Here is a 54,912-nt window from a genome sequence, read left to right as displayed (position 1 = left end):
GGAAGACTGTAGGCGAGAGTGCTGAAACGCTACTGAAGATGTAGCTGAGCAGCTGCAAAGATGGAACAGCCCAGGATGAAAATTCTTGGAGACACCGGTTGAATTTCCGCCTCTCCGTACTGGTCGGCAGGACGGTCCAAAATGGCGGCGCACCATCCAATATGGCCGCTCCCAACATAATGTAACGCCATGGGCGCGGCCATATTGCACGGCACTAATTCCTCCAGGCATCAGAACCCATCGCTCACTTCCAAAGTGGCCTTGAATGTGAGTGTTTAACAGGGGCCCGCCACTCACGTCAGCGGAAACGGAAGTGGCGTCCAAAGCTTGGCTTCCCCCAGCGTACTGTCAGAGAATTGGCATTTGAGGCTACGTGAGATTTCTGCGAGCGGATTTAAGAATCCCGCCTGGTGGGAATTCTGACTTGAGATGTGGTTTGTGGTGCGTACTCGTGGAGGATTGTTGTTGAAGGCGGCCTCGGAGTTTTGGGGGCGTTGCGGGTAGTTTGGGCCAGCATCAGTGTTGAGGAGTGGGTTGAGGAAGTAACGAGAGACCATTGCCGTTGACAATGACAGGTCGGCGCCGGATCGCTGCCCCCCGCCCCCGCCCCAGGCGGTGGAAAGAGGAGGTGGAAGAACCAGTGATCAAAGGGGTCCATCTGGATAGGTTGGTGAGGATAGGGCTTGGGGGTTAGTCACCTGCGATTCCTGTGGTTGGAGTTTGAGCTTCGGAGGGGCCAGTGGGTGAAAAATAGATGTCTGGGGAGCTGTGAATGGGTGCGACAGCGAAGTGCAGGTTGGGGAGCTGTGTGGGTATCCTTAGGAGAGGTTGAGGGGGGTTGGGACATTAAAAGGCCTCAGGTGGACAGACATTTGGGTGTGTGCTGAGCATTGGGGTATTATATTTCCCAACGTTTTATACTGGAGAATTTCAAGCATACAGAAAAGTCGAAAGAATAGCCAAATGTTCTGCTGTATTCCTGCCATCTAGATCCATGAACTGTTAAAATCGTGCCCATGAATACTTAAGAGTTTACGTGTGCTTGTACGCACTTGAAATCAAGTTAATCCTAGCTTTTTATGTCAGTTCTGCCACTTGTTTCTGTGACTCTGGATAAAGTACCAAGTTCTATAAGTCTCAGTTTTCCCATTCAAACAAATTGATTTCTACCTCACCAGTTCTCATGAAGGCCCTTGTCTTCATGACCTCATCTAACGCTAATTACCTCCCAAAGACCCCATTTACAAATACCATCACATTGAAGCTTCAGCGTATGAATTTGAGGGACACAAATATTAAGTCCCTATAACTAGTAGGTATTTGACAGAAGGTAGCTATTATTATTCAAATGTATACCTTTCTAATGGGATTTTTTTCTACTCAAAACAATACTTTCAACTTATTTTTATTAAGTTAGAATAATAAAAAATTCATCTTCCTGTGTGACTTTATATATGATATTAAATGGAGATCTCTAAGTTTTTAAAATCAGAATATCATTGTATGTTTATTATCAGTAAAAAGCAGGAAATAAAAATCACCCTCGGAGAATTCCCTGGCCCCGGGTTTGATCTCTGGTCAGGGAAATAAGATCCCACAAGCCCCAGAGAGTGGTAAAAAAAAAAAAAAAATTAACCCCCGATTTACTATCTGTAAACTACCTGTAATGTTTTGAAATGTATTTTTAACTGAATTATATATTACGGATATTTTTCTGTTTTTAATTTATAAAAGTAGGTCAAATTAAATGCATATTTCAGAGGCTTCTGATTTAGTTTTACCAAACTTCCCCAATAGCTTTTTAGTCTATAATGCTTCTACACACAGTGTGCCAGATTTTTCTACATCTTTAGCAACAATGGGCATGTCATCCTTCTATTCTTTTCTAATATGATAGCCCAATTTAGAAATTTGATTACCTTGGCTTTTCTTTATAATTTTGTTTAATGAATGTCATGTTTGATCATTGGAAAATGGGAAAGTCCTCCATCCTTGTTCCATCTTCTGAGTCCCACCTAACCATCCCAAGCTTTGGAACCACTCTTCACAAATTAGAATGCATTATTCCCTTGACTTTTATAGTTTTATCATATGTATATGGATACCTTAAAAGTGCACTCTAGTTTTTCTTGGTTGTAAGTTTTCTAATAAGGATATTATTATGTGGTCTTCTGAAGCTTGCTTTTCTGTTCTTTTCTTTTTTTAAAATTCATTTATTTATTTTGGGCTGTGTTGGGTCTTCGTTGCTGCATGCAGGCTTGCTTTAGTTGCGGGGAGCGGGGGCTACTGTTCGTTTTGGTGCACGGGCTTCTCATCGCGGTGGTTTCTCTTGTTGCTCTAGGCACGCGGGATCCAGTAATTGTGGCACGCGGGCTCAGTAGTTGTGGTTCGCAGGCTCTAGAGCGCAAGCTCAGTAGTTGCGGCGCATGGGCTTAGTTGCTCCGTGGCATGTGGGATCTTCCCGGACCAGGGCTTGAACCCGTGTCCCCTGCATTGGCAGGCGGATTCCTAACCACTGCGCCACCAGGGAAGTCCTGAAGCTTGCTTGTCTTGACTTACTACGTATGTGTGATTTATCCATGTTGGAGGTAGGTTTGTTTCATTAATATGAATTCCATTGCATAAATACAACATAACTCATACATCCATTCTCCTGTTGTTGGACATTTATATTGTTTCTGGGTTTCAGCTGCTGCAAGTAGTGAAGTTCCGAACATTCTTATGTCTCCCAGTTGATGTGAGAATTTGTCTAATCTAGGGTGTATACCTAGAAATGAAATTTCTAATACAAAGTAGATGAATTTTTACCTAGAAGGGAAAGTCAAATTGCTTTTGTACCACCTTACTCTCTCATCAGCAATGTATAAAAGTGCCTTTTGATCCATAGGCTTTCCAATACTTAGTATTTTCATTCTTGCTTTTTGACCATCTTTTGAGTATAAGAGACATCTATCTCATTGTGGTCTCCCTATGCACTGTTCTTGTCACTAACATGGTTGGTCATCTTTTTTATATGTTCACTGGCCAATTTTAAACCTGAGAGGTTTGTCTCTTCCTAACTCATATTTAGAAAGTAGTCCCATATATAGAATGCTAGTCTTTTGCTGGTTATTTTGTAATAAACAATTGGCAGTCCTTTGTCTCCTGTTCCTGGGAGGTAGCCTCTAGATTGTTGGAATATCCTGAATGATAGAGATGACTGCATTATTCGTGGTGGGTCCTGATAGTTTGTGCTAATGAGGCAACTCATGGTGAGTCTGTAGTTTATGCTGGTGAGATGATTCAGGTTGGAACTGTTTATGCCAGAAAGACCAACCAGGTGATATCAGCCCAACCTCCAGGAGGGTAGAGGTGCTGGAGGTTGAGTTCCATGGCCAGTGATTAGATCCATCATGCGTATTTCATGAAACTCTAATACAAACTGTAAACACTGAAGCTCAGGTGAGTTTCTGTGGTTGGCGACACCCTGCATGTTGTCACACATAGATATGCTGGGTGAGCAACCTGTCCTGACTCCAAGAGGAAAGGACAGTGGAAGCTTCTGGTTTGGGACCCTCCTAGACCTCACCCTATTGTGTCTCTCCATTTGACTGGTTATAATTTGTATTCTTTTGGTGTAATAAAACTTTATTCTTGTACATTTCCCCCTCAGGTACCTTATACGTTTTGTTGGTATTGTGAATAGTGTTTTTTCCTTATAAATCTTACTGTTGTTTGAATTGAAATTGCAGTTAATGTTTATGTTGATCTTAAAGCATTTGCATAGCGACAGTCTTGCTTCTTCTTTTCCATTCCTTCATTCCTTCCATTTATTTTCCCCAGTTTACATTTAGCCAAAATGTGATACATTTTTGGCTAAATGTTCTGAGAATGGCTATCCTTGTCATGTCCCTGAGTTTAAAGAAATGCCGTGGATTTTTTTTTTTTTGTAGATACTCTTTATCAAGTTAACAGAGTTCTTGTCTCTTTCTAGTTTAATAACATTTTTAAAAATTGTGAGTGGCTGTGGTATCTTATTACATGTCTTTTCTTTATCTATTGAGATAACGAAATAGTTCTTACTACACTATTGCATTCCTGGAATAAAGTTATCCGTGCATTGTATAATTCTTCCTATGTTCAGTTTTCTTAGTATTCTTCCTCTCTATCAGTGAACATGGTTTCCTCATCTTTTAAATATTTAGGATTTTTATACTAAGTTCATAAATGAGATTGGCCTCATTTCTTTGGCCACAAATTTCTTTCACATATTGTCCTTGAAATCTAGACCTGTTTTCTTCAGTTCTCTGTCTGCCTAAGACACAGTGTTGCATTGTCCTTCGGAGTTCTCAGCAATGTGATACTGAGAGTAAGTTGCATTAATATATTTCTCTGGTGTCCTGGCACCTCTAAGTTATTCTCAGTGTTAGAATTAATTTTTCATCACCAGAGTTAATTCTTTAACAGTCAGCACTGATTAGAGTTGCCAAGAGATCCAGCCGGGGTTTTGAGTGAAGATGAAGTCTCAAAAAGAAACATGAATTTGAGATTTCAGTTGAGACTCCATTGCAGACTTTAAGGTCATGGATTTTGTCTTCAGATGCAGACAGCCTGTATTTGTTTTGCTTTCTGTAGGCAAGAGGTTAGTTTAACTGAGGTATAATTTATATACAATATAGAGATTATCATACTAAGTGAAGGAAGCCAGACAGAAAAAAGACAAATATCATATGATATTGCTTATATGTGGAAGCTAAAAAAAAAAAAAAAAAGATACAAATGAACTTATATACAAAACAGAAATAGACCCATAGACGTAGAAAACAAACTTATGGTTACCAAAGGGGAACAGGGAATAAACTAGGAGTTTGGGATTAACATATACATACTACTATATATAAAATAGTTAACCAACAAAGACCTACTGTATAGCACAGGAAACTATACTCAATATTTTGTAATAACCTATAAGGGAAAATAACCCATAAGTTATATATATAACTGAATCACTTTGCTGTACACCTGAAACTTACACAACATTGTAAATCAACTACACTTTAATTTTAAAAACTTACATACAGTACATACATTCGCCAGTTCTTCAGGTATAATTTGATGAGTTTCACAAAGGTATACCATCCTTTAACCATCACTCGAATCAATGTATAGAACTTTCCCATCACCCCCAAAAGTCCCTTTGTGCCTCTTTTCATTGAGACCATACCCCCATCCCCTGTTCCCTCACAATCGCATGCTTTCCATAGTTATATATGTTCTAATACTTCATACAAATTGAATGATCCAGTAAGAGGTTATTGATGTCTGACTTCTTTCACTTAAAATAATGCTTTTGAGAGTCATCCATGATGTTGCATGTATCATTAGTTCATTCCTTTCTGTCACTGAGTAATATTCAGTGGTACAAATACGCCACAATATTATCTGTTCCCCACTTGATGGATGTTTTGGATTTGGGGGAGTAGGTTTTGGATGTTTTGAATGAAGCTGTAATGTACATTGATGTACAAGTCAAAGTGGTTGTACCATTTTGTCATTTTATATTTTTACCAGCAATGCAAGACAGGTTTTTCTTTACATCCTTGTCAGTACTTGGTATATTCAGTCTTTTAAATTATAGCAATTCTACCAGGTTTATAGGAATATTTTATCTAGGTTTTAATTTGCTTTTATTGTGCAATTTAAAGCAACTTTTTTTTTTTTTTCCGATATGTGCGTCTGTCACTGTTGTGGCCTCTCCCGTTGCGGAGCACAGGCTCCGGACGCACAGGCTCAGCGGCCATGGCTCACGGGCCCAGCCGCTCCGCGGCATGTGGGATCTTCCCGGACCAGGGCACGAACCCGTGTCCCCTGCAATGGCAGGCGGACTCTCAACCACTGCGCCACCAGGGAAGCCCAAAGCAACTTTTCATATGCTTATTTGCCATCTCTTTTTTTTTTTTTGATGAAGTGTCTGTTTGAAACTTCTGTTCCTTTTTATTGGATTGTCTCTTCTTTTATTAAGTTGGAAAAGTTCTTCATATTTTTTAAACAGAAGTCTTTTAGTCAGGTACATACTTTGTTAATATTTTCCTCTAGCCTGTGGCTTGATCCTTCTTCATTTTTTAGCAGTGTCTTTTGAATATCACAAATTTTTAGTATTGAAGAAGTCCAATTTATCAACTTTTTCTTTTATCATGCATTTTGTGCCCTGATTAAGAAATCTTTGGGGCTTCCCTGGTGGTGCAGTGGTTGAGAGTCCGCCTGCCGATGCAGGGGACACGGGTTCGTGCCCCGGTCCGGGAAGATCCCACATGCCGCGGAGCGGCTGGGCCCGTAAGCCATGGCTGAGCCTGCGCGTCCGGAGCCTGTGCTCCGCAACGAGAGAGGCCACAATGGTGAGAGGCCCGCGTACCGCAACAAACAAAAATAAAAGAAAAAAGAAAAAAGAAATCTTTGCCTCACTTAAAATTTTTCTATGCTTTCTTCCAGAAGTTTTATAGTTTTAACCCTTACATTTATAATCCATTTTGAGTTAATTTTGGTTTGAGGCAAACATGAATATCCTATTTGTTTCAGCGGCACTTGTTAAATAATTTATTATTATTTTTCTCATCATGCTCATGCTTTTCTCTTGTGGAATATATACATATTCCATATTATATATGTATATATGTGTGTGTGTGTGTGTGTGTGTGTGTGTATAATTTTAAAGAAATGTACTAGTCTGCCCATTCGATCCCTTTTGTCACTTTGGCCTGTCTCTCTAGCTTGAATTTTCCCCTGGCTTTGGGTCATATTTTTTTGCTTCTTTGCATGTCTGGTAATTTTCGATGGGATGTCAGATATTGTCAGTTTGATATTGTTGTTTACAGGATTTTCTTTTATTCCTTTAACTACTTTTGAGGTTTGCTCTGGCATGTAGTCAAGTTGCTTTGAAAAGGTTTGATTCTTCGGAGGCTTTCTTTTCAACTTTCGTAGGTGGGGCCGAAACAGTCTTTTGTCTGTGATTACTCTGTACCTATTACTGGGGCAGTACCCTTCTGAGGCCTCTGTTTGAAGTCCTGGTGGAAGGTCTTTCTACCCTGGCTAGTGGGAATGCTAAGTATTCCTGATCTTGTGTGAGCTCCAGGAATTGTTCCACCTCCTCCTTTCCAGGGGCCTTGGTAATTTCCAATCCTTAGCCAGGGACTCAGAGGAACCCTCTGCATATCTACAGAGTGACTTTTCTCTTTTTTTTCTGAGGTACTGCCTGGCAAACTCTAGCCACCTTTGCTTCTCAGACTTGAAATTCTGTATCATTAGCTCAGCAAGACTGCTGGACGGTTTTGGGGTTCCTTCTCCCTGTGCTCTGGATTGGAAAGTCTCTCCAGGCAGTGAGCTGCAGCACAGAATTCTTACCTTGTTTATTTTCCTTTTCTCTGACTTCTGGGTCTTAAAATAGTTGTTCTTGATATTCTTCCTACTTTTTGTGTTGGTTGGCTAAGATGAAAGGATAATTCTGGTAGTTCTCCTTAGACTCAGGGGATTTATTGATTCTGGGGGTTTGTGTTTTAGTCCTTTCTCCGCCAGTTACTAGCTGTTGGGTTTTAGCTAGGTGCTTAACCTTTCCTCTGCTAGTTTTCTCTAAAATGGAATAATTATCATCTGTACATTATAGGGTTGTTGTGAGGGTTAAGCGAGAAAAGAACATACTTGAAACAGTTCCTTGCACGTATTGGAACTTGCTTTTATCATTACTTCCATACTAAACAAATCTTTTCTCGAATCCATAGATGCCGGCTTCCTAGAATAAGGCCACTCCTGTAAAGGAAAAAAGTAAGTCTCAAGCCCAGAGATTCATCCTTGCTAAGGATACCCTTGATGAGACACCATTACCAGGATTTCAGGACAGATCCTAAATGTGGTGGCCACTTCCTAAAAGCTGTTAAAAATGACCAAGTCCCAGGTGAGCTGTTTGGTTTTTTTCCCAGTTCGTTTTGCATTTTTGATTTTTGGAGTTTTATTAAAATGTATCCAATCAAAGAGAACAATATATATAGATACATTGTGGCTAGGAGGGACGTGCTTAGATTGGGAGATAGAATAACTGATCCAGAATAGCTAATCAGGAAGGGAAACTCATCTGCATGTCATAGGGTCCTGCAAGGTGCTGATAATTAGAACATTGTCACATAAGCAGCAGGATCCAGAAGCGGGTTGCCTACATTTCTCTGTTAATACTGGAAACCATCACAAAAGATAAAAATGTGTTGCAAGATTTACTTTGTATTTAAGAAGGAAGCACATGAATTCAGTAAAGATTTCCTGGACATTTAAGTGTGAAGATGAGTCTTCCTGTTACTTTTTTTTCTCATCCAGACAGTGGACCCAGTGAAAAGTTATCTTCCCAAGGAAATGTGGGAGGTATAACAGGCACAGATAGAAAACTTCAAAAATCCCTTACCTATTAAAAAAAGATAATAGTAGTGCTTACATAAAGGTTACTGTGCAGATCATCGTGTTACTGTGTGTAAGGTGCTTAGAACGATACGTAGCACGCAGTGAAAGCTTTGTGTTTGCTTTCTTTTGAGTATTGTGATTTACTACGTAGTCCAATCTCTAATAGGCAGTTCTGAGCGTAGCATACTTTTGTATATGAAAAACACTGCAGTGGCTACCAGGTGTCGGCAGGACATGTGCATTCTTGCTCTAAGACGTGTTCCTGCCTGTCACCTGGGCATCTGTCCCTTTCAGGCTCTTCTTCTGTCCCTTTGAACTATATGCAGTTCTTTGAACTCAAATAGATCAGAAGGCATTTGATGGCAGGACCATGCTCTATTTCCTTTTTTTTTTTTTGAGGTACGTGGGCCTCTCACTGTTGTGGCCTCTCCCGCTGCGGAGCACAGGATCTGGACGCGCAGGCCCAGCGGCCATGGCTCACGGGCCCAGCTGCTCCGCGGCACGTGGGATCCTCCCAGACCGGGGCACGAACCCGTGTCCCCTGCATCGGCAGGCGGACCCACAACCACTGCGCCACCAGGGAAGCCCTCTATTTCCTTTTTTAATCTAAAATGTATATATAGTAAGTAACATTAAATGCTTGTAAGGTGGGTTGCAGATTGTCTTTAGGTAGTTTAAAGTTTCAGTGACATTTTACACTGGGTAAGTGAGTGAGTGAAGAAGTGAATGAAGAATGCACAAAGAAAGGAGAGCTTTAATGAATTTAGCCCACAGAATGTCAATCAAAACTAGGTAGAGGGCTTCCCTGGTAGCGCAATGATTGAGGGTCCACCTGCCGGTGCAGGGGACACGGGTTCGTGCCCTGGTCCGGGAAGATCCCACATGCTGCGGAGCAGCTGGGCCCGTGAGCCATGGCCGCTGAGCCTGTGCATCCGGAGCCTGTGCTCCACAACGGGAGAGGCCACAACAGTGAGAGGCCCGCGTACCGCAAAAAAAAAAAAAAAAAAAAAAAAAAAAATCTAGGTACAGAATGATATATGTTTATAAATTTTCATAGTAAAAATAGAATAATATCCTATAGATCATTACTATTTTATTCCATTATATTAACTCCAGATTTAAAAGGATTATGTTACAACAGGGCTTATTGTCATTCAATGATGTGGCTGTGGATTTCACCTGGGAAGAGTGGCAGCTGCTAGACATTGTTCAGAAGAACCTCTACCGGGATGTGATGTTGGAAAATTATAGCAACCTAATGTCATTGGGTAAAGACAACTTTCCTAAATATCTCAGCGTAAGCCCATTTATTGCCTGTCTTTTTTCCATTGCTACAATTTATGCATACTCTGATATCGTCAATGATTTTGGACTTGGACTAGTATAGGTAGGTAACAGAGCTTATTTTATTTAATATCATACAGTGACTGTACTTAATTTCATTTTCCAAGTAAAAAGTTTCAATTTTGCTGAGATTTAAACTATACATTCCCTGAAACAGAACTTTTCCTCACAGGACCCAATACTGCTCAGATTCTCTGTGATTACCCCCCTGGTCAGGTTATCAAGTTACGAAGCCAGAACCAGTGATGCACTCGGAGAAAGAAGAAGAAAAAGAAAAAGCAGTAGTAGAGAGGGAATTCCCAAGTCAGTGTGGCCCAGGTGAGTGAAACCAATGCAGTGGGAGTTCGTGGAAGCAAAGTAACAGTTGGTCATTGTTGGCTTGGGAACTTTGTTATTTTAATATATTTTTTTAATTGAAGTATATTTAATTTACAATGTTATGTTAGTTTCAGATGTACAGCAGAGTGATTCGGTTATATGCATATATATACTTTTTCAGATTCTTTTCCATTATAGGTTTTTACAAGATATTGAATATAGATCCCTGTGCTATACAGTAGGTCCTTGTTGTTTGTGTATTTTATATATAGTAGTATGTATCTGTTAATCCCAAACTCCTAATTTATCCCTCCCCCCATTTTAATATTTTTTTCTTATAGTCTCTGAACCTTTAGAAGTGACTCTGAATGAAAAGAAGTCTTCAGTATGAATGTTGCCTGCTTCTCTTACTACCCTTCCATATATGACTCTCTTTTGCTAGCCACCTAGGAGGAGACTTACCTCCTTGTATCTACCCTGGGTCAGATCTTTGCCTAGTTCATTTGGTCTTTCCTTTTTTGTTTAGTTGTTCTTTTACTGTAGCTCATTAGACACAACCAACCTCTTTTACCTTTTATCCATATTCATATACCTCTTCTATTTTGCTTTCAAATATTCATAGATTTGTTCCAATGTTTGATGACACCCATGTCCTTCAGTTCATTACTTATTACTGTTTCTTTTATTGGGTGCCTCAGACTTAACGTTGTGCACCTGCTGTATCACTTTCTCCATCTCTTTGGATATTGACTTGAGATTTCATCCCTCTCCATTTCATGATAATGGTAGTATTCATTGATTTTTCTTCCCAGAAGTAATGTGGCAAGTTTATGATTGGCATTGGGAAGATAACGGGAAGGGTGGACCTGTGGAGAGAGATCATGAAAACAATGCATTGGGAAAAATATTTCCTTTGAGCAAAAACTTTGTTTCATTTACAGAAAGACCCCATAAATGTGTCTCAAGAGGAATAAGTTTGAAACAAAATTCAGACCCAAGTTTTCAGAGTAAAAGCTATGCAGAAATGAACTCTGATGAGTTAAATGGTTATGGGAAGTCATTTTTCTGTACTCTACATGAAACCTCCCACCCTCGAGCCCAGTACTATGAACATAATTTATGTGTGAGGTCTTTCAGTACAGTAACAAATCTTAAAAGACATCACAGAATTCACACAGAAGGGAAACCTTACGAATGCAGTGAATGTCCCAGATCCTTCAGGTATAAGTCAAAGCTCATAATACACCAGAGAACCCATACGGGAGAGAAGCCATACAGATGCAGTGAATGTCAGAAAGGTTTCAGTACAAAATGTCATCTCACTCTGCACCAGAGAACTCATACAGGAGAGAAACCGTATGAATGTATCGAGTGTCAGAAATCCTTTAGAACAAAATATCATCTCATTCTACACCATAGGACTCATACAGGAGAGAAACCCTGTGAATGCAAAGAATGTGGAAAAGCTTACAGGGAAAAGACGAAGCTCAGATTACATTACAGAACACATACAGGAGAGAAACCTTTTGAGTGTAGTGATTGTGGGAAAGGTTTTATGCAAAAGTCAAACCTGATTATCCATCAAAGAATCCATACAGGAGAGAAACCCTATGGATGTAAAGAATGTGGAAAGACCTTCTGTAGTAAGTCTCAGCTTGTTGTTCACCAGCGAAATCATACAGGAGAAAAATCCTATGAATGCAGGGAATGTGGAAAAGCCTTCGATAAAAACTTGCACCTCATAACACATCAGAAAATTCATATCAGAGAGAAACAATATGAATGCAGTGAATGTGGAAAAGCTTTTGTACACACATCACAGCTCATTCTACATCAGAGAACTCATATAGCAAGAACACCTTATGAATGCGAGGGATGCGGGAAAGCCTTTAATAAAAAGTCACACTTCATAACCCATCAGAGAATTCATACGGGAGAGAAACCTTATGAATGCAGTGAATGTGGGAAGGCTTTTATAGACAAGTCACAGCTTATTGTTCATAGAAGAACTCATACGGGAGAGAAACCTTATGAATGCAAGGAATGCGGGAAAGCCTTTAATAAAAAGTCATCTCTCATAACACATCAGAGAATTCATACGGGAGAGAAACCTTATGAATGCAGTGAATGTGGAAAAGCTTTTATAGACAAGTCCCATCTCATTGTCCATCAGAGAACTCATACAGGAGAGAGACCCTATGAATGCAGTGAATGTGGAAAAGCTTTCATACGAAAGGCAATGCTCATTGTCCATCAGAGGACACATACAGGAGAGAAACCCTTTGTATGCCTTGAATGCCAGAAAGCCTTTAGCAGTATGGCAATGCTCAGCAGACATCAGTTGATTCATACAGGAGAGAAACCCCATGGATGCAGTGAATGTGGGAAGGCTTTCCGCCAAAAAAGCCATCTTATTATCCATCAACGATGCCATACTGGAGAGAAACCCTATGGATGCATTCCATGCGGTCAAATCTTCAACCAGAAGTCACAGCTCATTAGACATCAGAGACATCACACAGGAGAGAAACCATATCAGTGCACTCAATGTGGGAAAGACTTTTTTGAGAAATCATACCTCAGTGTCCATCAGAGAAGTCATGCAGGGCAGAAACCTTATCAATGTGGTGAGTGTGGGAAAACTTACTCTGTCAAGTTCTTTCTCACTTCACGTGAGGAAATTCATACATGAAAACAATCCCAGAAACACAGCACTGGGAAGACTTTAGTGAGATGCCAGATCTCCCTGAATATAAGAAAATTCACACGAGAGTCACCCTATGAATGCAGGGAAAGTTAAGGTACTTTTCCATTAATTTTGGCCTTTGTAAGTTTCAAAACTTACCCAGAAGAGAAATCTTTTAAATGCAGTGAATATAGGAAAATTATCTACTACCAATGTAGCCTCATATTTCATGAGAAAAAAGGCAGTATGAATGAAAAGTTGAAATCTCTTCTTGAGAAGAGATCCCATTATACATCACACAAAATGAAACCGTTGGGTACAACAAATATTTTTGATAGGCTATCATAGAGTAGTTAGTTTTCACTGTGGAAAAAAATATCACAAATATTGTGAATTCTTGAATAGCTTCCAAACAAATGAGTTTTCATACCAAGGAATACAGATGGCTGAAGACTTGTGATAAGGGATGCCTCTGGCATGAAGTCCAAACTTATCATGCATCAGATAATATTTTTTAAGGAGAATTAGTAGAGTGTAATGGTGGGAAAGTTTATTTACATATAAACAACTTTATAATAAAAATTTTGATCATCGCAATACCATGTATTTATAGAAAATGTAACACAAAGTAGTCAGTTAGGAAGAGCAGATAACTTTAGCATGCCAAAGGACACTTTGTTTCATGTTTGAATATATTGTATAGTCAAAGAAGTAAATTAAGAAAGGTCCCAGATGTATGTATTTGCTTTGTGTCTGAGTATTTTTGTAGAACATGTATATGATGATTTTCAAATTTCATAAGGTAATGAAAGTTGTGTACCACGAAATTCTTGTTCCAGTTTGTATGTCTAATATCTACCAAAAATGCCAACATAGTGAAATATATAAATCACAAGGGAAATAATTCAGCTTAACACTAAACAATACTATAACACCATTTACACCTTTTTGGGTTTTGTTTCACTGTTACTGGTATTGTAAATGAATCTGGTACTTTTCAGCCCTTAGGAATGATACATTTTTTTAAAACAAATTATCTTCTGGTTGTCACTCAAAAAACAAAACCCAAAAAAAGCCCCATTACAAATATTGAGGTTTAAGAGTGATAAGTAACCACAACTCTTCTGTCCCCAAATGAGTTCTGAAAAACTGGAAGCAGCTGCTATTTTCAAATAAATGAAGATTAAAATGTCACTTGTCTTGGTGGTTGTGCTGAAATGGGGAATGAATGTGGCTTAGACTTATAGCCAGACGTGCTTGCCACGGCTTTCCTCCACGAAAACCTAGTTTGTTTGTTGCTAGAGCTGCTGTAACAAAGTATACTATTAACTGAATGGGTTAAAACAGCAGAAATTTACTAGTGTCTCAGTTCTGGAGGCCAGAAGTCCAAAGTCAGGGTGTCATCAGGGCCATGCTCCCTCTGAAACCTGTTGAAGATTCCTTCCTTGCCTCTTCCTAGCTCCTGGTGATTTATGGGCAACTATTGGCTTTCCTTAGTCTGCAGCTGTATAACTCCAACCTCTGTCTTTGTCATCACATGGCATGCTCCCTGTGTGCCTCTGTGTCTCCACGTGGCCAACTTCTAAGAACACCAGTTATTGGATTTGGAGCCCACCCTACTCCAGGAGAAGCTCATCTCAACTAAACTCCATCTATAACAACTCAATTTTCTGAGGTACTGGAAGTTAGGACTTCAACATACTTCTTTTCGGTTGGGGGGAGTGGATACACGATTCATCCAAAACTCCTAGTACAATTGACCCTTGATCATTGCAGGGGTTAGGGGCGCTGCCTATGCAGTTGGGAATCGTTATATAACTTTTCACTCCCCCAAAACTTAACTACTAATAGCTTTCTATTGATTGGAAGCCTTACCAATAACAAACAGTCGATTAACACATATTTTATATGTTATATGTACTATATACTGTATTCTTACAATGAAGCTAGAGAAAAGAAAATGTAATTGAGAAAGTCATATAAGGGGGAATTCTCTGGCGGTCCAGTGGTTAGGACTCGGTGCTTTCATTGCCGTGGGCCCAGGTTCAGTCCCTGGTCAGGGAACTAAGATCCTGCAAGCCACACAGCACGGCCAAAAAGAAAAGGCATAAGGAAGAGAACATACGTTTAAAGTACTGCACTGTATTTATCAATACCATAAGTTTACATCATCTGTTTACAAGCTGAATCATCTGTCAGTATCTACATCAATATTATATGATACAAAACACTGTAGATGTTATATGTATTACTAACACTAAGCATCAAAAATGAAAAAGTAATGTGAAAAAAATCATTTATTTACAAGTATAACAACCCATACATTGATAATGACGAAGCAGCAATAATACTTTATCGTCTTGGGCACACTCTGTTGTTCAACTGTGTTTTTCCCTCACCTGTTATTTATCCTAGTGTTCATAGGCACACTTTTTTTTTTTTTTTTTTTTTTTTTTTTTGGTGGGGCATATATCTAGGAGTGGATTTGTTGGGCCATAGAGTGATTTTTAAGACTTTAAAGTGGAAAATGTAAAAATATGCAAGAGTAGAAAGCTTCAAAAATTTTAAACCTTTTGTTGATTTCACTGATTGCCTTTCCTCCCCCTCCCCAGGAATATTTTTAATCAAATGTCATATAGTATAATTTCCTCCTTAAATACTTTAATATGTATCTGTAACAGATAAGGATTTTAAAAAGACTATAGTCACCATTATACTCAACAAAATAGACAGTATTTCTTGAATATATTCGGGTTCTCCAGTAGTGTGTGTGTGTGTGATTTATTATAAGGTATTGGCTCACATGATTATGGAAGCTGAGAGTTTGGAGGTGGAAAGGGTGAGGAAGACTTCTTTCTGAGAGATTAGTAATTCTGTTAACTGTTCCTGAGAAACTCACCTCATCAAAAGAACAAAATATTGACAGCTTAACTTGCCCACATCTGCCAATTCAAGACCAGAGTAGCCCCAGAGGGCCTTGAACAGGATATTGGGGACAACAGCCTTTCTGTCAAAGTTTATTTTGCTTGAAGAAGACCATTTGTTCTTGGGTGTGGGCTATAAAGATGTTTCTGTGTTTGCGAGATCTACCATTAATTCTTATTCTATTGTAAAGAGAACATTTATTCAACTGCTAATAATCGGAGGAATCTTGTTGCATATTACAATTACCAGGGAGTTTTGTGAATATGTCCAGGTTCCTGGGACTTCCTTGGTGGCGCAGTGGTTAAGAATCCGCCTGCCAATGCAGGGGACACGGGTTCGAGCCCTGGTCTGGGAAGATCCCACATGCCACGGAGCAACTAAGCCCGTGAGCCACAACTACTGAGCCTGTGCTCTAGAGCCTGCGAGCCACAACTACTGAGCCCGTGTGCCACAACTACTGAAGCCCGGGCGCCAAGAGCTCGTGCTCCGCAACAAGAGAAGCCACCGCAATGAGAAGCCCGTGCACCACAGCGAAGAGTAGCCCCCGCTCGCCACAACTAGCGAAAGCCCACCTACAGCAATGAAGATCCAACATAGCCAAAAATAAAATAAATTTAAAAGAAAAATACAGGACTTCCCTGGTGGCGCAGTGGTTAAAAATCCTGCCAATGCAGGGGACACAGGTTCAAGACCTGGTCTGGGAAGATCCCACTTGCCGCGGAGCAACTAAGCCTGTGTGCCACAACTACTGGGCCTGCACTCTAAAGCCCGCGAGCCACAGCTATTGAAGCCTGTGCATCTAGAGCCCGTGCTCCGCAACAAGAGAAGCCACCGCAATAAGCCCGCTCACCGCAGCGAAGAGTAGCCCCCCCCCCCCGCTCGCCTCAACTAGAGAAAAAGCCCTCGCGCAGCAACGAAGACCCAACGCAGCCAAAAATAAATAAATTTATTTAAAAAAAACCAAACAGGTTCCTGCATTAAGCACCAGACTTTATTAATCAGATGCCTTGATGCTGCAGTGACCTAACCCATATTTTATTTTATTTTTAATTGTTTAATTTAATTTCTTTTATTGGAGGATAGTTGATTTACAATATTGTGGTCTAACCCATATTTTTAAAAAAATACCTCCCCAAGCGATTCTGTTGGAACAGTATCAGTTGTAGATGCAACATTTGGGAAACAGTTATCTAGATGGTATTTGGAGCTGGGAGGGGCATGAGATGGGAATGTGAGGGGAAAAACACAGTTGAGCAATCCGCAGCGTCCCAAGATTATGAAACATTTACACAGATTTTCTTTTATCTTGTAGCAGTGGTAACTCTTAGGGTGGGATGAAATACAGGAGAGATCTCCAGTCTCTGAAATGTACGTTGTGGAATGAAGGGGACTTCCTGGATTAGAAACAAAACAAAAAGTTTCCTTGGATAAAAACAGCAAGGTCCTACTGGGACACACAGGGAACTGTATTCAATAGTCTGTGATTAAACCATAAAGGAAAAGAAAAAAAAGTTCCTCATTCAGATGGTCTTAGAAATTCGCTCTAGAAGCTCCCAGGGAAAATAATCTAACTCTCCCAAAAGTCCTCTCCCAATGAGGGTCAGAGAGCTGAGGAGGAGGCGACTCCCATTTCCTTGCTTTCTGTTTTAGGCAGCCGCGAGGTGGAGCTCGCTTTCATTAGTTTTTCATTAGCAGTTGGGACAAACTGAACGATACCAAAGTCAGTCATGCCAGGATTGTTTACTGCTGCTGCTTTTTGACCCCTCAGCTCTGTCCTAATTATGTACTGATGCGATACAACCAGTTGCCTCTCATTGCTTAGAATTTACTCGCATCTAGCTGGAAGGATGGCTGCCAAAAGCATTGTTTTAGGCGGATGAATTTCCACTCACTTCTGGCCATGAAGGAGAGGGGTGAATATCGAGTAGGAAGCAGGCAGTTTCTACCACATCCTACTCATTTGTCTACACAACATCCCTGTATACTCTTCTCCCCAAACAGAACTAGCCCTATCCTTCCCAAGGGAGACAGCTCCAAAGTTTTATTTTGGAGTTTAGACTCAATCAGGTCTAGAAATATTTGTGGCGAGCAGTCCATAAACTTTAAAAGACTCCTCAGCGACCCAATATACAATAGTGCAATGAGAATGGGCATCCACAATGAAAACTTCCAGTGAAGAACAGAAAACTGGGGAGGTTATAGCAGGCACTATTCTATTGCAACCAAGGCCAATGGGCAGGAATAGTAAGAGTTCTCTGTCCAGGCAGTCAATTTGGAAGCACTCGTTCTCCTATCTAGAGGATGTACACCATCCTTCATGACTCCTGGCTTTGCCCTCTTGTCTTTATTAGTTGTTCCTTATTTTCTATGGTCACATTTTAGTTGGGCATTGAAGAGTATACATTTCTTGGGAATTAAAAAGCATTTCTAGGAGTCAAGAATGCAAATGAGATGGGTAAACTTCTTTGCATTAAAAATGCAAAAACCTTAGGGGTGACATGAGGGGAAGGGAGAAAAAAGGATGACTGAGTAAAAACAGTGGAGTGGGTAAAGGATAACAAGACTAGCTAATATTCATTTTGAGTTCTGTCTTTTGCCAACTCATCAGGAGTGTGTTATATGATGACGGGCAATTTGTGAGTGATTATTTGCAGAAAGCAAGGGAAAGGCTGAGTGCTATTGTAAACTGATTTATTTCAAAACAAAGTCATCAGGCAACAAGAGTACTTTACTTGAAGCCGAGATTTAAAACCAGAAGTGTTCATAAAAAGGTAAAGCACGTGGAAATTTGTATTTTGCTTCTTTAAAACTTTTTATTTTATTATATTTTTATTTTTGGCCGCACCACGCAGCATGTGAGATCTTAGTTCCTGGACCAGGGATCAGACCCACACCCCCTGCAATGCAAGTGCAGAGTCTTAACCACTGGACTGCCAGGGAGGTCCCTGGGAATTTGTAAAAATTGGTTGCCAAGGGGAGGGGTTTGGGGCGGGGGAGGGAAAGATTGGGAGCTTGGGGTTAGCAGATGCAAACTAGTATATATGGAATGGATAAACCACAAGGTCCTACTGTATAGCACAGGGAACTATATTCAATATCCTGTGATAAACCAGAATGGAAAAGAATATGAAAAAGAATATATGTGTGTATAACTGAGTCACTTTCGTGTACAGCAGAAATTAACACAACATTGTAAATCAACTATACTTTAATAAAAAAGTAAAATAAAATAAATGTGGTTTTGATGATATATTATTCAGACATTATTTAGACTAACCTAGTACTAACCTAACCCAACTCCAGAATGCTTGTAAAGTAAACCATAAATGCTGTCTTGGTTTAAGCCATTGTTAGGTGTAATTGTAAATTGCAAATTACTGATAATTGAAAGCACCCTAATTGATCCAAGACCTTGGGAATAATGTTTTTAGGAGGACTGTCCTTACCTCTGTCTCTATTTTCCCGTATTCCCCCATATCACCGTGATACCCTTGGATGATACTTTCTTAAAATTTCAGAAAGACTGCCATGTCTTTAGTCTAGAAGCCTACTAATGAGCTTCCACAGGAGCAGAGGATTATGGCATTAATCTTGGTAGTGGTGAGTGCATGGACTTTTCTGTCTTGTCCCACTGTCAGCTTCTCCGCCTCCCACCTGTGAGAGCACTCTGTGTTTCTGGTTCTTGTCTCTCTCATCTTCATCTCTGCCTTTCATTATTATCTCTGATTCTTCTCACCTCAGTCCTTGCCTCTCTCTTTATCCCAATTCCTTGAGAGAGAAGGGACCTGGCTACCCAGATTCTTTGACTCTTGATGTTGAGAGGGTTGAATTCTGCATCCCACAGAGGATGGAGCTTGAGAAAAAGAGTCAGGTGTTTGAGTCTCTAAAAGGACCCAGTCTACTCCCCAAATGCTCTTAAAACAAGTACCGTATTGGTGTATTCTCGGGCCCATTGAGAAGCAGAAAGAGCCCTAGTTTTCTCTTACCCAGCTGGTTTCAGTTCCCTTTCCCTGTTCCTTTGGTGTATCATTTTTTTTGGAGGGTGGGGGTTCACCACGCATGGCTTGCAGGATCTTTCCCAACCAGGGATTTATCGAACCCGGGGCCCCTGCTGTGAAAGCGCTGAGTCCTAACCATTGGACCAACAGGGAATTCCCTGGTGTATCTTGTATGAAGACTTTTAGAACCAGAGTCACACTCCTCAGGAGACCAGGGCTTAGAACTTTCCAGAGCAAGGACCACAGTTGGTGCGAAGTCCAGGTGAAAAAACATATCCCTGGGGGCTGTGGAGCTAGACAAGGGCACGCTCAGTAGAATGGTGGGGACAAAAGACTCTTTGGAGAGAGTCATAGACAACTATGAGGTGAAGAGATGAATACTGCAAACATACACAACTCTTTTGGGATGTTTGGCTGTGGAGAAGGAGAGCCAAGGAACTGGTTGGAAACTAAGGAAGAATGTGGAGTGGAAGGGTAAACTTAAAAAGAAAAAAAAAAGAGGTTCTAGACCTTATTGGGTGCTGTTGGGAATGATGGAAGGGAAGGGAAAGATTTGATGCTGCAGGAGAGAGAGCAGATAAGTGAGGGAGGGAAGTTCTTGAGAAAATGAGATGAGTGGGATTCAGAGGACAAGTAGGACAGGTCTTGGGCAGGGATACTTGTTTTCTGATCGCGGAGGTGAAGACAGAGAACAGTGGTGCAGTGGTGCAGGTGCATCTTGTTTCTCCATTCATCCACTGATGGACCTTTGGTTGTTTCCACCTTCTGGCTATTGTGAGGAGTGATACTATGAACATCTGTGCACACGTTTTCGTTGGAGTGCCTGTTTTTTCTATGCACCGTTTGCCCAGTATGTCCTCTTGGAGGACAAGAAATTTATCTTCTTCAGCTAAGTAACCTGCCTGGGAGGTGTCTTGCCTATTAGCAATTGTGGGAGCTTCTGTGATACTGTAATGACAGTAAGGAATATATATTTGGTCCTCATCCCTGTTCCTGGCACAGAGCTCCCCAAGCCCTTGGAATTCCCCCGTGAGGAGAGCCATAAAGGTGCCTTTTGTTATGTTAATGAGGAGGCTTCTGAAGATCCCCTAAGGATGGGGGGATGGTCACCAGAGGAACCAACCGTACGAGTAGAGGGTTGGAACTTTCAGCCCCACCCCTGGACCTATGAGTGGCTGGAGAATGAGTTCCATCAGTCCCCATCAATGGCCAATGATTTAATCAATCTTGCCTACGTAATGAAGCCTCCATAAAAACTCAAAAGGACACGGTTTGGAGAGCTTCCAGGTTGGGGAAAATCCAGAAGGCTTCCACGTGCCACCATGGCGAGCCCTGAACTCCACGGGTACTGTTAAAAAGGAGACAGTTGGGGCTTCCCTGGTGGCACAGTGGTTAAGAATCCGCTTGCCAGTGCAGGGGACACGGGTTCGAGCCCTGGTCGGGGAAGATCCCACATGCCACGGAGCAACTAAGCCCGTGTGCCACAACTACTGAGCCCGCGTGCCACAACTACTGAAGCCCGTGAGCCTAGAGCCTGTGCTCCACAACAAGAGAAGCCACCGCACCCCAACGAAGAGTAGCCCCTGCTCGCCGCAAGTAAAGAAAGCCCGCGCACAGCAACGAAGACCCAACACAGCCAAAATAAATAAATTAAATAAATAAATTTAGTAAAGAAAAAAAAAGGAGACAGCTGGCCCCAAATGGAGTCACTTGTGCCAGCAAACCAAGACTTAATACCTAACCTAACTGCAGTTTCAACCCTCCCCCCACCCCCTCCCCTCCCCACCCCCTCCCCCTCCACCCCCTCCCCTCCCCCACCCCCTCCCCCCCTTCCCACAGAAATGTGACCTTTAACCAGCCAACCTGGAATTTCCTGCCTAGTACCAGGAGGTAATCCACTTTCTTTCCCCTTACGGGAGGTGACCTTGCCTGAAACAATGCATTCGCTGTTAATAATCCCCACCTTCCACCCCTACCTCTACCTTTACAAACCTTTCCTTTTCTTCAGCTCAATGAAGTTCCTTCCCATTTGTTCGATGGGATGCTGCCTGGTTCATGAATTGTTCAATAAAGCCAATTTGATCTTTAAATTACTCAGTTGAATTTTTGTTGTTTAACAGTACGGAAGATCCTTTGTTCAGGACCTCGCCCTATGTGTCTCTCGCTGTTGATTCATAGCCTTTAATATCCTTTGTAATAACCCAGTAATGCAGTGAGTAAATGGGTTTCCTGAGTTCTGTGAGCCACCCTAGCAAATTAATCACACCCGAAAAGGGGATGTCACAGGAACCTCTGATTTATAGTTGGTCAGTCAGAAGCCCAGATGACAACCTGGACTTGTGATTGGCACCTGAGTTGGAGGAGAGAGCAGTCTTGTGGGACTGAGCCCTTAACCTGTGGGATCTGATGTGATCTCTGGGTAGAGTGTCAGAATTGAATTGCAGTGATTGCCCAAAACTTGGCCTCTGTGCACGGGTGCCGAATTGAATCTTGGAGACAAAGTTTTGGGTGAAGTAGAAAAGGATAGCTTGGGACTTCCTTGGTGGTGCAGTGGTTAAGACTCTGCACTTCCAGTGCAGGGGGCACAGGTCTGATCCCTGGTCGGGGAAGTTCTGCATGCCACGGGGTGTGGCCAAAAAAAAAAAAAAAAAAAACTATTTTAAAAGAAAAAGAACAGCTTTATTGCTTTGCCAGGCAAAGGGGGACACAGTGGGCTTGTGCCCTGAAAAACTATGAGACCCAACCTGGGGGGATTTGGGGAGGAGTTTTATAGCAATGGTTCAAGGGCGGGGTTGCTGATAAAAATCAGACTCCACTCATTTAATCTGGACTCAGGAACTCAGGGAAGGTCACGGAGGAGGCTGGAGTCTATTCCCTACAAACAAGAAACGGGGTACACAGAAAGGCGTCCATGTCCAGGAGCCCCACAGGGTCCTGCTCGGTTTCACTAGGACACCCAGCTGGTGTTGGAGAATTGCTTGATTTGGGAAGAAATCCATATATTGGAATTAGGATCAGAATCAGACCATCACACCTCCCAAAAGCCCCTTCCCACTTTCTTCCTCGTTGACAAAACTCTTTTTCACGGCAGCCATGCATCCCTCCCAGAGTCTAAATCTCCAGTGGAGGAACTAGATTATACATTTAATTTAATTTTAATCCATTTACATCTAATAGCTGCATGTAGCTAGTGGCCACGGGCTTGGCCAGTGTGACTGACGGCTGCCCGCTCTCCTCTCCCATCACATCTGAGCTGATTAAGGCTGTTCTGGGTCCAGTTTGCCTGTGTGTTCCGGCCAGAGAGCTGGCTCACAGGCCCCAGGGAACATGAAGGAATAAGCATCCTCACACTCTCCTGTTTGTCTTCGTATTCCCAGTTTTCTCTCTGCTTTCGACAACTGTGTTTGTGGTATAGCCATTAACATTTCATGATCACCTTTAAAACCTCCAAGAGGGACATCCTGGTGGTCCAGTGATTAGGACTCCTAGCTTCCACTGCACGGGGTGCAGGTTTGACCCCTGGTCGGGGAACTAAGGTCCTACATTGTGTGTGGTGTGACCAAAAAAAAAAAAAAAAAAAAAAATCAGGGGTCAGCAATTTTTAAAAAAACAAACAAAAGCCTCCAAGAGACCTGTATGTCCTCAGCCCAGAAGTGCAGAGGGTCACAGGGCATCAGGAACATGGAGGTAAGTGAATTGGATGTTTAAATTCCGAGGAGGTTCCAGCGCACCCCCAAAAGGCATTAACACAGGCATTGTGGCAGCATATCCTTAGCTGTTTGGAAACCAGGAGTGATCGCTCCCAGATCCTGTTACTCAGGCAGCCCCAGATCTACCTCCCCTTCTGGTCCCTCAGCTCTGCTCCTTCGGAAGTCGCTAAAGCTTGGGAAACTTTGCCCAGGTCAGAAAATAATCCATGAGGGGTAAAGAACTGAGAACTTCAGCTCTCAGGTGACTAAGAGGGAGTCCAGGGGACACAGACTCCCAGCACTGAGGGCTTCCTCTCTTTGAGCCTCTGTCTTCTCACTTGTAAATTGGGTCTATTAACAACCCTTCCTGTGCAAGATTGTCCGCACAACACAACGAAAAGAGACATTGTGTATTCGCGCCACAAAATGCTCTTCTATGGGAATGAGAAGGAACAAATCATAACATGCACAACTGTGGCTGAATCTCATGGACATAACATAGAGGGAAAGAAGCCAGGCACAAAAGAGGACGCACTGTCATTCCATTTACGTGACATGGAGTGAGGACGCTGTTTATCCCCAAGTGTGTGTGTAGGATGTCTGGAAGGGGGCAGTGGGGACATTCTGCTTCTTGATCTGGGTGCTTGTTATTCAGGTGTCTTAATATTGTGAATAATGATTGGTGGGACATTTATGATATGTGCAATGGTTTGGGTGTATATTACATTCCAGTGAAAATTTTACTGAGAGAGAAAAAGGAGGGAGGGAGAGAGAGAGGTGAGCGATGGAGAGACAAGAGAAGGAGGGAGGGAGAGGAGATGGAGGGAAGGAGAAAGGAAGAGAGAGAAAAAAAGGGAGGAGAGATCAGAGGGATGGAGAAACAAGGAAGGCAGGAAGGAACACTTTCCTGGAACAGCGAAGGTAAAGAAAGGGTGCGTCCTAGAATCTTCTGCAGCTGAACGGATGACGTGGGGTGAGCTGATACAGGGTTCAGTAGTGTCAGTGGAAATCATTTCTTATCCTTCCGCCCCCCAGCCCCGTCCCCACCTCTGGAGGCTGGGAGAAACAGCAGCACCACAGACAGAAATAGCCTGGTTCCAAGCACAGTCGTCAGTGACCTGAAGCAGCTGGACAGCGCCTGAGCCAGAGAGGCCGCCATTGACAAGTGCCCTCTGTGGTCAATACTGTTTCCGTGGGCTGGAGCTGGCCTCGGTCTCCCAAGCCTCAGAGTAGCCAGGGCCCATGATTCCTGGGACCCTGACATGATGGAAGCCCCACGCCTGTCCCACCCAACCCCAACCCGTGTATCAGAGGGTGTTGAGACGGCTCGTGCTAGCTCACAGAAATCTGTTAACATTTCAGGATTTTTTTTTTGTTTATTGAAGGATAGTTGATTATAATACTTGCCTCAAATGGTTTTCAAGGGAGTTAATTAAGAGTAGGCATGAAATAGGAGCCTGGTGGGGGGGGGAATGTCACTTCAGGACCATTGGGAGATTTTTTTTTTTTTGGCCGTGCCACATGGGGCTTGTGGGATCTCAGTTCCCTGACCAGGGATTGAACCCAGGCCAAGGCAGTGAAAGTTGGAATCCTAACCATTAGGCCACCAGGGAACTCCGGGGGGCATATGTTTAAGTCATTTGCGGGGTCCTGAGCTCACTGAGTCAGAATATATGGGAGTGGGACCCAGAAATCTCTATTTTTAGCAAATGCACACAGCTGATTCGGATGCACTGGTGCCCCCAGACCCTTTCGCAGGAGGCTTGGATAGGTGATAAGAGCAGATGGTGGAGGAGGTCTCTGGCTGTGTGCCCTTGGGCACCTTCCCTCAATGGGTCTGGTCCCCAGGTCAGAGCTGAGGTCGCCGGGGAAGGTCAAGGATCCCCCCGTTGCCGCCTGAGTCAGTCATACAGACCCTCAGCTACTGCTGGTTCAGGAACAGCTAAAACTCACCTCAAATTCCAGTGTGCTGGACAGACCCTCTCACTTAACCTGAAGGACTACCCTGTGAGGGCCAATTTGAGATGTTCCCATTTTACAGATGAGGAAACAGAGGCTCAGGGGAATCAATAACACGCAAGTAACCGGCTCCTACCTGGGGGCCCCAGCCCATCCCTCCGGCCCCCCATCATCCTCTCCTCCATCTTCTGACTCAGACTGTTGCGTTTCTCCCACGAGAGGCTATTCAGGTCCTGGTCTGTTGTGGAGGCGGACCCAGGACTCAACGTGGACAACGGGAACTTTGGGAAGGGAGACGGGGGTAGGGGTACAGAGCCAAAGCCATATATGCAAGAGTAACATGGGCCTCGAAAATTTTTCTGTCAGAGCTCTGAAGGTGATGGACCCAAGGGTCCAGGGCCCAGGCATCTTCTACAACACCCAGGGATACAGGTGCCCAGCCCCTCCCCCCTCAGACCCAGGGGTCCAGCCCCCAGCCCCTCCCCCTTCAGACCCAGGGGTCCAGCCCCCAGCCTCCTCTTTCCCCAGTGACCTACTTACCTGGCTCTGCTGACTCCATGCTGTATCACTCTGGCCAGGAAACAGCTCTTCCCAGGCCTCAGTTTCCCTCTTTGGAAAACGAGACTCCTCTCTTGCTTCCCTGGCAGAAGATAGAGCTGCTGAAAAGGAAGTCCTTCTCTGGCCCTTTCTGTCTCTGTTCCCCTCTGGGGAGAAGGGTAGGAGCAGAGAGGAAGCAGGGTGGCGGTGTTTTCAGCTGGAGGGATGGGGTTACAGCCAGACAGGGCTGTCCCTCTCCTCCTGGCCTTGAAGGTCCCCCAGCTTCTTCCCAGAGGCAAGTGGATGTACAGTCACCACCTCCCTCCCTCCCACCCAGAATTTCGGCAGAAGTTGGAGACCTAGGTGTTTCCCAGAACATGGGTGTTTGGGAGGAATGGCCCTGTGTAACCAGCTGCAGCCTGTCCAGGGCTTTGCCAAGAGTGCTGGGACACAAGCCCTGGAATTCCTGGAAGTCCAGAGGCAATCTGCTTCCAGATTTGGGATCTTTACTCTTCCTGGGAAGCCTTACCTAGGGTCCCACGTCCCTGGGAACTCCCCATCCTATCCCTCTCAGCTGCTGGGTAGTCGGCGGGGGAGGGGGGTAGAATCCCAGTTCTGGTCTTTCTCCCCCCCCCCACCCCCCGCTTCCCATCCTCCCCTCTCTCTCCTTCCCTCCCCTCCCCCCTTTTCCTCCTCTTCTCCCTCTTTCCTGTCTCCATCGACCGTTCTGACTCTCCATCCCAATCTCACTCATTCATTCACCACGTATCTATTGAGCACCTACTGTGTACCAGGCACGGGTCCAGACCCCAAGGAAACAGAGTCACCAACAGCACAGGCAAAGGCTGCTGCCTGTGTGGTGCTTGCATTCTAACAAGGGAGACACATATTATACAACGAGAATCAACAGGCAAGTTATACTTTATGTAGGAAGGTGACCAATGCTGTGGGGAAAAAACAATTAGAGGGTAGAGAGGGTCAGGAGTCCCAGGGTGGGGCCGGTTTCCATATTAAGCACGGTGGTCAGGTAAGCCAGCCTCCCTCTTTCCTCCCCCCCTCCCTCCCATCTTCCCTCCTCCCCTTCCCCCTCCCCCTTCTCCCTCCTCCCTCCCCCCTCCCCCCTCCCTTCTCCCCACCTCCTCCCCCTCTTCTTTTCTCCTCTGACTCTCAGTGTCTAGATTCTCCCAAAGCACTTCCCTCCCCCTCAGGACACCTTGCAGAGAAATCATACCCCTGGACTCAGGCATTTAACAGAACACAGACTTCTTCAAGTTGCTTCCCTAGAATCCTCACCCTCCCTAGCTCCAAAAGGAGGCAAAGGCAGTCAGAAGTAGCTCAGACGAAAGGCTCAGTGGGTCTGCCCCCCACATCTGCTGCCCACCTCCCTGTCTCCTCCATCCTCAGGGTTTCCTCTCCGGCCTTTGTTCTCCCTCACTCTGCGGGTCCCTGAGCACTCCGCCAGTCCCACCGCTGTTGCCTGCATCCAAGCTCACACTCTGCTCTCTTTCTCCCAGAGAAGACCCTGGTATGAACCCGACACCCACACACCCGGGCCAAAAGCTCCTAGCCTCTCCACTCTGTGTGTCCCTCACAGGCACCCAGAGCTGACCCTGTCTCTCCCCTGCTCCCAGACCTCCCATGGCTCCCCAGCACCCAGGACAAAGTCCCAGCCGCTGAATCTGGCATTCAAAACCCTGCGTGGGGTGGACCCTGCAATGCACCCACCCCTGTGCGTCACCCTTTCAGCCTCCACAACATCAACTCCCAGGTACTTTCCGGACTGTCTAGGACATTCCTTGTCTTGGATGCCCTTCATGTTCTACCTTTCAACCCCCAGCCCCACCGCCGCCGTCCTTACCCTGACTAACTTCTCAACATTCAGGGCTCTCCTCCTCCAGGATATCACCTTCTCCAGGAAGCCCTCCCTGACTCTCCTGCTGGGTTCTTGCGTCCTTGTCCTCGAACTGGTCTGTGATCCTCTGTTTACACAGCTGTCTCCTCCACCAGACTGGCATCTCCTCAAGGGCAGGGCCCGGGTCTGAGTCATTTCTGTGTGCCCAGCATCGCCCAGCTGAGAGCTTGGCCCACGAGGGGCACAGGAGATGTCCCTATAGGGAACAAATGTTCCTTCCCTTGCCTTTTCTCCATTTCGGCCTTATTATCTCCCCACTTTCGCTCTTTGGTCCTGTGTTCTGTAAACCACAGCCTGAGGTTTTGCGATGTTGATGGAAGTCTTGGGACGGCCACTGTGGACCCAGGGTAGGGATCTGAGATCAGCCACCATTGGAGTGGAGGATTCTGGGAGAGATGGCTGTTAGTGAGGGGAGCAGGAGGTGGCCCCGCCGCTACCAGTCCCTGCCTCCTGTGGGAGTGCCCACTTGGTCTGTCCTTGTCTTTCAGCTCTTGTCGTGGCTGCTCCCAGCCTTGGTCATCTCTCCCTGCAAGGAATTCTGGGAGAATGGACTTCTGGGTCTGAGGGAGGAGAGGTTAGGTTTTTGAACTCCTGGTCTGAGGGGGGAGGGGCTGGGGGCCTGGACTCCTGGGTCTGAGGGGGGAGGGGCTGGGGGCCTGGATCCTGGGTCTGAGGGGGGAGGGGCTGGGGGCCTGGATCCTGGGTCTGAGGGAGGAGGGGCCGGGGTCTGGACTCCTGGGTCTGAGGGAGGAGGGGCTGGGGGTCTGGATCCTGGGTCTGAAGGGGGAGGGGCTGGGGGCCTGGGTCTTGGGTCTGAGGGAGGAGGGGCTGGGGGCCTGGACCCCTGCGTCTGAGGGAGGAAAGGCTGGGGGCTTGGACTCCTGGATCCTGGCGGAAGAAACTATTGGGGTTTAAAGTCCTGGTTCCTCCTCCCTCATCCACACTCCGGTTTTGGAAACATTTGGTTTTATACAGCTGCTCCACCCAGGCAGGGTGGGGTGGAGGGCTGGGCAGCCAACTGCCCGGCTTCTGAGTGGAGCTCGGGCTGCCACCCCCCCCCATCCTGGGGTAGAGGAATCACCTTCCCCTCCTACTCTGGGCTGGGCTCCCACTGGAGGACCCATCATCCTGACATAGCCAGACACCAGGCGGTGGCCTAGGCTCCCGGCAACGGCGTCAGAGACTCAGAAATGGCCGGCCCTGCCCTGGCGAGGTGGGCGGGGTGCCCCTGACTGGGGCCCTGAACTAGCCTTCTTCTCCCTGACAGCCAGGTTCAGGCAGAGACCCAACCTGGTGTGGGCGCAGCACACCCTGCCTGTCCTGGGAAACCCAGGGAGTGAGGACTTGGCATCTTGCAGGGGAAAAGCTCCAGAACAGACTGGAAGAGATAAAGCAGCAGGGAGACATGAGGACTTAGAGACAGAAAAACAGAGAGAAACAGTATGAGAGGGAGAGAGAGAGAGTCAGAGAGAGAGAAACACACACAGAGATAGAGCATCAGAGATACACTTGAGATGCAGAGAGACCGAGGTAGGAGAGAGATTGAGAGAGACAGACAGACAGATGCAGAGAAAGGAGAATCAGGCGGCCACTGAGAGATCAGGGAGAAACAGAGAAACAGAACCTGGGAGACAGGGAAAAATAAAAAGCTAAGGATACAGATAGAAACAGAAAGAAGGAGATAGAAGTATACAAAGAGAGACACAGGCAGAGAAACACAGAGGAAGGAAGAGAGAAAAGAGAGAAAAAGGATGAAAAAGTCAGAGAGAGAAAGAAAGAGGGACACAGAACAAGAAAGTCAGGAGATGGAGAGTCAGAAATTTAGAGACAGACACAAACCCGGAAGGAAGCAGTTAGAAATGGAAGCCAAGGAGAGAGACTGGAACACAGAGAGAAAGAACCAGACAGGGAGATGGACAGAGAAACGAAGCCAGGGAGACAGAGACAAAATGATAGACTCAGAGAAAGACAGAGACAAAGAGAGAGGAGATGGTCAGGTACAGAAATACATAATCAGAGTCACAGACACAGGGAGAGAGACAGACGTTATCAGTTCATACTAAGAGGAGCAGAGAGAAAGAACTAGATACAGAGATTTTTTTTTTCTTTAAATCCTGAAAAGAAGGGCATGGAAACAATGACATTTATCACTGAGTCTTCTAGCCCTGAGGAGCTGGGGACTCAGACACCCCAGCACCCCTGTCTCTTTGGTCTCTGAGCGAGTCCACTTCTTTTGCTCTGACTCAGTTTCCCAGGCTCCCTGGGGGCAGCTGACCAACAACTCTGAGTTTACCCTGGAGGCTCTGAGGAGACAAATCCCAATGTCCCAGACCCTGGCACCTATGCACGCGCTCGTGCCACGGGCGCGCGCACACACACACACACACACACACACACAAGCACACGCACGTGGACCCGAATCAATTAGGCACTGAACGTTCAGACGTTCACTCACAGCTCCAGTTCCAGACAGAAGGCCTCCCAGGCCAGCGCACACACAGTCACACCCGCAAGCACTCACGTGTGTGCGTCTGATTGCATCTGCCAGTGGCCGCCACCAGTCCCCGGGGAACCCAATCCCAGACGGATTCGGAGGATCCGACGGGAGGGGCAGTGTGTGCGGAGACTGAGGTGGAGGAGAAGGGGGGAGGCGAGGAGGTCTGGGAGAGGGGGAAAGAGAGAGCCACGCGGGAGAGAGGAGGAAAGAGAGGTCGTGAGAGTAAGAGGGAGGTGGGGAGAAAGAAAGTGATGGAGAGAAATCCAGAAGTGGAGGGAGAGACGAGAGCAGAGAGAGAGGAGAAGAAATCGAGGGGAGAGACGGGGAAAGGAGGGGGTGCGATGCGGGGGCTCAGCGGGAGAGAGAAGGGCGGCGAGGATGGGGGCGCTGGGAAGGGAGGCCTGGCGCGGCGCGGGTGGTAGCGGGAAGCGGGTGGGGCTGCCTGACTCTCCGCCGTGACCTCAGGGCCCCTGGCCCAGCTCAGCCCTGACGTCAGCCCCTCCTCCCGCCCCCGCCCGCGCTTCTCTTCAAATCACCCCCCAGCTCTCGGGCAGCAGAGAGACTCGGGGAGCAGCCATCAGGAGAGGAGAGAGGCCCGCCGGACCCACAGCGATGAGACAGGTGTGTGTGTGAGTGCGTGTGTGTGTGTGACTGCGGCTGTGCGGGGGGGACCACCAGCACGTGTGTGACCACGTGTGTGCGAGGAACCGCCAGTGCTGGGGAGCTCGCGTGTGCTCCTGTGCCGGACAGCGACCCTGTGAGTGTGTACCATCCCGCCTGCACGCGTGTCAGATGTGGCCTGGCGGTGTCGACCTGGCTATGAATCCGTGTACGTCTGTGTGCCCAGGAAAGGGAGAGGAGAGCTGTCTTTGCTTGACACGGGGCTCTGGGTTTTACTTTCAGGTGTTCAGTAAATATGAAGTTGAACCAAATGAAATCGCCAATCTCCGGTCTCCTTTGACTGGTGAAAATAGCAATTTCATATGGTTCAGTCTCAACGGTTACTATTTTTTTCTGAAACTTGCATCTGCCCCATTGCTCCAGACCCACGGGTGGGTGTCTGTGTGTTGGTCGCCGCCTGGGCATCTCTTCCTGGTGTTTTTCCTTCCTGCTGAAGGGCATGTGTCCTGGAGTTCACCTGTGTGGCTGTCAGTGGTGGTGGAGGGGGGCTGATGTCCGTTAGTTTCAGGATCACTAAATTCTAAGGGCAGGTGTCTGGAGTCATCTTTCAGAACATGAGTGTTTTCCTATGGGGGCACGCTCTGTGTGTCTCTCATCGTGTGTGAGTATACGTGTGGAGTTGTGCGTCCATAGCCGACGCGTGTTATCATGACTGTTGTTGGGTTTAGAACGCTCCAGATACCCAGCCATCTCGCTGATCCCCAGCATGAATTGGGCCACCCCCAGAAACTCAGGCAGAGACAGAGAAGGAGGATTCCAGAAGAAATAATACTTGCTAATACTGGCCGGTTACTAGAACCAGGCTCAAAGCTGTACCTTAGCTCTGCCCTAGAGAGAAACATAATATAAGCCACATACATAATTTAAAATTTTCTAGTAACCACACTAAAAAGGGAAAAAGAAACAGGTGTAATTAATTTTAATAATAACATTTTCTTTAACCCAAGCTATCAGGAGTCGGCAAACTTTTTCAGTACCAGGCCAGACAGTCAATATTTGGGGTTTTGAGGACCATACCATTGAGTATTGTAACTACTCCACTTTGGCGTAGTGAGAAATCAAGCTTGTACAATATGTAATCAGATGAGCGTCGTGTGCCAATAATAGGACGTAAGGACGCTGACATTTGAATTTCATATAATTCTCTTTATTTCTTTATTTTTATGGAAGTATAGTTGATTGACAATGTCCTCTTAGTTTCAGGTGTACAGCAATGTAATTCAGTTATATATTTATTCAGATTCTTTTCCCACATAGGTTATTACAAAATATTGAGTACATACTTCCCTGTGCTATACAGGAGGTCCTTGTTGTTTATTTTACACGTAATAGTGTGTATATTCATAAAATCTTCATGTGCCACAAAGTATTTTTCTTCTTTTCACTTTTTTCAACCTTCTAAAACCATAAAAACTAATCTTAGCTTGCGGGGCCGTAGTGAAAAAGGAGGCCGTAGTACGCCGACCCTCACTATATATCAAAAATATTATCATTTCCGTATGTAATCAACGCAAAAACATGAATGGGGTACTTTACTTTCTTTTTTCCCCACATTCAGGCTTCACAGTCCAGATGTGTGGCACACGTCATGCAGATGCTATATTTTCCCCACATTCAGGCTTCATAGTCCAGATGTGTGGCACACGTCATGCAGATGCTATATTTTCACTGGAGATGCCTGATCTGTATTTTTAGATTTCGTAAAATTTAGTTGAAAGAGAAGCTTCACAGCCCCTCCTTGTTCCAAACAGGCATAAAAGCTTTCCAGTAACTGAATTAAGGACCATTATCTAAATTTAAACACGTAAATCGAATACAATTAAAAATTCAGTTCCTCAGTGGCGCTGGTTACATTTCAAGTGTCCTGTAGCCACGTGTGGCTGGTGGGTCCCTTATGAGACAGTGCAGCTCTACAGCTTAGTGATTCATTTAACTCATCATAAGCCCAAGAGATGGGAACCGGTGACAGAGGAGGCGGTTTAACGTAGAGGACGGTGGAGCCTAGCGACCTTGGACGAGAGAATACACCTCCTGGTGCCTCAGTTTCCTTACTTGTAACAGGAGGGGGTAACAGTACCTACCTCCCATGGGGCAGTGTTTGGCACAGGGAAGGGGCTAAACCCCCATTTTACAGATGAGAAAACAGAGGCACCTCTTCCCCTTTGATTCTGAGCTGTTCCAGCCACATGTACTGGACACCTGGCCCTGCCAGCCACTCCTCCTGGCTAATCAAGCCTCAGTTTTGCCATCTGTATAGTGGCAGCAGGAAACACTCTCTGTGCCCCGGGGCGCTCCTGAGGAGTAAAGCCAGTATATAAGGTTGTGGTTTAGTGATTGGATTCTTAGGGTTCAAATCTTGGCTTCTCTGACAGACTTGTGGTTGCCAAGGGGGAGGAGGGAAGGATTGGGAGTTTGGGATTAGCAGATGCAAACTATTCTATATAGAATGGATAAACAACAAGGTCCTCCTGTATAGCACAGGGAACTATATTCAATATCCTGTGATAAATTATAATGGAAAAGCATATGAAAAAGAATATAGACGTTTAACTGAATCACTGCTGTACAGCAGAAATTAACACAACACTGTAAGTCAACTATACGGCAATAACAATTTTTTTAAATGCAACAAACAAAAAACTTGGCTTCTCTGCTTTCCAGGCAGACCTTGGGCAGGTTGCTGCATCTCTGTGTGACTCAGTTGCCTCATCTGTAAAATGGGGATGGTAATAATTGTACCTACCTTACAGGGCTGTTGCGAGGATTCAGATAAGTTAGTTCCTATAAAAGGTTTAGAGCACTGCCTGGCGCATAGCACATTGCATTCTCTTCTTTTAGATGTATATTAGTATTACTAGCATTAACACTAAGAAACCTTTATAAGATGAACCATTATTTTCTGTGCCACTAAGAAGGAGGCGGGAAACCTTTGTTAATTAAACTGTGACACTCCACTGAGTGTAATCTTCGTGGATTTAAAAGCTGTTAAAAATGTGAAAAAAATGTATTAGAATCAACAGAAGCAGGCAGTCAGCCTCGATAACTGTTTGCCACATTTATTTTCGTTAATGAAAATAACTTTGCAGTACCCAGGGGATTTTCTTTACGAAAAGGGTATGTTATCACTGGCCTGGAAACAAAACCCAGGGAGGGGGTTCTTTCCCCTTGGAGGCATTTCAGGACCCTCTTCCCCTTCCTATCCCCTCTCTCCGCCCCCTGGCAGGACGTGCCCAAGCCCAGCCCTGCAGCCCGCCACTGCTCCGGCCTGGCCCGGAGGGTGCTGACCATCGCCTTCGCGCTGCTCATCCTGGGCCTCATGACCTGGGCTTACGCCGCCAGCGTGCCGCTGGCCTCGGATCGCTACGGCCTCCTGGCCTTCGGCCTCTACGGGGCCTTCCTCTCGGTGCACCTGGTAGCGCAGAGCCTCTTCGCGTACCTGGAGCACCGGCGGGTGGCGGCGGCGGCGCGGCGGGCGGCGGCGCGGGGCCCTCCGGACGCTGCCACGGCGCGCAGCGTGGCGCTGACCATCTCCGCATACCAGGAGGACCCCGCGTACCTGCGCCAGTGCCTGGTGTCCGCGCGCGCCCTCGTGTACCCGCGTGCGCGGCTGCACATCCTCATGGTGGTGGACGGCAACCGCGCCGAGGACCTCTACATGGTCGACATGTTCCGCGAGGTCTTCGCCGACGAGGACCCCGCCACCTACGTGTGGGACAGCAACTACCACCAGCCGTGGGAACCTGCGGCGGCGGGCGCGGCGGGCGAGGGCGCCTACCGGGAGGTGGAGGCCGAGGATCCCGGGCGGCTGGCGGTGGAGGCGCTGGTGAGGACGCGCAGGTGCGTGTGCGTGGCGCAGCGCTGGGGCGGCAAGCGCGAGGTCATGTACACCGCCTTCAAGGCGCTCGGCGACTCGGTGGACTACGTGCAGGTGAGTGGAAGGCACCCGCACCGCATCGTGGCCCTAACACCCCGAATCCCACTTCCCTCGGACCCTTCATTCAATTTAGAGATTACAATGAACCTCTTCTTTCCTTCCTTTATTCATTCACCCATTCAGTGGAGAGATTCTTTCCTTCGCTCAATCATTCATACGACCATTTATCCACCTATCCAATAGGGAGGTCACTCATTCATTTTATTCATTCATGTATCCATTCAACGAAGAGATTTCTTCCTTCTTTCTCTCGTGTCTTCATTCATTCATCCATTTGATGCAGAGACTTTCCTTAACTCACTCATTCACTCATCCATCCATTTATCCATCCATTCAACATAAAGATTCATTCATCCATTCTATATAGAATGTCTCCCTCCCTCTTTCCCTTCCTTCTTTCATTGTAGTCCTTTTTTTCTTCACTCATTCATTCATCTAATCAGCCAATATAGAGGTCATTCATTCCTTTATTTATTCACTCATTCAATGCAGAGATTCCATTTTTTCTTCATCTAATGTAGAAATTCTTTCTTTTACTCATTCATTCATGCATCCATCTGTCCATCCAATATGGCGATCATTTATTCATTCACTTATCCATTAAATGTAGAGATTGGTTCATTCTGTTTCTTCCCTTCTTCATTCATTCAGTGTTGAGATTCTCTTGTTCATTTACCCATCCATTTACCTATCTATTCAATATAGAGATTTATTTGTTCATTTTGTCGTTCATTCATCCATTCAATGTAGTGGTTCATTCATTAATGCACTGCCTTATTTTTTTTTAATTGCCGCATAACAAATTTCCACACATGTGGCAGCTTGAAACAAAACACATTTATTATCTCAGAGTTTCCATGGGTTAGGGGTCTGGGCAAAGCTTAACTGGATCCTCTGTCCACGGTATCATCAGGCTGCAGTCATGACGTCAGCTGGAGCTGGGTTTTATCTAGTGCTCAGGGACCTCTTCCAAGCTCATGTGTTTGTTGGCAGAATTTGCCATCATAGAACTCATGGCAGCTTGCCTCATCAAGACCAGGAAGAGAAGGACTTCCCTGGTGGCGCAGTGGTTGGGAGTCCGCCTGCCGAGGCAGGGGACGCGGGTTCGTGCCCCGGTCCGGGAAGATCCCACATGCCGCGGAGCGGCTGGGCCCGTGAGCCATGGCCGCCGAGCCTGCGCGTCCGGAGCCTGTGCTCCGCAACGGGAGAGGCCACGACAGTGAGAGGCCCGAGTACCGCAAAAAAAAAAAAGAAAGAAAGAAAGTGACTAAAACATTCAAAGTTGTGTTCAGAGTGGCTGCAGAGGTCCCAGCTGCTCCCCTTCCCTTGATGCCCTCCCCTCAATTACCAACCTGACCCTGGTCCCTCCCACCTGACAGGTCTGTGACTCAGACACCAGGCTGGACCCTGTGGCACTGCTGGAGCTGGTGCAGGTGCTGGACGAGGACCCCCGGGTAGGGGCCGTTGGGGGCGACGTGCGGATCCTTAACCCTCTGGACTCCTGGGTCAGCTTCCTAAGCAGCCTGCGGTACTGGGTGGCCTTCAACGTGGAGCGCGCTTGTCAGAGCTACTTCCACTGCGTGTCCTGCATCAGTGGTCCCCTAGGTGAGCAGGGGTAGGGCTTGGGAGGGCCATGGATGGGGCAGAGAGGGAAGGGAGAAGGGGAGCCAGAATGGATTGAAGACGTGATTGAGACTGGGGACAAAGATGGGGCTGGGGCAGGAACTGGGGATAGGGATAAGATTGGAAGTTGGAGGTGGGGATGGTGTTTGGTGTCGGGAATGGGCTGGAGAAAGGGTATGGTTGGGGATTGGGATTGGGGCAGGGGGAGGGTTTGGGGAAGGGGAAGAGATGGGTTTGGAGTCAAGGACAGTGTTGGTGCTAGGTTTAGGGTTGGAGATGGGTTTTTGGATGAGGACGGGTAGCGGATGGGGCTGAGAATGGATGTGAGATTGAGGATGGGTTTGCAGTCAAAGTGGGTGTGGGTCAGCAACAGGGCTGGGGCAAGTTTGGGATGGGTGTGGGGGTGAGGAAGGATTTGAGGTTGAGAACAGGACTGGGGCTGGAGTTGTCACTGGGTTGAGAATGGGATTCTCACAGGTTGAGAATGGGATTAAGATGGTTAAGGATGGGGTTGGGATTGGAGACGAGTTGGTTTGGAGCTAGGGCTGGGGATGGTGTTGGCAACAGCAGAGGCCGATGCTCCTGTACTCCCCTTCCCCACCTAGGCCTATATAGGAACAACCTCCTGCAGCAGTTCCTTGAGGCCTGGTACAACCAGAAGTTCCTGGGCACCCACTGCACCTTTGGGGATGACCGTCACCTCACCAACCGCATGCTCAGCATGGGCTATGCCACCAAGTAAGCTGAGGGGACAGGGTGTTTGAGTGTGTGCAGAGGCCAGTGAGTATCCACACGTGTGTGTGCGTGTGCGTGTGCTGGAAACTCTCCAAACCTAAAGTGCATTTCAAGTGAGCTTTTAGGGGAGAGGAAAAGAAGCCGTATGGAGCACAAGTGGCAATTGTGTTGAATCAGGGAGGAACGCCCAGTGAGACATTAGGGGAGAGTGGAAGATACCATAGGGGCATTTGCATTGAACCATGTGACCCAGTGGACTCTTCTAAGCAGGGCAAGGTGAGGGTAGGGATTCCACCTAGAAGGTACAACCTCAGATGTGGCAAGATGGCTCTACCGCAGAGAGCACAGATTACCCCAATCTGTGGGGAGAGAAAGAGATCAACGGAGTGGGATCTCACTAGTGAGAGAGTGAGTGAGAAGATTCAAGTGGGAGAGGAGGGGAGTGCCTCAGCTCTAGTAAGTGCTTCAGGAAGAAGAGATGTGATTCAATGAGGCTCATGGGGTGCATGGGCTAGACCAGTGAAGTTCAGGGGAAAGGGATTTCTATGAAGTTCGACTCAGTGACAGCACCAGAGACAACTCGGGGTATACCGAGGGAACCCGGGCATTCATTCGCTTGACAAATATTCTTTAAGTGCTGCCAATGTTTTCAGCTCTGGGGATGCAGCAGCAAACAAAAGAGATGCAAATTCATGCTTACGTTGATTGGGGAGACAGACAATAAATAAAATATGTAAGTAGAACATATAGTGTATTAGATAACAATCATGCGAAGGTGACACATAAAGCCAGGAAGTTTCCAGATAGGGAGTGAAATGTTAAATTAGGGTAAGATAAGGATGGGCGGGAAATAGTGCAGCAAGGGAGAGAGTGTCAGGAGAGGACAGAGAGTCCACGGGGGTGGGGTTGGAGGTGTCCACGCATGAAAGGCTTGTGCGCCACAGTAAGAACTGTGAACTAAGATGAGGGAGCCACGAGGAGGGGGTTTGAGCAGAGGGGCGGCATGTTGCTCTAACAGGATCCCTCCAGCTGTACAGACTGCAGGGAGGAAGAGGATTAGCAGGGAGGCCGCTGAGGATGCCAAGTGACACAGGGGAAGGAGACTGGACACTGTCAAACAGTGCCCGCGGGGATAGACCCTCCTAACAAACTGACTGCTGGAGGCCACCTAAGGTGATGCTCCGTACAAGCGATTCTAGCTTTGTTTGGGCTGGGCTGGAAACCGGGGAGGGATTGATTAGTAATGTCTGGCAGAGCCACTGGAAGGGAGCTTAATGGTTCCATTGAGAAGCTCTAACGCATGGGTTACCCTGGGTAGGAACCATGCCCGGCTTGTTCCTCACCATGGTGCCTGCCAAGAATAGTATTCGTAACAGATTAGTGATAGCATTAGTAATACCGCAGTGATATTAGTAATGCCAGTGGTTACATTAGTCATAATAAAAATGGTAGTAGTCGTTATCATCTATTGAGCAAGTACTATGTACTGGTCCTAAGCACTTAGCGTTTAATCCTCATCTATTAGGTAGGAACCGTTATTGACCCCATTTTACATAGGAGAATGAGACAGGCTGGGACCTGGGACCTGGGGCCCTTTACTGCAGCGCTTGCGCCTAAACAAACCTCTCCTCCAGCAACAAAATACAAAGAAACTATAAGAGACTAAAAATAACTGCACACATATGCAGTTGGGGCAAATTATGAACAAGAAGATACAAAAAGGCCCAAACTCAACCGCCACTTCTGAGGTGTGGGGAGCAAAAGCAGGGTCCTGCGCATGCGCACGATCCCCGTCCAGGGCACCACCAAGGGGGTGGGCGGACCACCTAAGCTACACCCTCCAGCCCACCCACAGATCCGCCCCGACCCTCACCCCATGGAAGGGACCAGCTCGTCCCCGTGTCCCCTCCCCCTTCCCCCAGCGAGCCAGGGAACCTGTTACTTGCAGCAGGAGTCCCAGTAAAGCCTTACTGGAATTTCTCCTTTGGCCTTTTATCAATTTCTATTGATTAAAGAGTCCAAGGACGTAGGTGGGCATCAAGAACCCCGAGGCCCACAGAGGTCGAGAAAACTTGCCCCCTGGCCATCTCTGGCTCCCGCTCTCCGTCCGGGGGCCCCAAGGAGGGCCGCGCTGACGGCCCTGCCTCCTCCCACCCGTCCAGGTACACCTCGCGGTCCCGCTGCTACTCGGAGACGCCCTCATCCTTCCTGCGCTGGCTGAGCCAGCAGACGCGCTGGTCCAAGTCGTACTTCCGCGAGTGGCTGTACAACGCGCTCTGGTGGCACCGGCACCACGCGTGGATGACCTACGAGGCGGTGGTCTCGGGCCTCTTCCCCTTCTTCGTGGCGGCCACGGTGCTCCGGCTCTTCTACGCGGGCCGCCCGTGGGCGCTGCTCTGGGTGCTGCTGTGCGTGCAGGGCGTGGCGCTGGCCAAGGCGGCCTTCGCGGCCTGGCTGCGCGGCTGCCTGCGGATGCTCCTGCTCTCGCTCTACGCGCCCCTCTACATGGGCGGCCTCCTGCCCGCCAAGTTCCTGGCGCTGGCGACCATGAACCAGAGCGGCTGGGGCACGTCCGGCCGCCGCCAGCTGGCCGCCAACTACGTCCCGGTGCTGCCGCTGGCCCTCTGGGCGCTGCTGCTGCTCGGGGGGCTGGTCCGCAGCGTGGTGCGCGAGGCCCGGGCCGACTGGAGCGGGCCCTCCCGCGCGGCCGAGGCCCGCCACCTGGCCGCGGGGGCCGGCGCCTACGTGGGCTACTGGGCCATCATGCTGACCTTCTACTGGGTGTGGGTGCGGAGGCTCTGCCGGAGGCGAGCGGGGGGCTACCGCGTCCAGGTGTGAGTCCAGGTGCGCGGGGCGCCCGCTCAGGGGGGTCCGGGGGCGGCCAGAGGAGACCTACCAGGGTCCCCGGAACCACGAACTTGCCGGGTGACCCTCTGGGCCTCAGTTGCCCTCCTCTGTAAAGTGAGGGGCTCGACCCAAGACTCTTCAGCCTGGACTCTTTGGGGGCTGGTAATTCTGGGTCTCTTGGGAGGGGTATTTATTGAACAGGGTGTGGGTTTTTAGGGGCGGGGGGGAAAGGGGCCCCCACATGCTGTCCTGGGGCCCCCGATTTCTCCCTGTTCTTATTTAACCCCCATTTGTACTGTGTGATTAGGATATAATAATTTTATTTATTTTCTTCCGAGCCTACCTCCTCCGTTCGTCTTCTTTTTCTTTATTTTTTTTGAGAATTAAGGGGGCTGAATGGTTGAGAACTGGGAACTCGTGGCTCCATCTGGGGTGCCAGCTGTTTGACACTAGACAGGATACCCTCCTTCCTCGGAGCCTGGACTCCCTCTTTGGAACATAGTGATAGGAGTCCCATGGATCAGGGTTGTTTTGAGGGTGGAATTTCTCAACTCTTCATTCAGATACTTACAGAGGACCTACTATGTTGTACCCGACACTATCATCTCATTTCATTCATTCTTTGATTCAATCGGCCACAAAAACATTTATCAATCTCCTATTGAATTCCACACACTTTGCCAGGTTTGCAAATACAGAAGCAATTAAGAGGCAGAATTTGCCTTCCAGGAGCTCCTAGTCAATTAAGCAAAGAGACTGTGATCCCTAGTTAAGGATACCCAGACACATGCCTCTATGACTTCTGTTGTCACAGAGGTGGGACGATTTAAATTATGAAAACTATTAAAGATTAGAAATTCAGTTCCTCAGTTGCACTGGCCACAATTCTGGTGCTTCACGGCCACATGTGGCTGGTGGCTGCCATACTGGACAGGGCAGGTCTAGAACGTTTCCATCAGGGCAGAGAGTTCTACTGGACATTGCTGCTGTCCTGACCATTGATCCTGACCCTCGTCTTTTCTTTCATATCCGACACGCTGATCCGTCAGCAGATCCCACTGGTTCTACCTACATGACAGATCTAGGACCACCGCTCCTCACCTTCACTGTCACTGCTTTGTCCCCGAGCTGCATCTCTTCCCTGGATTAAAGTTGCTACCTCATGCCTGGCCTACCACCTAACAGTGACCTCTGCTTCCACCCTTGTCCCCTGCGGTCTGTTAGCCATGCAGGAGCTATGTAAGTCAAATCAAATCATGACATTCCTGGGCTCAAAAACCACCATGATCTCATACGGAGGAAAATCAAGAGCTTAGGGTGGCCAAGGTCCTGCATGAACTGGCCCCCCCGTGTTCTCTCTGACCTCACTGCATGCTCGTTTCCTAAAGCCCTGCTCCCAGTGGATCGAACTCCTGGCTGTCCTTGCACACACCAGGCACACCCCTGCCCCAGGGCCTTTGCTCCTGCTGTTTCTTTTACCTGGAGCGCTCTTAACACATATATTCACATGGCTCATACCTCATCCCCTTCAAGCCTTTATTTTAGGGGCACCTTCTTGGGTGGGGCCTTCTCCAAAGATCCTATTGCTACCCTCCTCCCCCTAACATCCCCGTTTCCCTGCTTTATTTTCTCCATCACATATATTATCATATGCCTTGGTGCACATTTTTACATAATTTTCTTGTTTATTTTTTGACCATCGATGAGAATCTAAACTCCATGAGGGTGCAGATTTTTTTTTAAATTAAAGTACAGCTGATGTACAATATTATATAACTTTCAGGCATACAACAGATTCAATAATTTATAGATTATACTCCATTTAAAGTTATTATAAAATATCGGCTATATTCCTTGTGCCGTACATTATATCATTGTAGTGTATTTATTTTATACATAATAGTTTGTATCTCTTAATCCCCTCTGCCTATCTTGAGGGTGCAGATTTTTGTTCTGATTTCTTCATTGCCGTGTCTACAGTGCCTTGAAAATGCCTGGCACATGGTAAACGCTCAGTAAATATTTGCTGATTGAATGAATCAGTGAAGGGGAACACATCGGTGAATAAGAATATAAAGGAGCTTACCTTTTAAGTGGGGAAGACAAAAAACCAAATTAAAAAATAAATTTACATTAGGTCTGAACACGTATAATGCACAAGCTAAAATAGGGGGATGTTGGGAACTCCCTGGAGATCCAGTGGTTAGGGCTCAGTGCTTTCATTGTTGAGGGCCCGGGTTCGATCCCTGGTCAGGAACCAAGACCCACCAAACCTCATGGCACAGCCAAAAAAAATAAAAAAATAAAAAATAAAATAAAATAGGGGGATGTCATGTGGGAGGAGGGGAGTCGTCAGAGGTGACATTTGAGCTGGGACCTGTGCAATGAGAGGGAGGTGGCTTTGTGAGGTTCAGAGTAAAGTCATTTCAAGTAGGAAGAACAGCATGTGCAAAGGCCCAGGGACAGGACTGAACTTTGCATGTTCAAGGGACAAAAAAAAAAAAAGGCCAGTGGGGCTAGAGAGTAAAGAGGGGGAGGAGAGGGAGGTGGAGTCAGGCACATAAACACAGTGTCCGCCCACACAGCCTTGTCCTGGAGATTAAATGGGTCAATGCATGTAAAGGCCATTCAGGGGAAATCATAACTGAGTTAACTGGACAAAAAAGGGAACATTATTCTAGGCAGAAACTAGTATGGACCCAGGTCCTGGAGAGAATGAGAAGAATCATGATGAATACAACGCATGAGCAAAGGCCAGAGGAACTGCAAGATAGAAAGATCAAGGGGGAAGAGTGGGGTGGGACAAAGTTAACCAGAACCTTGGGGGCCTTTGGAGGCCTTCGCAAGGAACTGGATTTTGTTCCAACGGCAATGGGGAGCCACTGAAGGGTTCTGAGCAGAGGAGTGACCTGATCTGACAAACTTCAAAATACACTCTAGAGATTGGGATCACATACACACACTACTATATATAAAATAGGTAACTAATAAGGAGCTACTGTACAGCACAGGGCGCTCTACTCAACGCTCTGTAATGACCTGTATGGGAAAAGAATCTAAAAAGGAGTAGATATATGTATAACTGATTCACTTTGCTGTACAGTAGGAACACAGTATTGTAAATCAACTACAGTCTAATAAAAATTAAAAAAAATAAAACCTTAGGGCTTCCCTGGTGGCGCAGTGGTTGAGAGTCCGCCTGCCGATGCAGGGGACGCGGGTTCGTGCCCCGGTCCGGGAAGATCCCACATGCCGCGGAGCGGCTGGGCCCGTGAGCCATGGCCGCTGAGCCTGTGCGTCCGGAGCATGTGCTCCGCAACGGGAGAGGCCACAACAGTGAGAGGCCCGCGTACCGCAAAAATAAATAAATAAATAAATAAATAAATAAATAAATAAATAAATAAATAAAACCTTAGCCAAAGTAGCAAAAAAAAAAAAAAAGAAAAAAAATCACTGGCTGCTTTATGGAGAATGCACTGCACTGGCACAGGCTGAGCAGAGCCAGGGAGGCCGGTGGGGACTGGCTGCTGGAGTGATCCACACAAGAGACGGTGGCAGACCACAGAGAGGGAGCATCTCCATGAGATATTTAGGAATTGAAAAGGCTGAGATTTGGAACTAGATTGGAAGTGGAGGAGGAATTAAACGCAACTTCCGTTTCTGGTTGAGCAGCTGGGTGGATGATGGTGCCCTTTATGAGAGCAAGAAAGTCTGGGGGGAGGAACAGGCTTTCAGGGCGATGTCAAGGACTCTTTAAGGGTGACTGCTGCAGGCGGAAATGTCCAGGATGCTGCCAGAAATCCGGGGAGGGGTCTGGGCTTGCACCTAACGCCTCATTACAGGACCCTGCACCGCGACAGCTGCGCCTATTACCGTCGTTATGGGGGCATGGGCACCTGGACATCTTTGGGGTGTGCCGCTCTTCCTCCTAAGTTAGTAGTGACCACCTTCGAAGATGAAAGAATCTAGAGAGCTGAAATAGATTCTTTATTTTAGGGATGGAAATAGGATAAAAAAGATACCTTTGTTAGTCGCCGCTGCAGTACCATCGAAAAAACATCCTGGGGAAAAAAGGAGATGTTCGTGTGTGTGTGTGGGAGAGGCTGGGGACCAGAAATCTGGGTCCTGGAGCCTAGGTCCCAAAGGTGGTGATAGGGCTTGGACTCTTAGATCTGAGAAAATAGGGGTTGGGGGTTATGACTCCTGGTCTGAGGAAGGACGGGGTGGGGGCCTGGACTCCTAAGAGGGTCTGGCGACTCAGACTTCTGGATCTGAGGGAGGAGGGGCTGGGGACCCAGACTCTTGGGTCTGGGAACGGAAAGCCAGATGCTGGGATTCTGGGGTCCCAGGGACTCACCACGCCAGCACGGTCGCACTGGCTGAGGCTAAGGCCACAGCGGCCGCGAGCAGGCACTGATTGCCCGGCGTTAGAGCCTCGGGCCTGGCCAGCAGCTCGCCCAGGCTGGGCGTCCAGGGTTCGATCATCTCCCCCTCCCGTGGCGTCCAGCGCAACACTTCCCGAAAAGAGACCTGGAGCTCAGTCTCCCCGCGCGGTGGCGGACCTGTCACTGCGGGGACGCGCACGTCAGCTGGGCACGAGCCCCACCCCTCACGTAGCCCCGCCCCTGCCGCGCAGCTCCGCCCCGCCCGCACCGTTCAGAAAGAAGTAAAGCCGCGCCAGGGGCCGCTGGTCGTGTGTGATCACGCAAGAGAAGGTGCCGCGGTGCGTGGGCTGCACCGGCCGGATCCGAGCCAGGTATCCTCGGGCCCTTGGTATCTCTCGGAAGTAGGACAGGTCCTGAGTCCGGAGCTGCGGGACGCTTGGGCTGGAGCGGCGAGAGGAGGAGGGCCCCCAGCCCCGAGCCCAGAAGAGATTCTCTCCGCCCCGACTCGCCAAACCACAACGTAAAGCCCCGCCCCCGAGCTAGACCACGACTTTCTGAGCCCTGGCCCCACCCTCAGCTCTTATTCGCCGATCTTTCACGCATAGTCCCGCCTCCTAAGTCTTGACTCCGCCTCTTGGGCCTAGTATTTGCTCTCCCGCCGAAAACTACGGATAACCCACCCCTGAGCTCTGGTTCTGCATTGTGAGCTTGCCCCTTACCCTTAAATGCCGAGACCCTCCCCTTGCACGAAGTCTGAATCTAGACGGAGTCCCACCCTCTGCATCCTGACTCCCCATCCTCTAGTAAAGCATAACACGCCTCCTGTCTTCATGCTGGACCCTCCCCGACTCACACCTCCTCCTGCGAACTTCCAGGAATAGGTGATCTCTTCCTTAGGCAGCTGGAAGTTCACAGTGCAAAAGAACATAGCCTGATGACCCCGAGTCACCGTCAAGTCCTGAACTGAAGACAAGTCCTCATCACCGCCTCGGCCCGCCCACGTCCGGCCCCGCCCCCAGACCACGCCTCCTCCGCACTCAGCTCCCTCTTCCAGTTTTTCAGGTTTCTTGCCCTTCAACGCCACGCCCCTCACCTGGGCAGTCTAACGGGAGGTCGCAGACCGTAGAGTAGCATCCTCGGCAGCGGAAACGCCGGGCGACCTCCTGGAGTCCTATGGGACGGGAACGCTGGATCTGGACTCCACCTGCCTCCCCTAGTCCGGATCCCTTCGGCCACCTTAAGGTCTATTTAACCTCCTTGGATTCTACCTGCCAGACAGAATCTGGGCCCCGCCTTCCCTGTGTTCATTGGCCAGCTCTCACCACGCTCCAGCCTCTAGGATCCCTATTGGTTTGCTTTGGTTTTCGGACCCGCCTTTTATGAGGTTTGTGAACAATACCTGGTTTACTTACTTTTCCCCGGGGCTCGTATTGGCCCCCTTCGGATCAGAGGCCCACCCGTCCTCTCCCATTTGTCCCAGGTTTCGACCCCTACCACCCCGCTTCCCCCGCAATTCTGAGCTCTGAATGATGTGCTTACCGCAGGGACGGATGCAGGCCTGGACTGCGGAGAGAAACCAAGCGTTACTACCCTGGAAGTCGCGGCAGATGCCCACCTGAAGTTCCCCTAGAGGAAACGTTTCTGGGCCGGATGCATTCCTCCAAGAGGACAGAGCCAGGCCTGACGCGGTCCACCTAGGGGGCGGGGCCAAGCCTGCAGCATTCCACCTGTAGGCGGGGCCAGGCCTGCAGCATTCCACTAAGAGGTCAGGCACAGGCCTGCTGCTAGCGTCTAAGACGGGGTGGGGGGAAAAGGGCGGCAGGCCTGCTGCTCTCACCAAGGAAGCAGGGCCAGTTCCGGTGTATTCCGTCAAACGGGGCAGGCTTAGATCCTGGGCGATGCTCAGAGGGGACAAAGTCTAACTAGGGGGCCCGGTTAGAGGTGTGGTCGGGCTGGAAGTAGCCCCTAAGGCGGCCCGGTTGGAAAGGAAACCTTTCAGAGTGCACAGGGCCAGACACAGAGATCCAGGAAGAGGCCCGGGCTAATCTGGGACAGGACCGTCCTAAGAAGCGTTCCAGCTAGAGATAACCTTCCGTCGGAGGGGCGGGGCCGGACCCAGAGTGGTCCAAGCAGAGGAAGAGGCTGTGTCCCGAGTGACCCACCAAGGGAAGCTCGGCTCAGAGATCGGGCCAGGGGTTTGCGCTGAAGGGAGCAGATGGGGGTCTCGGGAGTGGGGTTTTCTAATTGTCTGTGCCTGGGGGAAGGAGATGGTCTGTTTTACCTTCTTTAAGCTGTAATATAATCTTCTGCATTTTCTCCGCGGCATGAGGAAAGGCAACCTGAAAGGACCCTGGAGGGTAGAGGGAGTCCTTGTAGTAAAGACCCTTCCCCAAGGCTGGCCGAGCTTGACAGAACTCGCCGTCATCGTGCCTGTGCCCCTCCCCCAACCCCTCTCCACCCCCATGTCTCTGGTATATGCCACATCCTCCTACCCTGTCTACCCCAAAGGCTGACAGATCCCCAAACCTCCTTCCTTCTGCTGACTCTGGACTAACCTCTCTGATGGGACCCCTCAGCATCATCTGTGTTATCTTGTTGAGGGGAAAGGGGAGGATAAATGTCACATGTCTTCCAAGGCCTCCGAGGCTCTACGGTCTGGCTTACTCTCCCTCTCTATTCCATCCCTAATACCCACCTTTCGTTTCCCCTAATAGGAAAAGAACCATATTCTCTGGCACTTCAGGGCCTTTGCACGTGCCGCCTTCAGTTTCCAGCACATCTCTGCCCCTACTCCTACTCATCCCTCATGTCACACCTGTGCCACCTCCTTAGAGGCTTTCCCTGACAAGTATAATCTAACCCAGTCCCCTATTTTTGTCTCTAATAGTGCTGCATTCATTCCATTATAGCTCTCACCAGTTTGCAAATACATTTTTTTTTTTTTCCCGGTACGCGGGCCTCTCACTGCTGTGGCCTCTCCCGTTGCGGAGCACAGGCTCCGGACGCGCAGGCTCAGCGGCCACGGCTCACGGGCCCAGCCGCTCTGCAGCATGTGGGATCTTCCCGGACCGGGGCACGAACCCGCGTCCCCTGCATCGGCAGGCAGACTCTCAACCGCTGCGCCACCAGGGAAGCCCACAAATACATATTTTATATATACATAGTGGTCATTTAAGTCTGTCTCTTAGTGCTATGTCCTCAGAACCCAGGAGAGGGCCCTGAGTCTTAGAAATAAGTATGTGTAGAATGAATTCCAGGATCCAACTGGAATGGAGACCACAGCTGGAGGCAGTGACCCCGATCCATCCTTTGGATGTGTTATATTTGGCCTGGAAAGTGTTTTTTAAAATGAACCAGTTGCCATCATATAAAATTTGGGAAAAGTCACATAAAATGTTTGGCATCCCTTTAAGAAACTTGGAAGAGCTGTAAGAGAGACCGTATTTCCATGAGGCAGCAGTTAGCCGGAGCGTAGCAGCAGCCTCCCCCTTCAGACAGGGCACACACCCACTTTTACAGAGCTCCCAGCCTCTTCATTTCTATCCCTCTTTCACTCCTTTTTTTCCCCTTCCTTTTCTTTCTCTTCTTTATTTTATTTTATTTTTTTTTTGGCCATGCTACATGGCACCATGTGGGATCTTAGTTCCCCGACCAGGTATCGAACCTGTGCCCCCTGCAGTGGAAGCGTGGAGTCCTAACCACCAGGGAAGTCCCTCACTCTTTTTATGTTCTCTGTCCTTATGGATGTTTGAGTTTTGACCACTGAAATGGCCTCCAAGCTATAATGTTTTGGGGCTTTGTCAAAGTGGACGGGTGGAATGATTTACAGGTGGAGGCGGTTTTGGAAATCAAGAAACGCGGCAGGGTCCTATGGGCTGAATTGTCTCCCTCCCAAATTCATATGTTGAAGTCCTAACCCCCAGTCCTTCAGAATGTAACTGTACTTGGAGATAGAGTCTTAAGGAGGTAATTAGGTTAAAATGAAGTCTTTAGGGTGGGCCTTAATCCAATATGACTGATGTCCTTAGAAGAATAGGAAATTTGGACACAGACACAGAGGGAAGCCAGTCATCTACAAGCCAAGGGGAGAGGCCTCAGAAGAAACCAACCCTGCTGACACTGACTCCTTGATTTTGGACTTCTAGCCTCCAAAATTGTGAACAAATAAATTTCTGTTATTTAAGCCACCCGGTCTGTGGTATTTTGTTACAGCAGCCCTAGCAAACAAATACACAGGGATTGCCAGTTGCCTCAAAATATCTATTTTCTCTTTAGTAACATAATACTGCATTTTAGCTGAGAAAGCACCCTTCCCAGCTTCAGCTAAAAGACTGCATTTCCCAACCTCCCTTGCAGCTAGTTGTGGTCATGTGACTTAGCTGTGATCATATGACCAACTTCTGCTCCCTGAGATTAAGTGCAAATGTCATGTGTGAGTTACAGAAAGCAGGCTTAAGAGAGAAATGGTGACATATTATTGACCCCTTCCCCCTCCTCCATCCTGTTGCCTGAAACTTAGATTTGATGGCTGGCGCTCTAGCAGTTATAAAGGACCATGAGGATAAGGGGGTATACCCTAAGATGGTAAGGCAGAAAGCTGGAAGGGGCTTGGGTTCCCAGGAAAATGGAGCTGCCATACTAGCCTTAAGTGCCTAACTCAAGACTTATTTTTTATGGGAGAAATAAACTTCTAGCTTACTTAAGCCAGTGCAGGTTTCTCTGCAATTTAAAACCATACAAAACAGAGGAGGGAATTGAGAATATTGGCAAGAGACTGGCTGAAGTGATGATCATTGGGTAGACGCTGGAGGGGGCGCTGAAGCCAGGAAGCAGGTTCAAAATGAGGGGTCAAGGACTTAGTGGTCTCTTCTTGGCCACAAGGCAGGCATGTGGTCTGGAGATGGCAGGATGGTCGGGAGGATGTGGTCCGAGTCGTGTGCTCAAATGAGAGGCCAGGATGTTGGAGGAGGCATCTAAGGAATATCTGTGGACCAAACCAAATGACTCACGGGGAAGGGATACACCAAGTCAGCCATGGGGCAGGGGAGAAGCATGGGAGGAAAGTAGGGATGGAGTGAAATAACCAGAGAGGCCAAGGGGCAGGGGCTATATCAACTGAACCACAAGGGGGCGCGGGTGGATGTTATAAAGTCTCCCCCAAAAGAGGTGCTTCATTAGGAACTTCAACTGTTTCTGATCATCTGGGTTTGAGTCCTGTCTCTTCCGATGATAAGCACACCTGTCGCACACCTGAGCTAGCCATCACACATCCTCTTCCCTATGTGACCTCGGCCAAGTATTTAACCCTCCTGATCCTCAGTTTCCTCGTTCATAAAACGGGGACAATATTGGCGTCTACCTCACAGGGTTGGCAGGGAGGATTTAATGTCATACAACATAAAAGCATTCCCCTTCCAAACTATGTGCCAGGTACCATTTAATGACCATGTGGGATAATGTCTCTAAGTGCTTGGAATGGTGCCTGGCACACCGTGTCATAGAAGGGTCAACTACTGGTATTACCATCCCCAAGTTTGAGATGGGGAAACCAAGGCACAGAGAGGTTAGGAAGGCAGCCCAAGGTCACACAGCTAGATTTGAACCCAGGTGGTCCAACTCCAGAGCCTCCACATGCGACCACTACCTGTGGTACATACACTGCCCTCCTTGACACCATATTATCCATTCCATGGTTCACATACACTAACAGTGTCACCTGCCACCACCGGGAGCCACTCTGAGTCAGCACGTCCATCTCTCAGGTCCTCCATTTGGGAGAGACCCGGAAGTCATCCTCGATTCTCCCCATACCCCTCACCCCATATATGTCTGGTCCAGACATCTCCTGGGTCCATCCTCCCTGTCTAGCTGAGCCCCAACTTGCCCATCTGGAAAATGGGGCTATAAAACTCCACCTCCTAGGGCTGATACAAGGATATCCTTTAGGAAGATAATTAACAAGTAACTCTGCCAGGACTTCACTGGTGGTCCAGTGGTTTAGACTCTGAGCTTCCACTGCAGGGGGCACGGGTTCGATCCCTGTTCAGGGAACTAAGATCCCGCATGCCACACCGCGTGGCCAGCAAAAAAATATATAAACAAAACACAGCATCTTCCATATAAGGGGCAGGTTGGTCTGGGCCCACCTGAACCACTGCGTCTGGTCCGAGCCACCACTGATCTCACTGGTCTCTCTGCTTCTGCCCTTGACCCACGTGGCCTTAATCAGACCCTCTCCTTCCTTAAAATCTTCCAATGGCTTCCCCATATCAAGAGCAAAAGCCGAAGAGACTGGCTAAAGTGATGGTCATTGAGTATAAGCTGGAAAGAGGAGCCACCTTGGCTAAGGTCAGACCAAGGGCCCACCATAGTGGTTCTCAAAGTGTGTCCCTAGAACAGCAGCAGCAGCTCCCGGGAACTTGTTAGCAATGTCCATTTCTGGGCCCCACCTCAGACCTACTGCTGAGAAACAGAGGGAGGGGCCCAGGAGTCTGCATTTTAATAAGCTCCCAGGAGAGTCTGACATACACTGTGGGGCTAGAGAACAACTGGCCCCAGGGCCTTTGCACTGGCTCTCCCCTCTGCCTGGAAGCTCTCTCCCCAGGTTATCTGCGTGGCTCTCACTGTCCCCTCGTTCCAGTCTTTGCTCAATTGGACCTTCTCATTTGCAACTCTCCTGATCACCCCAATGGCCACCCCATTCTGTTCCCCTTCTGTTTTCCTCCACAGCACAGATCACCAACTGACATCAATGGCATTTCACTTGTTATGTTTAATAATCAACATAAGCAACCTGAGGGCAGGTGGCTTGCAGTTTTGGTCACAGCTGTGTCCCTGGTGGTGCTCCTGGCACATTCAATAAATATCTGTGGAGTACCAGCTTCTCCCAGCCTCCCATCTCCCTCCAGTCCGTCCTCCATGTGGCCCCAGAGGATCTTCCTACACGCAGAGCTGACCCTGCCCTTCCCCGGCTCACAGCCCTGCTCCTTCAGGACAGAGTGTCAAGTCTCCCTGACTCCCAGCTGAACCCTGGATGTCCCCCAGGCCCCTCGCAGTCATTACATCCTCGCCCAGCTGGCCATCTGCCCCCACCCCTGCTCTTCCTCCCAGGCTCCCGGTCTCAGGGATGACCCACTGCCCCCTCAGGCATGGAGGCAGACCCTGGACACGGCCCCTAATCCTCCTCTTCCCCTTTTCCTGAACAGCTCATCAGATCCAAGCCCCATCCCTCCTGCCCTTGACTCTCTCTACCCGATTCCCTCTTCTCCACCTTCACAATCCCCACCCCAGCTCTGGCCTCCTTCACAGCAGCCTCCACCCAGGCCTCCCAGCCTCCACGCTCTCCCCTGCTCCAGTCGGTCCCACACACAGCCCTCGCCAGGGTCTTCTACACTCAGAGCTGGACTTGTTTCTGCTCTTTTCAAAACCTTGTGTGACACGTTGGCCTAAACCAGGGAGAACAGGCATCTCCTGGAATCTTCCTCCCTCCTCCCCAGTCAGCTCTGAGTTCCTCAGCTCTCCCTTTGGGGGTGGGGGATCCGCAGCTGAAGTCTTCTCCATGCTGGACCCCCCGGGAGCCCCCTGGATAGATGGGAACCGCCTCACGTTTAGGGATCTTTGTCAAAGAAGCTCCGTGGCAAGAGCAGGAAGCGAAAGAAGTAACAGCTAAGATGCAGAAATAAGTGCAGAGCCCCCAGACCACTGACGTGGCCAGTTTATGCTGCAAAGCAGCGAGCGCTCCCACCCCCAGTCTCCAGCACACTGCGGGCATGGGGGTGGGGGTGGGGGATCCTGTGTCACGTGACCACGGTGGCCTGCTGCAATCACTGCTCATGCTGCCCTTCGGCCGCAAGGGTCGCCCCAGCCCTGAGGTCCCTCCCCACCGGCACATGCATGTGTTTCTCTACAGTGTGTGTCTCACCCACCCCAAGGCTGTCACGTGTGCCTGTCTCCCTTCACAGCTGTCACCTGAATCATCCTCTCTCTCCCTGTTCCTACCTGTCTTCCGGCCCCCTAATAGCCTCACATGTCAAAAATGTGGAATTACTTTGTTAACTGTAGGGAATATGTGTGTTTTATCCTAGAGGAAGATCTCTTCCCTGAAGTCTGTCTCACTGGGGGAGCCCTGCCTCTCACTGAGCTCTGAGGCCACCCTGGGAGGCAAGGAGATTGTCCCATCTCTCAGATGGGTAAGTTGAGGCCCGGGGGGGCGGGGGAGCCATGATGCATCCAGAATCTCATAGCCAGGAAGAGGGCAAGCCACACAGTGAGGTCAGAACGCACATCTCCCTGATCCCAGCTGGCTTGAGACTCTAAGTTACTTCTGCACTGTCTCCACCAGCCCCTGCCCATCTCCTCTCCCCGACAAGGCTGCCCAGCTCCCTCAGCTTCCAAGCGTCACCTCCTGCGAGATCGCTGTCAAGTTCTGGGCTTTCCCCGCACAAACATCCATCTCCTGGGGGCTCCAAGCCCGCATCTCCCGCCGCTGCCGGCCCCGCCCCACTCACCCTGGGCGGCGGCCACCTCCTGCAGGGAGTGGGTCATCTGGGTGAAGGCGTCGTGCAGATGGCTCCTTTCCTCGTAGTCTGGAGGTCGGAGGCAGGAGCTGGGGCGAAGCGGTTCCCCAACACCACATCCCCAAAGTGGACCTTCCTCTGCCTCTCTCTGAGCCTCTGGCCTCCGCAAAGCCTCTGTCCTCCCGTCTCTGAGCCTCTGGCCCCCGCAAAGCCTCTGTCCTCCCGTCTCTGAGCCTCTGGCCCCCGCAAAGCCTCTGTCCTCCCGTCTCTGAGTCTCTGGCCCCCGCAAAGCCTCTGTCCTCCCATCTCTGGCCCCCGCAAAGCCTCTGTCCTCCCGTCTCTGAGCCTCTGGCCCCCGCAAAGCCTCTGTCCTCCCGTCTCTGAGCCTCTGGCCCCCGCAAAGCCTCTGTCCTCCCGTCTCTGAGCCTCTGGCCCCCGCAAAGCCTCTGTCCTCCCGTCTCTGAGCCTCTGGCCCCCGCAAAGCCTCTGTCCTCCCGTCTCTGAGCCTCTGGCCCCCGCAAAGCCTCTGTCCTCCCGTCTCTGAGCCTCTGGCCCCCGCAAAGCCTCTGTCCTCCCGTCTCTGAGCCTCTGGCCCCCGCAAAGCCTCTGTCCTCCCGTCTCTGAGCCTCTGGCCCCCGCAAAGCCTCTGTCCTCCCGTCTCTGGCCCCTGCAAAGCCTCTGTCCTCCCGTCTCTGAGTCTCTGGCCCCCGCAAAGTCTCCATCCTCCCGTCTCTGAACCTTTGTTCCCCTCAGTCTCTCCAGGCCTCTCTGGTCCCTCCCTCCACATGCCCCCCTCGGGGCCCTGGAGGATGTGGGGTGTCTCCTCACTGATTTCAGTGTCCTGGAGGCCCTTAAAGGCATCTGTTAAGGCCTCCTCACACTTCTCGAGGTCGGGGCTCTCCAGGCCGACGAAGATCTGGCAGATTTGGAGGCGCTCCTTGTAAGATGTGAAGCAGAGGAGACAGGCCCAGGCGGAGGCCCGGAAGACCGTGAGGGCCACCAGCGCGGACGGCACAGCGCTCCCTGCGGCCAGAAGGGCCATAGCGGAGGGTCTCAGCCTGTGGAGAAGCTGGAGACTTTTGTGAGGTCACAGTGGTGTGGGGGAGGGGCTCAAGATACAGGGTCAGAGGTCAGGTTGCAGTCTCCAGTCCAATGTCAGGTTCCAGGGTTTTCAGGGAGGAAGGGTGTGTCGGGTCAGGGGTCAGGGGTCGGACCCCAGGCTGATGGCTGGGCCGGATGCCAGGCTCCCAAGAACCTCACCTGTGACCCTGGACGTCCTCACAGGTTAAAGGGTCTCAGGGACCCAGAGGCCGGCAGTACGGTGTGCGGGGTCCCGCCAAGCCCTGGGGTGTGGTAGTGGGGTGCAGCAGAAATGGACATGGCACAGAGACACCGTGAGGGCCCGAAAGACAGAAACCAAGCCATGGAGAGACATGGGGAGCGTCAGAGACCCAGAAAGCACCATAAGAGACAGATGGAGACAGGGTCTCAGAGGTCACTGTGCAGAGACCCAGCGGAGATGGAGAGACAGAGAGGAAGCAAAACAGAGATATCTTGATGGGAGAGAAACTCTTTGAGGGAAGGGGCAGGAAGGAATGTAGGGACGAGGACACAAGGAACAGCCCAGCCTCTCCTCCCACGATCCCTGCGGCAGCCCCTCTCCCCAGCCTGGCGGGGTGGGGCAGGGGACCGGGGTCAGGGGTCCCCGCCGGGCCGTCCCGTGCAGGGCGCAGCCTGGGGAAAGCTAGGAGGCCGTATAGTGATCTCCGTGGGTGTCCTCCTCAACTATACAACCTCCTACCTCAGCCCGGGGGGCGCGGCAGGTGGACAGACAGACGGATGGACTGGACGGACAGACGGGGGCCAGGGAGGGCGGGGAGGGCCGGGGAGGCCCCAGCCGCGATGGTG

General features: G+C 48.4%; 2 protein-coding genes and 1 long non-coding RNA gene across 3 annotated transcripts; 2 read left to right on the top strand and 1 right to left on the bottom strand.

The window, feature by feature from the left end:
• The first annotated feature begins 255 nt into the window (after window positions 1-255).
• LOC307178547 lies at window positions 256-14,477 on the top strand. The gene is made up of 5 exons (XR_013825222.1): window positions 256-441; window positions 7,752-7,924; window positions 9,560-9,686; window positions 9,979-10,080; window positions 11,022-14,477. It is a non-coding gene; the product is annotated as an uncharacterized lncRNA (long non-coding RNA).
• A 19,788-nt stretch (window positions 14,478-34,265) lies between these two features.
• On the top strand, window positions 34,266-40,687 carry HAS1 (hyaluronan synthase 1). Its single transcript, XM_079907560.1, has 4 exons — window positions 34,266-34,892; window positions 36,278-36,503; window positions 37,127-37,259; window positions 39,419-40,687. Exons 1-4 carry the CDS (start codon window positions 34,281-34,283, stop codon window positions 40,092-40,094), a joined length of 1,647 nt encoding a protein of 548 aa, XP_079763686.1. The 5' UTR covers window positions 34,266-34,280; the 3' UTR covers window positions 40,095-40,687.
• A 3,454-nt stretch (window positions 40,688-44,141) lies between these two features.
• SPACA6 (sperm acrosome associated 6) lies at window positions 44,142-54,099 on the bottom strand. Its single transcript, XM_079907645.1, has 8 exons — window positions 53,833-54,099; window positions 52,996-53,073; window positions 46,770-46,838; window positions 46,028-46,051; window positions 45,582-45,659; window positions 45,342-45,451; window positions 44,757-44,913; window positions 44,142-44,671 (listed from the first exon to the last, which is right to left on the bottom strand). Exons 1-8 carry the CDS (start codon window positions 54,044-54,046, stop codon window positions 44,457-44,459), a joined length of 945 nt encoding a protein of 314 aa, XP_079763771.1. The 5' UTR covers window positions 54,047-54,099; the 3' UTR covers window positions 44,142-44,456.
• Window positions 54,100-54,912: the final 813 nt, after the last annotated feature.

The sequence above is a fragment of the Stenella coeruleoalba genome (genome assembly GCF_951394435.1).
Source record: "Stenella coeruleoalba genome assembly, chromosome: 20".
Classification (NCBI taxonomy): domain Eukaryota; kingdom Metazoa; phylum Chordata; class Mammalia; order Artiodactyla; family Delphinidae; genus Stenella; species Stenella coeruleoalba.
The sequence above is the reverse complement of the archived record's forward strand: the minus strand, read 5'-3'. Positions and strand labels throughout refer to the sequence as shown.

Coding starts and splice junctions, on each gene's coding strand:
- HAS1 (XM_079907560.1), top strand. CDS start 34,281: ATGACCTGGGCTTACGCCGCCAGCGTGCCGCTGGCCTCGGATCGCTAC. Junction 36,504..37,126: donor CTGCATCAGTGGTCCCCTAG/GTGAGCAGGGGT, acceptor TTCCCCACCTAG/GCCTATATAGGAACAACCTC. Junction 37,260..39,418: donor AGCATGGGCTATGCCACCAA/GTAAGCTGAGGG, acceptor CCACCCGTCCAG/GTACACCTCGCGGTCCCGCT.
- SPACA6 (XM_079907645.1), bottom strand. CDS start 54,046: ATGGCCCTTCTGGCCGCAGGGAGCGCTGTGCCGTCCGCGCTGGTGGCC. Junction 46,839..52,995: donor GGAGGTGGCCGCCGCCCAGG/GTGAGTGGGGCG, acceptor TCTACCCTCCAG/GGTCCTTTCAGGTTGCCTTT. Junction 44,914..45,341: donor GGAAGTTCGCAGGAGGAGGT/GTGAGTCGGGGA, acceptor AGCGTCCCGCAG/CTCCGGACTCAGGACCTGTC.